This window comes from Papaver somniferum, chromosome 4 (assembly GCF_003573695.1).
Source record: "Papaver somniferum cultivar HN1 chromosome 4, ASM357369v1, whole genome shotgun sequence".
Lineage (NCBI taxonomy): Eukaryota > Viridiplantae > Streptophyta > Magnoliopsida > Ranunculales > Papaveraceae > Papaver > Papaver somniferum.
The window spans coordinates 131,601,389-131,673,477 of NC_039361.1; the positions used below are offsets into that span (position 1 = coordinate 131,601,389).

Consider the following 72,089-nt stretch of genomic DNA (forward strand, 5'->3'; position numbering starts at 1 on the left):
GAGAATCCAAGGATATGATGTCAACATATTTTACTTCGAAATTGAGGTTGTGTTGTACTCTTTTCCTTCATCGAGGTTACTTTTTCCCACCGGGTTTTGTTACTCGGCAAGGTTTTTAATGAGACAACAACAAACACCGAGAACTAATTTCCAAACTAAGGCTATTGTTTCCCACGAGGATTTTCTGCCTTAGGAGTTGTGAAACAACTAGTTAACTTCAATGGAGCAAATTAATCATCTGCAACAGATCACCTTTATTTGCATCTGTCATGTTGTACTCTTTTCCCTTCGTCAATGTTTTTTCCCACTGGGTTTTCCTTGTCAAGGTTTTAATGAGGCAACATATTCGAGTCCAACTATGTTCTTAGTTTGCTTAATATTGTACTCTTTTCTTTAGTTCGGGTGTTGTCCCTCTGGGTTTCCCTGAAGAAGTTTTTAGTGAGGAAATTGATTTCGGCACAAGTCATCAAGGAGATGACAACATTTGAATAACTATATTCGAAGCACTTTATGTGAAGCACTGCAGACGGAGTTCTATTGGACCGGACAAGGGGGAGTGTTGTAGGGCTTACGGCTCATGTATGTGCGGCTCAACTAGGAACCTAGGGTTTCCATTTCACATGTATATAAAGGATATTGTTCCATGTAACCTGATGATTTTTGTTCAATAGAAACTACTCTCTGCCTCTTTACTTCCCTCTATATTTCCACTGCAACACAAAAGAGGCATTTTTGATAAGAGATCCCCTAAATTACTTATGGTGTCCTCATTTTAGTTATTAAGCTTTATTATGTCATGTAATTTCATTCAGAATTAAAGATAAAAATGTATACCGAATAACACTAGATTAAAAAAGCCCTTAGAAATGTACATATTTACAAAAATGGCAATGTTTTAAAAATAAACAAAATATTAAAAACTTCATATTTCCAAAATATACTCCCGATTTTTATGAAATCTATATATTTGAAAAACTCTTCAAGTTATCAGAATAGTAATTTTTTATTTTACGCAAAAAATTCCACTGCTTTCAAATTTAATATTGTTAAATGAGACAAATTCAAGCATGTGTATCGCACATGTGTTCTTACTAGTGATACATAAGGATAAGGAATTATAATATAATTTGACTCTTTTACCTATTTACCCTTCCTCTTTGGTTCATTTAGGAAAATGTATAATACCTATTTGCCCTTCCTCTTCGATTTATTTACGAAAATGTCTAATATCTATATGCCCTTCCTCTTCGGTTTATTTATGAAAATGTCTAAAGTTAAAAAAAAATTGATTCAGAAGGGCATTTTTGGTTTTTCGGCCCAGACCATTTCTAATCTTTTTGTGTCAATTGATCACTCACATTTTACAAAAAAGTGACCATATAGAATGTCTTTCCTCACTTGCTTCGCTCGGTCGGTTGGTTCAATAATATAATGTCAATTATTCTTATATGACGGTAGGTTCTTTGAGACGAGACCAGAAAAAGTTATAACTTGTTCCAATATGAAGTTTATTCCTAAATATAACTGGCCCAAGCCGGGACCAGAAATTTTTATTCTTATATTATATGGAGTTTATACAGGATCGGAGCCAAGGATTGGTTAACCCTGACTCTAGCCCCCCTAAATTCAATAAAATTGTAGATGTGGAAAATCCTACCTCTACATTCAATGAATCTCAAACACATAAAGCACAAGTAAGAAAGTAAGAGATGAACACAAACACAAGATATACATGGTTCGGTATGATTACCTATGTCCACGGGGGGTAAAGTGATGATCTTATTTCTCGATTCAAGGTTTACAAGGGATGATTCTTATACAAAAGCTTGTTATTATCTCACAAGGATGTTATTGCTCGTCTCTCTCACTGAATTTCCTCCTCCAATCTTCTTACAAAGCTCTCTATTTATAGGCTTACATGACGATACATACAAGTTACAGTGTGGGTCGTGGTATATCTTCCTTGATGTTCTTTCTCGGGTAGTGAGTGACGTTCCTCCAGAGATGTTAACCCAAGCTTGGTGAGGACGGCTTCCGATGTTCCTCCACCTGATATTGATTGTTTGGTGCAGTATGGTCGATGTCGCCCTTCATCCTGGCCCGATGTTACTAGCCCCGAGTCATACTTTGACCAGATTCTTCTTATCTTCCCAACCACTTTGTCAGAGCATTTATGACTCTGTTGTCCGACAAACTTCTCTCCATCACATCCGAGTTCTGCCTTTACACGTGCTAGCTTCAAGATTTAAGGGGGTGATTCGTTTCTTCACTCTTCTCCTTTCATTGGTACGATATCACTTAGGATTGCTCCACCTAGGTCTGTGGATTATTTACACCTACATTTATGCCCCTTCTTCCACTCGTGTGCTCGACACGAGGGGAAGAAACCGCTTCGACTCCCATGATGGTGGTCATGCCGCGTTTCCCGCCATGCAGTTCCCCACTATTATCACCTTTATGACCTGCTACCTTCTCCTCCGGTCGCATCTGCTTCTCGTTATAAATTCATCAGTTAGACTTTGGATCCCCTCTCATTCTTTCTTCAATAGCCAGTATTTTCTCTTTCTCTTTCTCTGTCTCCGCCATTTATCTTTCAGTGCTGCCTCTTCAGTTAACTCTACCGTCAAAACCCTAGTTTTTGCTTTAAATCTCGTTACTGCTCTCTGCTGCCGTTGCTGCTGTTGTGGTATCTGAACTTCGTCGATCTCTTTCGACTCATCTTTCGCTTATCTTTTTCTTCTCAGTTCTCTCATGTCCTCTTTGACTCCTTCTATGACTAAAAAAAGGTGCGTGAGTTATACCTTTTCCGATGAGGATGGTGTTTCCATTGATTCCTTGTTTATTGTTGATAGTCCTTCTAAACATGATCATCATGCTCTTAATTCTCTCTTTCTTGACGGTTCTCCTCCCCTTTCATGTAGGAATGACAAGCGAATTCCTAAAAATTTGACTGATGAGCAGTTCATCAACCAACTGAAAGATGACTACAACCTTCATGGTTATGACGTCATACTATTGTCGGGTCAGAAGGACACCCTGAAGAAGGAGGAGGTGGAGAAATTTCAGCATTCACCCGAGGCGACTATCATCACCAAGGGCCAGCTCGAGCTCGGGTTACGTATTCCTTTGTATGATCCAAGTCGTCCATTTTTTCATGAGGTCTTCTCTCAACTTAGTCTGTTCCGTGCCTTGGCCCAATGGAATGGTAATACCTTTCGCCTCATGGCCGAGTGAGAGAGGCGGGGAAAGGGTGAGTTTTTTCAGACCGCTTGGTCGACCTATGATCCTTCTCAAGCAAGCGACTACACTTCTGCTAGCTTTGTTGGCAACTATCGAAGCGGGACTCCCACCAACGGTGATCTTGCTGGCTTCGCTGCCAGCCCTCATCGTAACAAGGTTCCCACTGGGGTCTTTAAGAGGTTGATGTTGGATGAGGATCCTGAAGGTGGCACCACCTCGAATAAGCATGCTCGTCATACTAGTAACGCTGTCTGGGATCGGGTCCTTATTGCCATCTGTGACCCTATTTTAAGTGGCAGTCATCCTCCTACTAAGTTTCCTGTCAAGCCTCATCCCTTCTGGGTGGTTAACGCTGATCAGGTAAGGTTTCCTTTTGTTTTGCTCGGCTACTTCTGGCCGATGATCTAACCAATTTTTTTTATTTTTTTCGATCTTTCGTAGTCTAAATCCCAGGGCGGTCAACCTAAGGTTGCGGCTTCTAGGAAAAGGGATAGGGGTCCTAGTGTAAGAGTCGAGGAGGAGATAGGGAAGGTAACAAATATACTGCTTTGTTTACAGTACATGTACTTTCCCCTATTTGTTGCCTTGAATGGATCTGATGATGACTCTTGCGCAGAAATCTAAAGCTGATAAAGGAGAGGTTGGTAATGTTGCGGCAAAAGTTGGTGAGGATCCCGATGATCGGATGCCCTTATCCCACTTCTTGAAGAAGTTTCCCCCGAAGTCTTCTGACATTTCATCTACCATTGTAGGTGGTACAACTGTAGGTAAAGGGAAGGATACTTCTTCTGAGGGTGTGCCATTGCAATCAATTGCACCGCCTGCTGGTAAAGGGGTTGTTCGTCCTGGATATCAAGTGGTCGTGGTAATGTCTGACGATGATGATGATGAGGAGATCTTCGCCATGGAAGGGGAGTCTGAGAACTCGGATCGGGAAGAGGAGCCGATGGACACGGAACACTCGCTTGCTGGGAAGAATTCTGGCAGCGACAATCAAGTATTAGAGAACCCGCCCAAAGATGTTTTTGGACCGAGCTCGGGCGGTAGTACTTTCTTTACTTTCTCAGGTTCAATCTGTGACTCCTTGGGTGCACTCACTTTTCCTAACTTTAGATCGTATACTGCCGATGATATGATCAATGTTGTGCCCCTCTATGCTGGTTTGACGGATAACTTCGATGTCATGGTGAGTCACCTTTCCTTAACCATTAACCCATTATGGGAGGAAGTGATTTAGCGATGCGAAACGTGTTGCTTTGTAGGCTGCTAATCGAAGGTTTTTGGAGGATGCTATCCGCCGGAAGGAGTTATCCGAGATGGAGAGGCTTCGTTCCCAGCTGCAACGGGAACAGGGACGAGCCTGAGGACTGGAAATTCATCTAGCCGAAGCTAAAGGTATTTGTTCAAAACTTTGTTACCGTTGATTGATCGTGTAGTGCCAATATCCTGGGTATAATATTGTCTTCTTAGCTGAGATTTCTAGCCTAGATAGAGACTCCGCCTCCGAATATTGCCGAATGAAGAAGAAATTAGACACCGAATCAGGAGAGGTAGCCACAATTCAACAGAAAATTCACAATAAAGATGATAAGATCGATCATCAGGCTGCCAAGATTGAGGAGCTTCAGTCCGAGTTACTTCGATATCAAAGGTTCGAGTATGCGCCCGATGAGATGGATAGTCTTCGGGTCCATTTACTCCAAGATCAAAGGGATGCTGCCGATAAAAGTCTGTTGTCCGAGTCTTTAGAGAGTCAGTATGGATCATTGAGACTTCAGATTAGGGACCTGCATTCGGATCGTAAGCGGCTGCTGCTGGCAAAAGATATTGCCGAGAGATCTACACAAGAGTTAGAAGGGAGGCTTCAGAACTTTAATCAGATATCTCAAGAGTTGGAATGGGTTCAGGCTCAGTTGTTCGGTCTTCAGTTGCCACACGATCGACAAAAGGCTAGTTGGAGCGATCACAAAAAATATTGCCCCACCAACGAGTTTAATGAGCAGCATTATAATGAGTTGGCTTAAAAGATATCTTCCCTTGAGAGTAGCTTGTTTAAATCCGAGGAAACCGTTAAAATAGCTTTACCCTTTCTTGAAGGTGCCCTTGTGCGTGTTCAAATGCCCCGATGTGTTGTTTCTTTTATAGTGTCGTGCCGTTGGTCACAGTACTGACCAGATCTTTGTATTCTTCGTGTTTGCAGTTGAGCAAGGGAAGGTCCGATCCTTGGAGGAGGAGGAGTTTACCCAGCTGAAGGCCAACAAAGCTTTATTGAACGTGAAGATTGCTGAGGCTAGGCCCAAGTCGACCGAGTAGTCCCGTCAGCTTGCCGAGGAGAGGGAAGCGCATACGGCTGAGCTTGTTGCAAAGATCAAGGAAGGTGTGAAGGCGTTCAAGGAGCAAAGACGAGCCGATCTTATTGCTAAGAAGTCGGGTTCTAGTTTCATTCCGCCGAACGAGTAGGTCATGCCTTTTGTAGTGTTGCGTCACTATTTTTCCCCCTGTGTTGGGCTTGTAATTATCTCTGCCGCTTGAACACCTATATTGTTTTTGGACATGTTGTTTTATAAAGTGTTACGTCATTGGCCAGTTGCTCCTCTTCAGGGCTTGTTTTCGCTCTTGACATTGTTCTTTTGTTTCTTGACTTGGTCGCTCGTAATCGTTAGCTTTTTTAGTTCCTGCATTTCATGTTGATTATTTTATGTTAGTAAAAAGTTCCCTTTCTGTCGAACACACTCAACATGGAAGGTCATTGGGCCCAATGTCATATCCCGATTGAGGTATCTCATCACTGTCACTTTGATTTAATGGTAAGGTATTTAGTCATTCCTAAATTCTAAGGCTCGATATCCCCAGGGAGTTATCAATTAACTAGCCTGGGAAAGTGATTTCGGTCACTTGCGATGGGAGCAATGTTGTATGCTCGACTGTCAAGTACTCATGCCTTGACAATCAGTCAATGGTTTTCAACCACCAGGACCCTTAGGCTACCTCGGCACTTGCACACTGTCGTCGCCCCGAGTACGAATTTCCATTCGAGTGTAAGTCACCTCGGCACTTGCACACTGCCGTCGCCCCGAGTACGAATGACCATTAGACGCAAATGCCACATTCCCGACCCCACGTGGATTTTGAAGGAAATGAATGACAAGGTATCATACCTGTTTATACACCTCTCATGGGTGATATAACTTCAGGTGTCGAGTGTTCCATGGCCGTGCTTCCAGAGTTCCATTTGGTTTTAATATCTTATACGCTCCTTGTCCCGCTTGTTCCATGATAGTGTATGGTCCGCCCCATCTTGCCGCCAATTTCCCGCCTTTTTTGTCTCGCTCATAACTGGGTAGTTCTTTCATTACCAATTATCCTTGTTGGAATTCTCTAGGATGAACACGTTTGTTGTATTCTCATTGTAATCACCTCTGATAGTTTTCCATTTTTTGTAGGGCCATTTCTCTAGTATCTTCCAAGTCATCAAGCTTGGCCAGGATTAGGTCCGACGTAATGTTTCTCCTCCACGCCTCAGTCCTTGTGGTAGGTATCATTGCTTCAGTTGGAAGGATAGCTTCAGTTTCGTAGGTAAGCATGAAAGGTGATAAGCCGGTTGCATCCCTTCGTGTAGTTATGTAAGCCCAAAGAACGTTATAGAGCCCTTCGCACCACTCGTCGTATTCTCCATCCAACTTCTTCTTTAGGTTATCCGTTGTCGTCTTGTTCGTGATTTCAGCTTGCCCATTACTCTGTGGGTAAATGGGTGTTGCGTTACTTTTTTGGATGTTGTAGGTGTTAAACAGTAGATTGAATTTCTTTCCTTGTAGCTGTTTTCCGTTATCCGGGACTATTGTAGCTGGAATGCCAAAGCGACAAATGATATGTTCCCAAATGAATTGAAACAGTCCTTGTCCCGAATATGTCTTAATGGTGCGGATTCTACCTATTTGGTGAAGTAGTCTGTAGCTACAATCAAATACTTTCTCTGTCCCAACCCGACATGTAATGGTCCCACGATATCGATCCCTCACTTGGCGAAGGGCCAAGGGCTAATCATTGAGTTTAAGGTCACTGCAGGTGCGTGTATATTCTTGCTGAACTTTTGGCACTCATCGCATATTAACGCCATATGTTTCGTGTCTTAATTCATGTATGGCCAAAAATATCCCATGGTCTTGGCCCTGGTCGACAAGCTTCGAACTGAACTATGATTTCCCGCGTTGCCATAATGTAGCTCATTCAAGATTGAATGCCCTTACTCTTTGCTTAAACACCTTAGGAGCGGCCCTAGGTAGGATTTTCTATATAAGATACCATCTCGTAATTCGTACGATGCTGCTTTGCTCTTGATCTTGTTGATCTCGGGTCGTCCCTTTGGCAATTCTCCCGTCTCCAGGTATTGATGAATGGGCTTGTGCCAATCGCCAGCTTCGTAATATCGGCCGTGGTTACAGCTATGTAAACTTTTGTGTCTATATATTGTCTCAGGTATGGATGACATTAAGACTCTGATGACCCGGATGCCTTCAGTACTCGAGTCTGTCAACATTGAGGCGATGTAGGCTAATGCGTCTGAGTGCCGATTATCTTTTCTGCAAATGTGTCGAAACTTAATGTTGGGGATCTGGTTGATGTAAAATTGGTAGAGCTCCCAATATTTCTATAATACCGAACCATGGATAGCGTACTGTCCGCTAATCTGACGAATCACCATCTGAGAGTCCCTGGTTAATCTTACATCATGTATCCCTAGTTCTACAATTAATCGTATAGAATGTATCACGACTTCGAATTCGGTGAAATTGTTCGTTTCCTTGAACTCCAACCTAAATGAATGAACCATCTTCTTTCTTTTTGGTGTAGTGGAGACCAGACCTAGACCCGATCCATCTTTATTGGACGATCCATCCATGAATACTTCCCATCGTGTTAGGCTACATGTTTCAAGGATATCGGATGGATCTTCTCGGTCTTCCTCCATGCCCGGGATATCCTTAATTTCATTTTCATCGTCTAAATGAAAATCTGCCAGAAAGTCATCCACCGCCTGCGCCTTTACTGTTGTTCTCATCTCATAACAGATGTTAAACTGCTTAATTTGAGCGCTCCACTTAGAGATACACCCCGATATTGCTGCGTTTTCAAGCACTGATTCTATAGAAGACTTCGTAAGCACCTGAATCTTGTGAGCTTGAAAATACGTTCGCAACTTTTGCGTTGCAAACACTAGGGTGAGTATTAGATGTTCGATTCTGGTGTAGATCTTTTTTGCCGGGTTCATGGTATTGCTTATGAAGTACACAGGTTTTTCATCTGCCCCAATATTTTTGACTAAAACTGCACTTATAGCATAGTTGGTTTCCCCGAGGTACAGGGTAAGCACTTCGTCGGGATCGGGTCTTTGTAGTACAGGTAGGCTCACGAGATGTTGCTTAATCTTTTGGAATGCTTCCTCGCACTCCTCGCTCCATTTGAATTTTTCCCATTTTCTTAGCATCCCGAAAAGGTCTTTGCATTTGTCCGATAATCATGAGATGAATCTCCCAATGCTGCTAGGTTTCCGTTTAACCGTTGCACGTCTTTTATCGTTACCGGAGATCGCATTTCCAAGATGGCCCTTATCTTGTCGGTATCGACCTCAATACCTTTATCAGTGATTATGTATCCCAAGAATTTACTCGAAGTTACCCAAAAGGTGCACTTGGCTGGGTTCACTCTCATTTTGTATTTTTTTCATAGTTTGAAAGATTTCCCTAGGGTCGTCAATGTGACTGGATGCCACCCGACATTTTACCAGCATTTCTTATACATAGACTTCGATGGTGTTGTATATTTTATCTTCAAACATGTCTTCTACTAATCTTTGGTAAGTGGCCCCCGCATTCCTTAACCCGAACGACATTTTAGTATAGCAATACAGCCCTCTTGGTGTGAAGAAATATGTATGTTCCTGGTCCTCGGGAGCCAAGGGGATCTGGTTATATCCCGAGTACCCGTACATTAATGTTATCGCCTTGTACCCTACTATGGATTCTACCAGTTGATCGATGCTGGAAAGAGGAAAGCTATCTTTCGGGCAAGCCTTATTCAAGTCGCTGAAGTCGATACAGATCCTTACTCCTCCATTCCTTTTAGGGACTATCACCATGTTTGATATCCATTGGGGATATTGAGCCTTTCGAATGATTCCATCCACTTGTAACTTTTTTAATTCAGCCTCTACCGCTGCTTGTAGCTCGAGAGCAATTCTGCGCATTTTCTGTCGGATCGGCTTGAATTTGGGATCTATCCTTAGGTGGTGGGAACATACCTCTGGGTCAATCCCCTCCATATCGTGCATTTTCCAGGCGACAACGTCCATATTTTCCCGTAATAGAGTTACCAGTTACTCTGTATGTTCTTCCAATATCAAGGTCCCGATTCTGATTACTTTGGGTTCTTCCTCGGACCCTAAGTTTGATTTCCCGAGTAGATTCTAGGGCCGAGAAGTTGGGATTTGGCTCCTTGATCGGTGTCGCCTCCTTTGATTGCTATAAGATCTCGTTCTCACCCGCTTTATAGGCCATGACCGCTTGTGAGATTACTTTTTCTAGTTCCTCCCCTACCTTGATTTCCTTAGCTTTATTCTTCTCTCGACACTTCCTAGATCGCCTTTCTTCGTTTTGTTGGATATCTAACTGCATGCATTGTCTCGCCGCTTGAGGATCGCCTATCACTTCAACGACTCCCCTGTAAGTGGGAAATCTCAACCTTTGGTGGTAGGCGGAGGCTACCCTTTTGATGCATGCGATCCAAGGTCTCCCGATGATCGCCTTGTATGGGGACACGACCTACAACGCAGAAGGTTGTGAAGGTATCCAGATATCCTTTTCCGTCTGAGACCCTGAGCGTGACTTCTCCCTTTGGTACAGTTATTGTTCCATTGAATCCATGATCCGATAAGTTGAAGGAATTAGGATGTCATCAGATAGCTTCATTATCTTAAAGGTGTCATAGAAGAGGACTTTGACGGAACTCCCACTGTCCGCTAGTATCTTTTTAACTCCTCATTATTCAATGAGTAAGGTAATAACTAAGGGATCTCCGTACGTTTGGCCATTCATCGGGACATCCTTTGCTGAGAAAATGATCGGCTGCATCATCCAGGCCTCCATAGGTAAGATTTTTGCTACACTGAAAATCTCCTTTCCTGCCCGATCCCTTTTGTGAATTCGTGATGTAATCTCGGGCCCCAAATCGAATTCTTGAGTTGCAAAGTGTGAGATAGTATTGCAAACGAACCGAGTTCCCCGATCGATCCCTACTTGGTGTACAGGGGCGTCGGGTGTGTTTAGTGTTGATGCTGCTTGCTTAACAAAGTGCCTCAGATACCCATCTCGAATTAGATGTTGAACGATATCTTTTACTTCCAGACAATTGTTGGTCGAGTGGCCTCGATATTGGTGGTAATGACAGAACTCTGGGTGATTTCTTGTCTCGTCAAACTGTATCCCCCTAGTCTTCGGGTATCTGATGTCATTCCTTTTTTCTACTTCCTTAAATATTTCTTCTAATGGTGAGTTTAGAGGTGTGTAAGTTTTCAGTTCATGTCGAGGCCTCTTTCCTTTCTCGATCCATTCCTTCTTACCCGAGCCTTGCTGTGGTGCGATCGGCCTCTTTTCTGACCGCTTTGAGTCCTCCTGAGGAGCTGTCTCTCCTGCCGCACTGGCTTCTTGCACTCCTCTATATTGTGATCCTTCCTGTATTTCCTATAATGCAATGGAGTGTTCTTGCATCTTACTCATCTCCTTCAGTGTTTGTGGCTTCTCGGTGTACATAGCTATCCAAATGGGGTCGGATTTCCCCAAAGATTTTTCGAACCCAAAGATTTGTTGGTAGACATGTACTTTCCCGATATCGGTGCACAACTTTCTCCATCAATGATCTCTCGGGAGGACCATATATACTCCTCGAACGGTTGGGATCGGGTATACGTCCTCGGCCAGGTGGAGGAGTTCGGGTATGCCTTGATCGGGTTTGGTTGCTTGAGGCCCCTTGACTCGGGGACCATCGGGACCTTTTTCTTTGGTTTCGGAGCTGATAGTTCTCATGCTCTAGTGCCAGATTTCTTCTTTGCAATTCTTTCATGAATTCTTCCTGCCTTCTCTTGTTTGCAAGAAATTCCATCAATTTCGGGTCCGTGCTCTCATGGCTATAATGGCCATTTGGGTGGTTTTCTGGTAAGACTGGTGGTGCCGCCGGGAGTATAATTGGTGCAGCTAAGGGTGCAACCGGCGGTGCGGCTGATGGAGCAACTGACGGTACTGCAGGTGGAAGATTCCGAGTTTCGTTCCTCTTTCCCAGTCGGATCTGCCTAAGTCGTTCTTCCTCCCTATTCAAAGCGTTATGGTATTCTGCGTGCTGTCTAGCTCTCCTTCGATTTTCCTGCATCCTTAAGACTTCCTCATCATCTTCGATGTTGGAGGAAGTCAGCCCATCTATCATGTTAGCGGGCCTCCCCTGGCTAGGTTCAACATCTCCCAAGAAAGTGTTGTCGTCGTCCTGCCCGAGATTGACTTCCTCATCAACTGTAACCATTCCTACAGTAGGTACTCGATTCTCCTTGGGCTGATGTCGTGGATCACTCCCTCGTCGCGAGTCAATCACTCCCTCGTCGCGAGTCAATCACTCCCTCTTGCATGTTGGTGTCGGCTACAGTGCAGCTCCTCGGTATTCTGCATGTCCCCGAAGTGCTAGCCATCGGCTCGGGTACACTTTATCTTTCAAGGTTCGTCCCTACCTACGTCAGCAAAATACACAACACCTCACTTTGAACTGTTTTCGAAAAGTTATAAGGACGAAGTACAATAGCTCTGACACCCTAAAAAGAAAAAATCCAACCAAGTATTATTTCCCTTTTACTTTGAAATGTTGAACTCAGCATATTAGGTGGTTGTGACTAATAGGACAATTTTCGAAAAATAAAGGGGGTTCTTGTTATGTCGCTTTCTGTACCTACTCCATGCATTAATCATTATTTTTCCTAACATTCTTTGTGCCAGAAGTCATCATCCGCCCGTACAACTGATCGGAAGGTTTCTTTCTTGGCCAAGTTTTGTAGTGGTGACTTCCGTTAATCGTTTCTCCGGTGTTACCAACTACATGAGCTGCCAGAACTAGGCTTCCTCGACTCTGGCCTCTGAATTCCCCAAGGATAGCTTTACCTTGGGATTCTTTTAGGTTTTCTAACTACGATGTAAGGCTCTTATCACGGGATCATAATGAGATTGTCACTGAAGTGCTCATCTGATCCTTTCTAGCCATAGTTTTGGTAACCCTAACTCAATGGTTTTGAGCAGGTTTTACCGGTGCTAATGATGTATCTGACAGTTTAACAATCTCCATTACTCTGAAATGAAAAACGACCAGTGAGATGAAGTTTCATTTTAGCTACGACCAAACATCAAAGATGTTACTTTGGGAGCGTTTGAATATTTCTAACAACTCGTCTTAGTGAAAGAAAGGGAAAGGAAAAGAACAACGTCACCAACCAAAACTCAAAACCAAGATTAAAAGAGAGATTTTGTTTACAATCGTTTCAAAAAGTTTTGATTAAAGAACTCGTTTTCTGGAAAGAAAAAACAACAATTCATAAATTTCATCTACCAACTCGTCTAACCAAAAGAGTCTTTCTTTTAGCTTCAACTAACGCACAAGGTGATTTAGGAACTTTTGGTTTTTCTCTTTTGACGACAGATTTCAAGGTATCCGAAGATGTTAAACTGTCCCCTTAGTCGGCTCCAGAATGTAGATGTGGAAAATCATACCTCTACATCCAATGGATCTCAAACACATAAAGCACAAGTAAGAAAGTAAGAGATGAAAAAGATATACGTGGTTCGGTATGATTACCTACGTCCATGGGGGTAAAGTGATGATCTTATTATTCGATTCAAGGTTTACAAGGGATGATTCTTACACACAAGCTTGTTATTCTCTCACAAAGATGTTATTGCTCTTCTCTCTCACTGAATTGCCTCCTCCTATCTTCTTACAAATCTCTCTATTTATAAGCTTACATGACGATACATCCAAGTTACAGTGTGGGTCGTAGTGTATCTTCCTTGATGTTCTTTTTCGGGTAGTGAGTGACGTTCCTCCCGAGATGTCAACCCAAGCTTGGTGAGGACGGGTCCCGATGTTCCTCCACCCGATATTGATTGTTTGGTGCAGTATGATTGATGTCAGCCTTCATCTTGGCCCAATGTTACTAGCCCCGAGTCCTACTTTGACCAGATTCTTCATATCTTCCCAACCACTTTGTCGGAGCATTTATGACTTTGTTGTCCAACAAACTTCTCTCCATCACATCCGAGTTCTGCCTTTACACGTGCTAGCTTCAGGCTTTAAGGGGGTGATTCGGTGCTTCACTCTTCTCCTATCATTGGTACAACGTCACTTAGGATTGCTCCACCTAGGTCCGTGGATTATTTACACCTACAAAAATCATTAAAATAACCTTATATTTATTTGTCATTTTTTATTTAGCCTACTTTTTTTTTTTAATTTAGTCCACAAAAGTCGATATATTTGTGCAAATATATTTTTAGCACCCCTTAAAAAGAAGAAATCTGACTCGGCACCGACTGTTTATTCCCATACTAAGTACTCGTCCGGAGAGCCGGAGAGGTTTAGTGTACCAGTTTTTTTTTGACAAGTCAAATAGGTTTTACTGTACCACCCTTCACGGTTGATTACTGGAAGTGCCCTTTGTATGTGCTGGATGCGACTTACGAGTAACGAGACTCGCGAGTTACAGTACTAAACTGTCGGTTGGGTAAAACCCTACCAGCTCACCTACTGGCTACTGTATCTGGCTTCTGAAACGGAGAAAGAAAAACCTAAAACCCTAAATTCTTCGAGCTCTTCTGCAATGGATCAGTTAAATGCGATTTCACATTCTTGTTCCCCCAGTTTTTGTTAGAAAAAACGCTTTAAAATTACCAATTTTTCCATGGACTGTGTTTTGATCCCTAGACCTATTGCCCATTAGTTGTTTTTTCTTTTGAATAGATAAAACAATAGTCCCACATTGACTAAAATCTAAAGAGTTTTAGACATAAATACCATAGAGTTGGCTATAAGGGCATGGCCCTTGGGTCATTAGACTTTTGTGCTTGGGGGGGAGGCTTAGACTAGGGCAAGGTTGCCTTTCCCGTACGCGCGGTGCTTCGCACAGAAGCACGCACGCCGCCGCCGTCCGTCCGGTCGGTCGGTCGGGTCGGGCTCGGGCTCGGGTTCGGGTTCGGGTGTGGGTGTGGGTGTGGGTTCATTAGATCCTATCTTTTTGCTGAAATTTTTGGTACGTGTTTTCCACACAAGTAGAAGAATCTTTTCTTTGTCTGAACGTGCTTGTCTTGGCTTCTTTGTCTGCACGAGTTTTCTCCTGACTTCTTTGTCTGAACGTGCTTGTCTTGGCTTCTTTGTCTGCACGAGTTTTCTCCTGACTTCTTTGTCTGAACGTGCTTGTCTTGGCTTCTTTGTCTGTACGTGTTTTGTCCTGGCTCTCTTGTATGTACGTATTTGTCTTGGCAGCAACACACTGCTCCATGCCTGTCAAAACAACTTTTCTTGCACTATCTTTAACCCAACATAACCAGTTTTTCCTGTCATACGCATGGGTTTTCTTTCTTGTTTGTAACTACACAAACACTATATAAGAGAGTAGTTGTAATCTCATAAGACATACCACAGAGAAATATCTCTTCTACTCTCCCTCAGTTTTTCTATAAACATCTCTTCTACTGTTTTAAGTTCTGCCAAGCTCTAAGGGTACCCTCATTGTATGCTTCATTGAGGGGTACTAACTGTAGTTGTATCCTGGAGGTGACTCGCCAACTGCTGTAGCATCTCAGAGGAGTGGTAGGCGATATTGCCTTTAGGACAGCGTAGTCTACGTGCCTCTACATTCTCTGTGCAGCAACATCAGCAACATTATTTTGTGCTAAGTATCTTCTTCTCAGTTACTTTATTAGTATTTTTCTCAACAATCTAAAGGAAATATCCTCTTTACTATATTTTGTAACAACATGGGAAAGAGTACTGTAGACAAACCCCCAAAGTTTAGTGGCAAAGACTTTAAACGATGGCAGTCCAAAATGTTATTCTTCTTAAAAGACCAAAGGCTAGATGAAGTTGCCTTAGAAAGACCCTCAAGAAGGCTTCATGACCGTGGTTATGAAGATAGACTGGATAGGTGGACTAGGAAAAATTACATGTGCAAAAACCATATTCTTAACTGTCTGGATGACTCCTTGTACGACTTTTATAATGCAAAAGATAATTTTACTGCTTTTGATTTATGGGAAGCCCTAGAAGAAAAATATCTTGCTGAAGCTGCTGGAAGCAAGAAGTTCTTGGTGGCTAGGTTCCTGGAATATAAGATGACTGATGAAAAGTCTGTTGTAGAACAATTCGTCGAACTCCAGCTACTCATCAACGAAATTCTTGCTGAAGGCATGCATATTGATGAATCTCTACAAGTATCCGCAGTGATTGAAAAGCTACCACCCTCATGGAACGAGTACAAGAGGAGGCTGCGACACAAGAATCGTGAAATCACCATAATGGAATCCAGAGATGTAGTGTTTTTCGAACACATTTTCCCTTTAGGGTCTGGACCTCATAAAAGGGTCCGCGATGATCTCTCAGATGTTCCTTCGACTAGTCAACCCCCGTCTCTAGATGCTGAAACCGAACCTAGAAGAAGTAAGAGGGTCAGAACCGAGAAAGGTTTCGGTCCAGATTTTGTGACTCTTACGGTAGAGTCTGAACCCCAAACCTATAAGGAAGCTATGACTTCTCCGGAAGCTCCCTTCTGGGAAGAAGCTTCAAATAATGAGTGGGATTCCATTCAACAAAATGAAACTTGGGAGCTTGTAGACTTACCTCCTGGTAGTAAAACCATAGGTTGCAAGTGGGTCTTCAAAAGGAAACTTAGAACAGATGGAACTATAGAAAAACACAAAGCTAGGTTGGTAGCTAAGGGGTACAGACAACAGGAAGGATTAGATTTCTTTGACACCTATTCACCGGTCACTAGAATCACTTCTATCCGGATGTTGATTGCTATTGCTTCTATTTATGATTTGCATATACATCAGATGGATGTTAAAACTGCTTTTTTATATGGTGAATTGAATGAAGAAATTTATATGGACCAACCGGAAGGTTTTGTTGTGAAAGGTTTTGAAGATAAAGTATGCAAACTGAAAAAATCTTTGTATGGTTTAAAACAAGCACCTAAATAGTGGCATGAAAAATTTAATCATGTAATGATATCTAATGGCTTCAAGGTTAATGAATCTGATAAATGTGTTTACATTAAATCTGTGGACGATTCTCATGTTATTGTGTGCCTATATGTTGATGATATGCTCATATTAGGAAGTAACCTTGATAGTATCAATACCACTAAAAGCATGCTTAACGAAAACTTTGACATGAAAGACTTAGGCCCTGCTGATGTAATCTTAGGGATGAAAATCAGAAAGATGTCTGATGGATATAGTCTTAGTCAATCTCATTATGTTGAAACTGTGCTTAAGAGATTTAATCATGAAAAAGCTAAACCTGCAACTACTCCTTATGATCCCAATTGCAAATTGAAAAAGAACAAGGGTGAGGGTATTTATCAACTTGAGTATTCTCGTGTTATTGGCAGTCTTATGTATTTAATGAACTGTACAAGACCTGATATTGCTTATACTGTGAGTAGATTAAGCAGGTACACTTGCAACCCTGGGCAGGATCACTGGAATGCTCTCTACAGAGTTCTACGGTACCTGAGAGGAACTTCAAACTATTGCCTAAGTTTTGGGAAGTATCCTGCTGTGCTAGAAGGGTATTGTGATGCTAACTGGATATCAGACTCAGATGAGTGCAAATCCACTAGCGGGTACATCTTCACACTTGGTGGTGCGTCTGTGTCATGGAAGTCTACCAAACAGACATGTATAGCTCGATCCACCATGGAGTCTGAGTTTATAGCCTTGGAGAAAACTGGAGAGGAAGCTGAATGGATACGAGGTTTCCTGGGTGGAATTCCACTCTGGCCCAAGCCTGTGTCTTCGATCGCAATCCACTGTGACAGTCAAGCTGCTATTGGATGCGCAAAGAATAGTGTATACAACGGAAAGTCTATACATCTTCGAAGAAGACACAAGACAGTGAAACAACTACTCTCTACTGGCATCATCTCTATAGACTTTGTAAGATCTAAAGAGAATATTGCAGATCCTTTGACGAAAGGGTTATCTAGAGAGGTAGTTAGATCCACATCGAAGGGGATGGGACTCAAGCTCATAGAATAAATCGCCATGAAGGACACTCAACCTTGTGAATGGAGCTCCAAGATCAAGGTTCAATGAGATAACTAATTTTTGGTGATGTTGAGAGAAAGCACTATCTTTGTCCCTCCCTATGGTGTAACCGTATGATAGTGCTGCCTGCATGTTTTAGGATGATCTGTCAGGATCTTAATGAGTTCCATGGCTTTGCTTACAGCGGAGTGTGGCAGGACACTCTTAATGGACTCACCTATGTGGATGTTGGAAGTGGGGCCGCTTCCTATGAGAATTTGAGCTTTTTCTCTAGAGACATTCATTAAGTCCGGGATTTAGCCCACGGCCAAAACGGGCACAACGGCAAGAGCTTGGCAGCTTTCTTTTTCTTTGAGACATCAAAGTGTGGTTGTTATTTCTGAATTGCACTCACTGTTGACGGTTCAAGACATTGTGTTCACCGAAACAACAAGCAGTTCCGGTAACCTCTCACTATGTTAAGGTTCAATCTCTGGGACACCTTAGCCTAATATTGATGTATTATGTTTTCTCGTATTTCGTCGATATGTTTTATCATTCATGTGGGGGATTGTTAGAAAAAACGCTTTAAAATTACCAATTTTTCCATGGACTATGTTTTGATCCCTAGACCTATTGCCCATTAGTTGTTTTTTCTTTTGAATAATAAAACAATAGTCCCACATTGACTAAAATCTAAAGAGTTTTAGACATAAATACCATAGAGTTGGCTATAAGGGCATGGCCCTTGGGTCATTAGACTTTTGTGCTTGGGGGGGAGGCTTAGACTAGGGCAAGGTTGCCTTTCCCGTACGCGCGGTGCTTCGCACAGAAGCACGCACGCCGCCGCCGTCCGTCCGGTCGGTCGGTCGGTCGGGTCGGGTCGGGCTCGGGCTCGGGTCGGGTTCGGGTTGGGTGTGGGTTCATTAGATCCTATCTTTTTGCTGAAATTTTTGGTACGTGTTTTCCACACAAGTAGAAGAATCTTTTCTTTGTCTGAACGTGCTTGTCTTGGCTTCTTTGTCTGCACGAGTTTTCTCCTGACTTCTTTGTCTGAACGTGCTTGTCTTGGCTTCTTTGTCTGCACGAGTTTTCTCCTGACTTCTTTGTCTGAACGTGCTTGTCTTGGCTTCTTTGTCTGTACGTGTTTTGTCCTGGCTCTCTTGTATGTACGTATTGGTGGCAGCAGCAACACACTGCTCCATGCCTGTCAAAACAACTTTTCTTGCACTATCTTTAACCCAACATAACCAGTTTTTCCTGTCATACGCATGGGTTTTCTTTCTTGTTTGTAACTACACAAACACTATATAAGAGAGTAGTTGTAATCTCATAAGACATACCACAGAGAAATATCTCTTCTACTCTCCCTCAGTTTTTCTATAAACATCTCTTCTACTGTTTTAAGTTCTGCCAAGCTCTAAGGGTACCCTCATTGTATGCTTCATTGAGGGGTACTAACTGTAGTTGTATCCTGGAGGTGACTCGCCAACTGCTGTAGCATCTCAGAGGAGTGGCAGGCGATATTGCCTTTAGGACAGCGTAGTCTACGTGCCTCTACATTCTCTGTGCAGCAACATCAGCAACATTATTTTGTGCTAAGTATCTTCTTCTCAGTTACTTTATTAGTATTTTTCTCAACAGTTTTGTCTGTAATGGTGCCAGGAAACCAGGTATAGAAGGAAACCATGTTTTCTTTCTTTAATATATTCATGAAAAACCGTTTTCTTATTTATCTTGGAATTCTGACTATGATTTTTTCTAAGATCGAATTGACACCCCATTTGTAAATTGATATCAAAAGATTAAATATTTTCATGTACTAATTACAGAACCACACCTGGGTAAACTATCTTGCTGGAGGAAGATAGGGTCAAGATCAAATGGATTCAATGGGAATGCGCTCGTTTATAACAATGTAAACCCCACCCAAGCTTCTAGAAACAAAGGTATTTTCTATTGGATTGTTTTGTAATGTTTGCTGTAAATGTAGCTGATCGGTGTGTTTAGAAACGTCAGTTGTTTGATATATATGCAGTTATCAAAGCAGTCGTGGCTGGTGGAACTGAGGCTTCCGTATCTCCAAAAGGTGGTTTGCTAGGAAAGCTAAATAAAGTTGTTTTAGCTTATAGTGGTGGCTTGGATACCTCGGTAATTGTCCCATGGTTAAGGTATATGTTTGAGTGATTTTGCTTATTATTCATCTAATGAAGTAATCGATTTGCTTGCATTTAGTATATTGATCCTAGTTCTCATCTTTCCATTACTTATCCATGGCAGGGAAAATTATGGTTGCGAAGTTGTTTGCTTCACTGCAGATGTTGGTCAAGTATGTTATTCTTTGTTGTAACTGGTGGTGCTACAATACACAAAGCTGTTATTAAAGCGACCTTCTGTGTGTGTTTGTTATCCGGCTACTAACATCTCGATCCAAATTATTGTAGGGTGTTATGGAGTTGGATGGTCTGGAAGCAAAAGCCAAAGCAAGTGGAGCTTGTCAATTAGTTGTTAAGGATTTGCAGGAAGAGTTTGTCAGAGATTACATTTTTCCTTGCTTGAGAGCTGGTGCCATCTATGAAAGAAAGTATTTGCTGGGAACGTCAATGGCCCGACCTGTTATTGCCAAGGTCCGTCTCTAAATGCCGCAGTAGGGTTCTTCGCATGAGATGTGGTTTACTGTACATGGCCTCTATTTGGGCTCCTTATTCACCTCGTCATTGAGCCGTATGTATTGGAACTGAATATTTTTCAGTTTGTACTGCTAACGCCTTTAAATTTTCACATTTGTACTGGTTTTAATTATTTTAAGCAATATTGTGGTTCTGTAACTTGATTTTTGACTTGCTATCTTGTTCAAACATTATTTCCTGTGCCCCCATTTTATCCTCAATGTTATTTTATTTATTATATCTTTAACAACTGAAGGGACCTTTGACAATTGTAATAGGCCATGGTTGATGTTGCTAAAGAAGTCGGAGCTGATGCTGTTTCACACGGGTGTACAGGGAAGGGAAACGATCAGGTATGTCTTAAAATATACACATATTAGGGTACACCATTTCATCTCTTTATCTTCGTCATCTGCTTCTTATGCGGGAATGTTGTCCTGCAGGTCCGGTTTGAACTCACCTTTTTTGCTTTAAATCCTGAGCTCAATGTTGTGGCTCCATGGAGAGAGTGGGAAATTACAGGTCGTGAAGATGCTATTGAATATGCAAAGAAACACAATGTACCAGTCCCAGTCACAAAGAAATCTATCTACAGCAGGGACCGGAACTTATGGCACCTTAGTCATGAGGTAAACTTCTGTTTTTAGGTGGTATAATGTCTCTACTGTTTCTCAGTTTGCAAGGACATGAGATACTCTTTTCCAATGCTTTGAGTGTAGGGGTTTATATGTTCAGTTTGATTTCTGACATTTTTCAGTTTGTAAGGACACGAGATTCTCCCACTTTTGGTACCGCCTCGAAAGAAAGGACCTAATATTTTCTTTTCTCTGGCTGATTTGTGACATTAGGGAGATATTCTGGAAGACCCAGCTAATGAACCACCGAAGGATATGTACATGATGTCTGTTGACCCTGAAGATGCACCAAACGAACCCGAGTATGTTATCTAGCTATTGTTTTGTCTTATTTCCAGGTTATTTCAGTTATATGCTTGATTTTCGATGAACTTTATCCATTGTAGATATGTTGAAATTGGAATAGTTTCTGGAATCCCCATCTCTGTAAATGGGAAGGCGCTCTCGCCAGCAACGCTCCTCTCACAGCTCAACGAAATTGGTGGGAGACATGGAATAGGCCGAATCGACATGGTCGAGAACCGACTCGTGGGAATGAAAAGCCGTGGTGTGTATGAAACACCTGGTGGCACCATCCTCTTTTCTGCTGTTCGTGAGCTAGAGTCTTTAACACTTGACCGTGAGACCATTCAAGTGAAAGACCAACTTGCCTTGAAATATGCAGAGCTAGTTTATGCAGGAAGATGGTTTGACCCACTTCGTGAATCAATGGATGAGTTCATGAAGAAAATTACAGAGACCACGACAGGATCTGTGACTCTAAAACTATATAAAGGATCAGTTACTGTAACAGGTAGGACAAGTCCATACAGCTTGTACAGACAAGATATCTCATCATTTGAAGTGGACAGATTTATAACCAGGCTGATGCTGCTGGGTTCATTATACTTCATGGTCTTCCAATGCGGGTTAGAGCTATGCTTGAGAAGGGTATCTAAGATGGTTTATCTTCATAACAGTTGCAAGTTATGTCCAAGACTTTAATTGAACCCATTTTATTTTTTTTAATAAGAATTATGCAGAATGTTTTTCTCAATTTGTTAACATGTAGTGTCGGTAAGATATTCTATAAGCCTTGCCTGTTGCTCCATGCTCACATGGGCAGTTCCTATGGGAATCACCTAAAAAAATAATTTGTTAAGCCACCTGGATAGGCGGACGCAGATGAGACGTCGCAGTTTAACAAGATCTGTGCGGTGTTAATAAGCCTCCGGCAGTCTTGCTAAAACCGTTGGCGGATTTTTTGAAACCGCCAACAATCATCCATCCAATCAATCTTTTCTTAATTTCTCTCAACTTCTATTTATCATCATCCATCATAAACTTGGCACCATCCACCGGATTTTTGTTGCGTTTGTTGTTGTGATTATTGCGAGGGGTTCCCATGGTTACTGTAGAAGGAGATTTTTTGGAATTTTTACTTGAGATGGTATGAGTATTGTACTTGAAATGAAAGGAAAATGAATATTGAGATTTTATGAAATTGAGAAATTTAGAGGTAGAGGCGTCAAAGGTGTGAATTTTAAGTTCGAAATGAGCTGAATTTATAGGGGGAAGAATAAGAGTCGTCGGATGATGAAAATGAGATGTAGTCGTTGGCGGCCAGAGAAGGGACGCGCGGCTTATGCTAAGCCGCCAGTGGATTCATTTTAAGTTAGGCAGCTGGCAGCTGCTGATGACCCTCGCGGTGTAAGAAGAGACGCGCGGCTGCTCAAGAACCGCTGTTGGCAAACCATTAAATTTGTTCGTTTGCCCAACCATTTTCTCTTTTGTTGAGTTCATAGTGGGATCAAAATGAACAAATAGGAATTGCACTTATTTCTTGTGCTTTCTTACAATCTGGTGAAGTTGGAGGAAATAAAGTTCGTTGCTGGGGAATAAATCCTTCCACACCAGATGCCACTCTTTTTCCAATTTGTACCTGATATTTTGCACAATGTAATATATTTTGGATATCAGAGTCGTCTTAGTCGAGACTGGGACACTGGAACAACTTTATTTCGGAGAGTTTCTCGGTTAAACCCCGGAATCTTTATTTTCAATATTTATATCTGTAATGTATATCGTTAAACGTGTATAAATATAAAGAAACAACACCAATTTTTAAGAAAGGTAAGAAAAGACCGAGTTTGTAAGGGTTGGATTTGATTTTGTATCACTAAATTTCCAATGTTAAAACTTGCCTTTGCGGAATCTCGACCGCATCTCGACTGTACAACGAGTTTTTGTGTCAAATCTCGTCTCAGCGAGATTGAGAAACTCGTCTTGGCCATGGATGGAAGCCGAGAATCTCAGCCAAGATTGACTATATAGATTTTGCATAAAAATAATGCTTGGTATCTCAAAGAAATCTGTCGATATTTCTCCTGACAAAGAGAAAGCAGGGACCAACTATGCTCAGCACTTATCCCTAGTGCTGAACAGAAACCGAACCGATAACCGTAACCGCACCGATAACCGCATAACCGAACCGTAACCGCACCGAACCGATAATCCAACGGTCGGTGACGGTTTTCATTTTAATAACCGTTAGATCTACGGTTCGGTGTACGGTTTTACCCATAACCGCAAGATAACCGCACCGAAAAACCGATTAATAGGGACCGTCGATTAGTTTTTATCTTGATTAATCCTAGCCGTCTAGATTAAAGCCTACACCATATATATTTCGGAACCCTAATTTTTTCAGAAGTTTTCATCTCGTTTCTCTTCTTCTCGGCTCTCGCTCTTCAGTCTGAAACCCCATTCGCCTCCACCACCAGTAGAACCACCACTTTGATCTTTTAAACCACCTCCATCAAGAGCACCACCACCTCCTTGGCTCTATCTAGTAAGTAAATAGATCCCCTGTTCTATTTCTCATTCTCGTTTCGATTGATTTGTTTGTTTTTCAATTTCTAGGGTTTTTTTTTTTAATTATTCTTCTGTTAGGACTTAGAGTTTCTTTCTTCGAAATGGTTTGCTTGTTGTTTTGTGTTTATCAATCAATTTCTTTTGTCAAATCTTATTTTTCTGATTACAGTCATGGGTTTTTTATTTTAGGTTTTGGTTGAGTTGAGGGGAGGAACTCAAGAAGGAGTCTGAAAGCTATTATCATTCAGTTTGAGTTAAGGGAAGGAAGGAGTCTGATTACAGGTAACTACTAACTAGTTCAATCTTCATTTTGACTTGTTCTGTTTGATTGATGTTTTGAACTTAGGGTTTTTTATTGTGAAAATGTTTTGAAAAAGGTCAGTTGATGTAAAATGAAGTGATTTAGGATCTGTGATTTAATATGGTTGAGTGCTGATATGGTTTAATGTTGAATGATGTAAATTATTTCGAAAAAGGGGTTTAAATTTTTAATGGGTGTCGAATGTTGATATGGTTGAGCACTCTGAAATTGATGTGCAGTGGCAGTGTAATTTAAACTGAAATTGCAAGTGCTAGCTAGCTAGCACTCTGAAACTCAGGGTCACTCTGAGCTAGCACTCTGAAATGTATTTCTAATTTAAACTGAGTAACACGGCAGTGTCAAATGAAGTTTAGTTTCATTATCAAGTTCAGAACTAACTTGATTGTTTTAAGAAATATGAATGCTTGTATTAAGAAGTAAGAACTAACTTGTTTACCTTTGGTTGTTTGGCAGGGTAATGATTGGATCAAGTTCAGTTTCATTATCAAGCTGCAAGATGGCAAGTGCATCTCCCTCTCCATCCCCTGCAGCTGGGTCTACTGATGTGACATTGTCAATAACACCTCAAGTTGATGCTACAAAACAAGAAACGCATTCTTACTCCATGGAGAAGCTCGTTATCTGCCAGGACAGTTGAAGCACTTCTCTGTACGCAAAGCTGGTTGCAGAAACCTATCTCTCTTGATTTCCTATGTGACTACGTACCTGATGACAATTCCAACATTGAAGATGGTAATGGAATCCCTTCTCTTTTGACTTGAAATTTGAATGAGTGTATCTTCTTTTATCTGTTAGTTTCTCACCTGCTGTAACAACAACAGCAGCAATCATAATTCATATTCAGCCAAGTGTTTGTATTCTTCTTTGCATTCTTGTTGTTTTTCTTCTTATCTGTTAGTTTCTCTTATCTTATTTCTTCTTGTTTTTCTTGTTGCAGAAATTTTGGGGAAGGATGAAGATTAAGGAGATTGGCTTGAGAGATGGATGGACTGCAGTCTTTTAGCTTTGGTTAACTTGAGAAATGAAGATCAAATGGATGACTGCAGTCTTTTTATGTTATTGGCAACATCGTTTTCTTTTAACTTTCGTTCATCAGACTTTGGTTATCTTTTAGACTTAAGACTTTGGCTAACTTGTTTGTGAACTTCAACTTTGGTTATCTGTAGACTATGGTTATACTATCAAGATTTAAGTATGGCATGTAGTATCAGTTTATTAAGAATTTCAGAATATATTTATATACAGGTGCAGGGTATAGGTGAAAACCGAACCGAACCGAACCGTAACCGAACAGTATCGGTGCGGTTAAAAACCGAACCGAATACTGAACAATTCGGCTACGGTTTCAATTGTGATAACCGCACCGAACACGGTTAGTTGAACGGTTTTACCTATAACCGCACCGAACCGAACCGTGTGCAGCCCTACTTATCCCGATAATAAAAGGGCTGGGCAGGCTGTTGTCCGATCTCCTCTCGGAAAAAAAATCCGAATATTTCTTTAGTATTTGTAGGATTGTCCCTACATTAATGGGTGTAGAAAGATTAATGGTGGTTTAGCATCTTTACTTATTTACTTTTTATATAAAAAGTAGTGTAATCTTTATCCTCATATATATATATATATATATATATATATATATATATATATATATGTAATAAGAGATCCCAAAGTCTCTACATAGCATCACACCATCATTTTAATTTGTGGTTGAACCACATCATCACCATTATTATCCATCTAATTGCCATATTATCACACTTTTTCACACAAAGGTATCCTTAATACAATAACTCTCACCCACCGAAGAAAGTCCCGTGAAAAATCCCATACCCACGTTTCATGCTAATATGGAATACTATTACCGTACCTAACATTAGCCCAGCAATGAAGCACATTGGCCGACAGAATGAGCTTCATTGGTAAAGGCAAGACAAGGCCAAATGACAAATACGATATACGATGTTGCATTTATGGATATTCGAGGAATTGAGTTAGCCAGCTCAAGGATGATGCTAGAACATGGAATTGGCCTGCGTATTGATCCAAGGTCCGACCAAATCTTGGAAAATGTAAGAAAGTTAGTGATGCAAGCACATGCATTACTATTGTCCATTACTCGATCGACTAAGTAAAACTTATGAGACATAGAGCATATGGTGCATGACGCATCACTGGCATTAGTTGAAAAGCATTTTTTCATGAGTTTGTTGTAAACCATCTAAGCAAGCACAGGTCATGGCCATAATGTAGTGATGCACAATGATAGTGCAACATTGGCTCAAGTATGACGATTATTAGTTGATTACTAGTTCTACACGATGGCCGGAGTATTGGGACAAGTTGGAAGCGGTTATAAAGCAAGTATGCGTTCATAACTACCTAAGTGCTGTTGGATTAACTTCAACATAGAAGTCACTAACAAGATGGTTAGGACAAGATTAGGAAATTGATGTAATCCTAAGGGAATTAGAAGTCATCTAGTTCTAAGAAAAGGAAAGACTTGTAATAAGGTAATAGGACTAGGAAAAGAAATTCATAGTTCTATATATATATGATCACCAAAGTTGTGGTTGATCATATGAGCAAGAGTGGAGCTTGTGTTTAGTTTTGAGAGATTTTCTAAACATCAATAAAGAGAGTTGTCTTTATATAAGCTAAGTTTCATCTTGCAGTTTCCATTAATTGGTATCAGAGCTTGTTTCTGAGCCATGGAAAACGAAACCACCATTGTGGGTGCAAAACAGTTCACGCCACCATCAATACAAGTTCCAATCCTCAACGCCACAAACTACACAGTATGGGCCATGAGAATGAAGGTACTGATGAAAATATACAAAGTTTGGGAAACAAATGATCCTGGTACATTGGACCCAGACAAAAACAATGTTGCCATTGGATTACTCTTTCAAGCAATACCAGAATGTCTTGTTCTACAAGTTGGTGAACAGGAAACTTCAAAGAAAATTTGGGATGCAATAAAGGCACGTAATCTCGGAGTTGATCGAGTTAAAGAAGCCCGTCTGCAAACCTTAATGTATGAATTTGAAAGAATGAAGATGAAAGACACTGATACTATTGATAGCTTTGCAGGAAAGCTATCAGAGATAGCCTCAAAAGTTGCGTCACTTGGACAATCCATTGATGAAGATAAACTGGTAAAGAAGTTTCTCAATAGTTTACCAAGATCCAAGTATATTCATATCATAGCTTCTCTCGAACAAGTCTTAGATTTAAAGAAGACTAGCTATGAAGATATAATTGGAAGATTGAAAGCATATGAAGAGAGAATCCTTGATGAAGAAAACAATGGAGAAACTCAAGGAAAACTCTTGTACACAAACTCTTACCAACAAAACTCTGCGACAATAGGAAGAGGTCGTGGAAGAGGTGGTAGAGGAAACAGAGGCCGAGGAAGGGGAGGAAGGTTTAACTCACAAGATAGAACAACAAGTCAGAATGATCAAAACCAAGGAAAAGAAAAGAAGGATAGATCAAACATTATTTGTTACAGATGTGATAAACCAGGACACTTCTCCTCTGTATGCCCTGAAAGAATACAAAAGATGGAAGAAGCAAACAAGAATGAAACAAGGGAAGCATATACAACTCTTTTCATGCACGAAGTTGTATTCTTAAACGAAGGGAAATTAATACCAAAGAACTACGAATCAAAGGATGGAGAAGAAGGAATCTGGTATTTAGATAATGGAGCCAGCAAGCACATGACTGGTAAGAGACACTACTTTTCTGAACTCAATGAGAAAATCAAAGGACAAGTGAAGTTTGAGGATGGATCTTCTGTAGAAATTGAAAGGAAAGGATCAATTCTATTTCAGAGCAAGACCGGAGAACATAAGCTTGTCACAAACATCTACTTCATCCCAAACTTACAAAGCAACATTCTAAGTTTAGGACAAGCTACAGAAGTTGGATGTGATGTTAGAATGCGACAAGATTATCTAACAGTTCATGACCCAAGTGGAAGACTTTTAGTTAGAGTCTCACGCTCACATAATAGACTCTACAAGATAAGTCTCATGATTGAAAGTCCATTGTGTCTGAATATGAGACTGGAAGATCAGACATGGAAGTCGCACGCAAGGTTAGGACACATAAGTTTCAGAACCTTAAAAACTATGTCTCGGAACAAGATGGTTCGAGGGCTACCACAACAAAACGGAGCGGTGGAGAGGAGAAACAGGAATCTAATGGAGATGAAAAGAAGTTCTTTAAAGGCTATGCAGGTACCTAATTATCTATGGGGAGAAGTTGTACGACACTCCACATACCTAATAAACAGGATACCTACGAAAGCTCTGAAAGACATGACTCCATATGAAAGTTTGCGAAAGAGAAAGCCAAACATAGATCATTTAAGAGTGTTTGGTTGCAAAGCATACACAAAAGTTGATTATGCAACTCTTAAGAAACTTGATGATCGATCTCAGACTCTTGCGAATCTAGGAATTGAGCCTGGATCCAAAGCTTACAGATTATTCAATCCAACAACGAAAAGAGTGATAGTGAGTCGAGATGTGGTATTCAATGAAAAAGAAAACTGGAACTGGAAATAAACTAATGATGGACCAAGTAGGGATCCAGGAATATTTCACATGAGATGGGGTCAAGTAATTGATGAAGGAGAAGGACCCATAATCATTAATACCAATGGAAACAATGATGTTAATCAAGAAGAAGAAGAGAATAATGAAAACACTGAGAATAACGAAGAAGTAGAAGAAGAAGAAGAAGAAGAAGAAGAAGAAGAAGAAGAGGAGATCGATGAAATAACTCAACCCTTTCCACTGCGAAAATCAACAAGACCGATACAAAAGCCACAGTATCTGGAGGATTATGTTCTTCAAGCTGCAGAAGAATGTGGGATTATGCTACTTTCTGTTAATGATAAACCAAGGAATTTTCAGGAAGCAAAGGTCTCGACTAAATGGACACAAGTATGTAGAGAAGAAATTATCTTAATCAACAGAAACAAGACTTGGTTTCTAGTTGATAAGCCAGGTGGAGTAAAAGTGATTGGTCTTAAGTGGATCTTCAAAATAAAACGGAATGCTGATGGTACTGTCAACAAATATAAGGCAAGACTTGTAGTTAAGGGATACGTTCAAGAATCAGGCATAGACTTTGATGAAGTTTTCGCACCAGTTGCTAGACTAGAGACAATTCGTCTCTTAATAGCAGAAGCAACATCAAACTCATGGGAAATTCACCACTTAGACGTTAAGACATCATTCTTACATGGTGAATTGCGAGAAGATGTGTATGTTGAACAACCAGAAGGTTTTGAAGTAAAAGGACAAGAGCATAAGGTTTATAAGTTATCAAAATCTCTATATGGTCTAAGACAAGCTCCTCGATCCTGGAATACAAAGTTAGATCAAATCTTAAGAGAAATCAGATTTGTTAAGTGCTCTAAAGAAACATCAGTATACAGAAGATAATAAAAGGGAACGCTTCTTGTGATTGCAGTCTATGTAGATGATCTATTTTTGACTGGCAACTCCCTTAAGGTGATCAATGAGTTCAAGAGAGAAATGTCATCAAAGTTTGAGATGTCAGACCTCGGAAAACTCACTTATTACCTTGGCATAGAAGTCCATCAAGGAGTAGATGGGATTCAGATTAAACAAGAAGCTTATGCAAGGAGAATTCTGAAAGAAGCAGGACTTGAAACTTGTAATCCAACTAAGATAAAAATGGAGTTTGGACTTAAAGTTTCAAAGGCACAAGAAGAAGAAGAGATTGATTCAACGAGTTATAGAAGAAATGTTGGATGCCTAAGATACTTATTACACACAATACCAGATTTGGCTTTCTCTGTGGGAGTAGCAAGCTGTTATATGCAGAGTCCACGCAAGTCTCATGGTGATGTAATAAAGTATTGAGATATCTAAGAGGAACAATCAGCTGTGGATTGAAGTATGGTCGAGGAGGATCAAAAGGAATTGTTGGGTATAGTGACAGCAGTCATAATATTGACCAAGACGATGGAAGGAGTACGAAAGGTCATATCTTCTACCTAGGAGATGCACCTATCACATGGTGCTCACAGAAGCAAGATACAGTAGCTCTCTCATCCTATGAAGCTGAGTTTATGGATGCAACAGAAGCAGCTAAACAATCAATATGGCTTCAAGAATTATTGGGTGAAATCAAAGGAAGAGAACCTGAAAAAGTTCTCATCAAGATTGATAATAAGTCTGCAATTGCACTCACTAAAAATCCAGTGTTTCATGGGAAGACGAAACACATTCACAAAAGGTATCATTTCATACGAGAATGCATCGAGAAGGAGGTCATTAACGTAGAACACATACCTGGAACTGAGCAGAAGGCAGATATATTGACAAAGGCATTAGCTCGGATCAAGTTTGAAGAAATTAGGAAATTAATAGGAGTACAAGATTTCTCACAAGCACAGTTGAAGCTTAAGGGGGAGAATGTTGGATTAACTTCAACATAGAAGTCACTAACAAGCTGGTTAGGAAAAGATTAGGAAATTGATGTAATCCTAAGGGAATTAGAAGTCATCTAGTTCTAAGAAAAGGAAATACATGTAATAAGGTAATAGGACTAGGAAAAGGAATTCATAGTTCTATATATATATGATCACCAAAGTTGTGGTTGATCATATGAGCAAGATTAGAGCTTGTGTTTAGTTTTGAGAAGTTTTCTAAACATCAATAAAGAGAGTTGTCTTTATATAAGCTAAGTTTCATCTTGCAGTTGCCATTAAGTACATGGTGTGGCTCAGACAAAGGAAAAGGAGATGGTCAGTTATGCGTCAGCTCTAGACGATTATGGAAACTGTTTTTTGGAAAGATGTCTCTCCGAGGAATGTGAATCAGTTATGCACGGGTTTTGTCAATTGTTTCTACTATATGAATGGTGCAAAGTCATTATAACTAGTAGAGGGGAAAAAGTTAGAATACAGTTAGGCAGGAAAACAAAGTGAGTCCAAGGCATTGTAGTATGTTATTTTATAAGTCGAAAATGGGCATGATTTTGGTTATTTTCCCTTGAAGCAATAGAGGAATTGTTGCCTCGTATCTTGTGTTATTGTGTTTACTGATTTTGAAAGTGTTAGCATGACCAAATCTCTTATGCTTTTGGGGACATGGATAACTTATGGTGGTATGAAAAGTTAGAGAAAAAGCAAATGAAAGAAATCTTTCGTTGCCAATTACCAAGTAGAGTTGGTGTTGCACTTATATCCAAAGGTGTAAGGCTGAGCATTGAAGTGAATTATTGAGAATTGAACCACTGTTCTGGGTCATTGGCTTAAGATAATTTACAAATAAAATTTTAGGTCGTGATAACTACTCACGTGACTTTCTACTGTAACTTTGAATTATTTTTTATTGTTTATCCTTGTTCTCTCTTTCGTATTTCTCTTTTCTATCTCTTTATCTTGAAGGTTGCAGATAGAAAATGGTGAACCAAGCAACTAAGATCAGTTGTACATTAAATTAAAATGAATTTATACTGAGAAGTTGTAGTATAAGAAGTAAACGAAGAAAGTGGTGAGCTATGGTGAACTTAGGTGATGTTTTTGTAAAAAAATCACTCAAGAAAGGGCATCTAATATTGTTGAAATGATGGGTTCTGGTTGTTCTATGCAATCGAAATCATTTCCCATTCTCAAATCATAAAACCTTAAGAATTTAATCAAAATTCAATTGTTAAGATTGTGAATTAAGTTTGTTTCTACTTTGATTCGTAAACTTAAACATAAATGGGATTTAGAAAACAATAAACCGTAGTTTTTATAAGTTTTACAAGATCTTAATTTTGATCTACAAGAGATGGGATTTTTTCCCATTTGAAAATCCTATATGTTCCATGTTGAATTGATCGAGATAAATGAAAAACAATATACACTTCAATTCATCTTTCAGATTTTCTTGTTTAAAAAACTTTGGTATGAGTATCATGGAAACTATCTTGAATAGTATTGCTTGATTTTGTGAATAATGATTTTTGAATTTGAAGAAGATGATGTTGTATAAGATGAATATTGAATCACTTTTTTTTTTGGGTATCCTGATATCATCAACAACTTAGATGTTGGAGGTGTAAAACCTACAGCTCTCTGCAACATGCAAGAAACAATTAGCCACGTAATTTAACCACGTCAGCGGACACGTGGCCATGGCAAATTCCACCGTCAATGTAGAATCACTATCCTTAATACGTGTCTCGTCACCAAGCTTAATATGAAAACAACAACCTAAGTGTTAAAAGCTAACAGTCAAAGGATATATTCAAGAGACACATCTATACAATAAAGTGATAAACCATGCATCTATCTATATAAAGTATAAATAATGTTCTAGCAAGTATAATTTTTTAGACTCACAAACGCTCATATATTCCATTGTTGGTTTACTATTTCTTATGGGTCAGACACAAAATGAATTATTGTTCTGAATTTTGTGTTCCATTACTCATTAGCCAAATGTATAAATTTTGGATTTTTGGAATGTATGGCAATGTTTCTCATAGCTTGCGCTAATGAGATCTAAATTCAGAGTTACACTTTCACTTTGGAGTTTACTTTGATTTGTCATAAGAGATTCATTGAGCATGTTTTAAAGGTTTTTAGAAGGCTACAGGTGAGTTTGTTAGGCCCAAAGAGGCTTCTGATAACCATAGACATCGAGTTTGTTAGTCCCAGAGGGGCTTCCGATAACCATAGACATCCGTGCAAGATCATCTGAGACGGTGGCTGATATATGGATATCCTAACATTAGTGATTGGTCCTCACAAGTACCTTATGTGAATTTCTTCACTATCGGTTAAAAAATATTTTTTTCTAAATGTTATGAAGGAATGTGGAATTGTCAAGATTTACATGTTTATTAATTTAGATATGTTCAACTTATTTAGTTTTATTTACATTTTCATTTCTTTACCTGTGACATATTATTTCTGAACCTCTACTGGGTTGTGGTTCATCCCGTTTTGTTTTGGTTTTTTTCTTTCCCACAGAGTACGAGATTGAGGCAGTTAGCTTAGGAAGATCTTATGGTACAAAGGGTTTGAGAAAAAGTTGGTATTTTGTTTGTATTTATAATGTGTATATCACGGGGATATCTGGATAGTCTGTTGTTTCTTTCAATCCATGTTTTTTTTCTCTATATATCTTGCTTGTTGAACATCTTTTTCATTTCTATATTATCAGTAGAGTTGAATGGGTACATGGGTACACGATACCCGCGTGTAATTGATATTTAGTTCTGTTTTTTGTTTCTCATGCTTCAAAAAAAAAGTCGAATGAATGTCGATTTAATCCTCAATAACTACATGTGTACACATATGTTATCGACTGAATATTTTCCTCTAAAATTTGAGTGTATGTTTTAATTTGTTCTTGGATAATTTATTAATGTACTTTGTTTCTACTCATCTATATAACTTGTTGGTTTATGAAAATATCATTTAATCTTTTCAATTGCATTTGTATGTGCTTAAACTGTTTCGACTATGTACATATTTCCATTGCCACTTTACTTCTTATGCCACTTGAGATTCAAATTTTGACAAGTTTTCTTTATGTGAAACATTTGCTTAAGTTCAATTACTGGACTAAATCAATTTACATCATAATTACTATACGAGTTGTTCTTTTTATTTAAAACTTTTAGTAGCTCATATATATACAAATGTTATTTCTTTACTTCATATATGTGGTGTCCAGCATTAAGATATTATAAGAATTTTCTTCATTTTTCATTCTTTTCATTGGCGTTGTATCTATTGTTGTTTGATTTATGAACTGAATGTATATTTTTATTATTTTATTTCTACTTTCGAGTGACGGGATGAGGATTTAGCCTTGGTTATTGGGTTAAAACTCAGCCAGTAGAAGGGACATTTTATTATCCTTTATATGTTGAATCTTCAAATACTCTTGAACTCGTTGTTCTGCAAAATATTTTATGGCTATGCATATGTCCGTTCAACACCTTGTTGTTGAAGAACCATAGCTTAATAACAACTTATGCGAAAACTAAAGTTAGAGTATTTAAAATGAATAATCAACTTACTCAATGGTTGTTATTCCAATGCATAATATTATTACATGCTTCAAAGTCCATTATACCAAAATTTTAACGCAATAACTTGTCTCTTTTTGCTATATTTGAAGTTTACCTTCGTCCATATAATTCACTCCCCCTTAAACAATGCTCAGTAAAGCCACATGTCTTAGTAGGTATCTACTTAATATTCTTCCCCTTTTTGTTATAAATTGACGAAGGTTTCGAATATGCATCGTATGAACTACGCCTTAAGAGATTATCAAGACTAAAGACTCATACCAACCTTTTTCGATGATTCCACTAAGTTTCACAACTTAGTAGCTTCACCTGGGAGAGGTTTTTCAAAGCTAATGTCCTTACTTAAAATTCCATATCCGCACACCCCACAAAGATATAGCGTTTAAGCACAAGTTTAAAATTGAACTCTCTCCCATTTATGCCATTCTTAGTGATATGATGAGGGTACCAAGTATATCACAATCTTTTCGATATCAACCTACTGCAGATACACCTTGTATAATTATATAAAGACAAAAGATGTCAAAATATTATTCCGCCAAGAAGTATACTTAGTATAAGACATAAGTTCGATACCGAACCAATCTATAAGATCGTATCAAGTGTTTGATTAACGTACAAGTGTATTTACTTTAATTATAAAGATAAAGCAATATAATGCAGGAGCAAAGTAAATCATACAACCATAAAAAAAATTTAACGAGAAAAACTGTACGGCAGAAAAACCACGGGACCTAGTCCAGTTTGAATACTCTCAAGATTAAGCCACTATACAAATTGAATACCGAAGCTTCGTATACTTGAGATCAAATAAGATACTCCTAGTTACTTAGTTAATTCATTATGCATGCGCCTACAATCAATCTGGCTTATGCACGTGAATCCCAAAATAGAATCCATTATCTCAAGTTGCTTCACATGTTGTTAAGACTTCAGCAACTCGACTACTTTGGATCGTAATATGAAATAGTAAAGGACTAACATGTGTAAGTAACCTCTCTATCAATCTCATAAAATAAATTAGAGATAAGTTGAGTACAAATTTTCTTCCATTTAATCAATATAAACTCCTCTGCCAATCGCAGATCAACTAAGACAGAGACTACCGAAATAATCAATTTTAGTTTACAAACTATCAAAGTAGTTCTCAAGGAGAAATGACTAGATAGATTGTCGATCTATGAAACAAGCTTGATGTCTATCAAGATAAACAACTTGTAGGATCCAAGTTAATCAAGTATGCAATAAGTATCACAAAGATCAGAATACCAAAAAGAAAATGTTATAGTCTTCAATCTTCAAAGTACATGCATAATCAGTCAATCAAATGGTCTTGTTTTTCCAAAAGAAATTATAGTTGAGACATCACCTTCTTTCTTCTTCTTCCTTTTTGGTTTAAATATAGAATCAAGAATATTCATTTTTCACAATTCATCGCTTTTTTTTTCTTCAAAAATAAACAATGAGGATTCATCATCATCATCAAGTCTTTCCTTTGAGGTAAGTAATTTTACCATTTTTTTATTTTAAAAAGAAGGTTAAATTAAAGAGAAAAAACAAAACAAAAACAAAGTCACACACATACATCACATGTGTATAACAGTGTCCTAGTGAAACAAAATTTGATTAACACTATAATCTTTAAAACTATCAGTTTAAAAACACCAAAAATCATAGTATTTTGAATGAGCATGATTGTCTCACTAGATAACTTATGCCTCCCCCCCAAAACTCTATAGATTCTCTCTTTCCATAAGTGCCAAAGAACTACATAGTTAACCAGACACCAAAGCTTCTTATACCTCCCTTGAAGATTATCCAGCTTCCAAGATTCAAAATGCTTCATTACAGTTGCTCGAAAAGTCCAAGATACCTTAAAATCCTTAACAAAGAATGCGCATACCTCTGTAGCATAAATACAATGTAAAAAGATGTGATTTGCAACTTCCTCCTCTTGTAGACAGAATAAGCATAGCTTGCTATGAACATTCACCCCCCTATGGATCAATATTGTCAATATTGGTAGAGAATTATGGAAGTTGGCCCATAAAATGAAGATGACTTTGGAAGGAATGTTACTCCTCCATAAAAATTTCTCAAAGCCACACACAGGCCTATCCTCCAGTTGCATATTATAGCGCTCTTGAACAGAAAAATCTCCTTCAAAAGATACTTCATCTGCTTCTTCTGGAAAAAAAAGAGAAGGTACAAGACCTATTTAATTGCACATTCTATCCCACTCCTATTGCTCCTCTGCATACAATCTTCTTATATAATAGCACTGCAATCTCCCATTAACCACCATATCTGAAGTAATAGCATTCTTCTGACTAACAACTTTAAAAATTGCTGGAAACTTATCTTTCAATGGACCATTTGAAGACCATTTATCCATCCAGAATCTAATTGATTTCCCACTTCTCAACTGAAAAGACAATACATCATTCAGAAAAGAAGTAGATTTTCAAGATTTTTTTCCATAGCCCCCTACTTCGAGGTTTTGCATCATCACTTGACATTAGACGTTCACTGTTGTTGTTGAATTTCTGTTGAATAATCCTCCTCCATAATGCCATCTTCTCCTTAGCATATGTCTCCAAACCCACTTAGCCTTCAGTGGTTTGCTAATTAGTCTTAGACTTTTAACTCCTGGACCTCCTAGCTTTCTGGATTTAGAAATCTCTGGCCATCCAACCATCTTCCTTCTCTAATTCTCATTTGAGTCCCATAGAAAATTCCTCAACAACTGTGTTAGCTTCAATTTCACACTTACTGGCATATGAATGGGGAAAAGATGGCTTAGACTTCACACAATTTACTTTACTGGGAAAGAGATGTAAAAGTTAATACTAACTGTTTTTCATGTTTAGAGGGTGTTTGGATGCACTTTCAAGATGTAAAAATAAAAGGGTTGGGATCGGCTAACAAATGCTTTAAACAAACACTTTTGACAAAACACATTAACTATTTGATCTTATATATTAGACTGTTAATATCTTTGATTACGTGGAACCATCTTAATTTAGGGTTGTGTTTGGTGGTGAACAAACGTAAGGGACGAAAGTTAAAATTCAGATATCTCCATCACTTTGTTTCTACGTCTCTACTCTCCTCAGTGTATATCATTAACTGCTGGAAACTCTTGAAAAAGCAAGGGTCTTACAACCACACCCAATATTTCGCTTAGCAATCTGTATGGACAAACTCCAATATAATTTCTATAGAATCAGTTAGACAGTCAGACTCCATATAGATAAAAGTATATCAAAGAGTTAATATCCCAATCTCTCGATTTGATCTATACTCAAGCAAATAGAAATCTGCGAGTCTTTATCAAATACTATAGAGATAACTTGAACGGTACCAAAGACCAATGTTCAAGTATCAATCAATTTCAATCAACAACCAAAGGTCGGATTTCCAATTGATTGATTCAAACGCACAATATATTATACAACAAAATATAATGTGGAAAGTAAATAACATAGACACCAGAAGTTTTGTTAACGAGGAAACCGAAAATGCAGAAAAACCCCGGGACCTAGTCCATATTGAACACACTGTATTAAGCCGCTGCAAACACTAGCCTACTTCAAACTAACTTCGGTCTGGATTGTAGTTGAACCCCAATCAATCTCACACTGATCCAAGGTACAGTTATGCTCCTACGTCTCTGATCCCAGCAGGATGCTACGCACTTGATTCCCTTAGCTGATCTCACCCACAACTAAGAGTTGCTACGACCCAAAGTCGAAGACTTTAATAAACAAATTTGTATCACACAGAAAAGTCTATAGTGATAGATAAATCTGTCTCCCACATAAATACCTACAAGTTTTTGTCCCGTCTTTTGATAAATCAAGGTGAACAGGAACCAATTGATAATCCGAACTTATATTCCCGAAGAACAACCTAGTATTATCAATCACCTCACAACAATCTTAATCGAAGCGGTGAAAGAATATGTTGTGGAATCACAAACGATGAGACGAAGATGTTTGTGATTACTTTTTATATATTTCCTATCGGAGATATTAATCTCAAGCCAATCCTTGCGATTGTACTCGTACGATAGAATATGCAAGATCATATCACACAACTACGAGAAAGTAGTATCGATCTGGCTTCACAATCCCAATGAAGTCTTTAAGTCGTTAACCTGGTTTAGAATAAGAAACCAAAGGTTAAAGGAGAATCGACTCTAGCTATGCAACTAGTATCACACAGAAGGTGTGGGGATTAGGTTTCCCAGTTTCTAGAGTTCTCCTTTATATAGCCTTTCAAATCAGGGTTTGCAATCAATGTTAGCTTGATAATGAAGCATTAAATATTCACTGTTAGATGAAAACCTGATTTAGATTCAATCTAACATCTTTCAACCGTTAGATCGAAAAACTTAACTTGTTACACACAAATCAAATGTATGATGTAGTTTTTACAGTGGTAAGAAAGGGTTTGATTATCGGACTTGGGAAGTTTTGATTTTAGATTTAAATTCTAAGACTAAGATAGTAAATAAACGAAGATGATAAAATTTTTACGAGAGACCGGGATTCAGGATTCCACCATTAATCACATCCAATTGGTTCATATAGTGATTCTAGACAATTCAAGCTCTTTTGTTGACTCTATTTCTTTGCCAAAAGTAGGTTCCGTAAAACATTAATTATAGATCATAAGCATGATGCATCAAAAGCTCTAAGTCTAAGCATACATCATCAAACGAAGTCACAAATAATTAATAAAAATCATAAATCAATTAAAACAAGTGCAAATAGTAAAAATAATCAATTATAGTTACCAATCAATTGTGAAATATGGCTTCCTCCATTGTCCCAATGTTGAGGTTTAGCTCATCATGGTACACGTTCAAAAGAATTTTTCATTGCTCAAAAGGTGTTTTTATTGAAGAAATATGAGAAAAATAGTAAAAGCAGCTCAACAGCAACGTTTATAGTTGTTGCAGATTGAGTGTTACAGAGATAATAAGACTGCTGGCTACGACTGTTTCTTTTGCTGTTGATATGCGGCAGTTCTATGCGACTGACTTTGACAAGCCTTTGTTCTTCGTCTTCTTCTTCCCGGCACCAGCAGAGAACTTTCTCTGCACTTCTTCTTCTCTTTCCTGCAGCCTACCAATCGATCCCAAACTCCCGACAACCATTTTCTGAGTCCAAGAAACTCTTTATATACCCAACAGCTCCAACTTTCTCGATCAAATCTTCAGAAGAAGAGATTGTTTCTTTGCTGCCAAGTCTCGGTGATTTTCTTCCTTCTTTTATCTCTGTACGAATCTTATGATTGTATCCAGGATATCCCTTTAGGCGTAGACAAGCAAGTACAGCACGTAACTTCCATAACAGGTACAAGTCCGTTCACCTGTTTCCGTCGATAACCAATTATTCCTCTGTTTCCGATGATACGTAGATTTGGTTTCTCTTTTTAGTTCCAACACGTCAGTTATCCCTGTCTTGTCGCAACAACTTCATCCCAATCCATATGCTCGAATAACTCGCAAAAAATCTTTCCGAATATCATCACAGGATCTTCTTAGTATTCCTACACCCCTGTTTAGTTCAAACAGGATATCTGGCCCAATTTAATCAATCCAATCACCCCTAATAACTCTGTTTAGCCGTAACTAATCCATCCCAATCAATATCTGGGCTTGAATCTCTCCCAGATCCGATTCAGCAAGTTCGCAGGTTACAAATATAATTCCCGCCATTTTCAGTTTTTAAACGATGAAAAAAGGTTGCCCCTTATCCGTTACAGGGGTGCACTTAGCCGTGGGGTGGAAATAGTAGCTCCAGGGTGCAAATAGCGGTGGATTCCCTTTATCACTAGGTTACCCCTTACCCAAAATGGGGGGTGGGGGTGCCTTTAGTAGTTTTCTCTCAAGAGCGCAAAAACCACTTTTCGAGCCAATTTCGCCGCAAAATCTTATTTCTCCAAAAACACCTACAAAAACATAAAATGCCAAATAAATACAAAAATGGGTACTAACAATATAGAAAATCAAGATCAAAATAGACACATAAATGCGTCTATCAATGTACGATTTTAGGTTTGTGTAACCGTACCCAAACGTGTACATTCGTTGGTTCAACAATAGTTAACCAAATGGTTAGCCATATGATCACTTTCATATCAACCATAATCTTCTTCACCATAACTAGTTCAAATGAACTAGTTAGAGAGTTGTTCAATTGTAAGGAAATCTCATGTACTACACAAGACACAATTGAAGCAAAAACGATTTGATTCACATGAATCGGTTCATGAACTCTATAGCCACGGTTCACTAAACATCGTTTTTAGACATAACCTAACTCAAGTTTGCGGACTGGGTTCGCGGACTTAAGTTCCCGGAAGGAGTTCTCAAACTCCGGCAGATTTTCTCGGGTCGAGAACTTCCGCCAGTTCGCGGACTGGGTTCGCGGACTGGGTTCGCGGACTCTAGTTCTCTTGATCAACAAAGTTTGCAAACTTCGGTTCAAGGAATAAGGACTTATATATATATATGTGTGTGTGTTTCCACAACAATGCTTATATCCACCATTGGTTATATAATCTAAACTCTCATTTCAATCATTGAAACATTCTTCTGTAATGTTATAATAGTCGTTAGACATAAAGAATCGACTATCATCATCAAAGCCATTTTCAAAGTGATTGAAATATAACATGACTTTCGTCACTAGGTAAAGATAAGTTTGGTCAAAGCGAAATCTGACCAACACATATTTCAAGAAATAGATACGCGAGATAAACTCCGCTCTAAATAGCAAATGTGCATAATCAAAGTCTATATAGCACAACGACTTTTGTCTCAAGCTAGGAGATAGTGTAGATAGACTTTTGAGTGATAGATAAGTTCAAGTCTCCACATACCTTTTAATCGATGAAGATCCACCAGTTCCTTGAGTTGTCCTTCGTCTTGTATGATGATCTCCATGGAGTTCTTGAGCTCAACTACACTTTATATCCTAGTCCGAGACCTTAGCTATAGTAGACTAGAAATCAAGACTTATAGTTTTGATCACTAACATTGATAAACATGCTTGAGATAGCAACGCATGCGAGGTTGACTGAGCAATTCTCTAACAATCTCCCCCTTTGTCAATTTTAGTGAAAAAACTATTAATACATATGGAAAAAATAAATACATAAACTTTTGTAGCTCCTATTCCACATGCCTAATCTTCAACATTACTCGAAATCTTCGTCACTTCAAAGTACTCCAATGATCCCAAAGGTTGTAAGTTCAGCATCATCGTTGTTGAAAATCCGTAGCTATAACAATGAGAAAACAAAGTTCTCGATCATTGTTATACAGTGTCATAGTATCATTACATAGTATCAAAGTTCAATTGTATCACAACTTTGACAACAATATTATGGTGATATTATCACTCCCCCTTAGTAAATACTCCATCTCACATGGAAACCACTCCCCCTTACATAATGATCCGAAAACCATATGTATTTGTAGTGTGAACTACATATTAATTCTCCTCCTTTTTGTCAATAAAATTGGCAAAGGTACAAGAACGGGATCCTAATGAAATTTCCAAAAGAGATATTTCATGACCAAAAGAAAGCGTATATCATCTTGTTTAGATGCAATCATAAAGCCGAAGCTAAATGCATTCATCAAGGAGTTTAAATATATAAGATAACACCTATAATATTCCACAGCCGCACTCCCCACAAAGATTTGGAAATTAAGCACAAGTTCAATTAAGAAATCTCCTCCATTTGATGTCATTCCCGAAAGAACAACAAGAGCGACCTTAACTTCGAAAGAAAAAAAGGATTTCTTTGGATATAACAAATCACATGTGAGTATGAATTTGAATCCAAAAATACTCAATTAAATTAACTAAAGGAGAACCTATGATTAATTTAATCGGAAGTGCTCAACATAAGTGAACTTATGGAGACTCAAAAAATGCTCAATTAGATTAATCACAAGAGAACCCATAATTAATCTAATCAGAATACACAACCAAATTAACCACAAAAAGTGATGATTTTGATTGGATATGCTCGACGTAAGAGAACTTATGGAGCAACAACTAAATTGACCATACAAGTATGATCAATTTAATTGGTCATGCTCAATCTTTAAGGATTCTCACGGAGCAACAACTAAGTTAATCATAAAAATATAACCAACTCAGTCGATAGTGCTCAACATAAGAAAACTTATGGAGCCTCACAGTAATATATAAAATATTATGGATCATGGAAGATCAATACTGCGGAATACACAAGGATTCATTATATTTTCCATCACTATTTTCACAATGACATACAATAGACATAATCCTTGTAAACAAAAGATTTTAACCTATCTTTCATCAATAATTGACATAATAGGCTTAACTTTTGTATTTGTCAAAAGCCCATTCATTCTTTTATCAATACGTGAATATCGACTTACGAAATACTTTACTTTTGACAAAGTATGGGACAATCATAGTTCACGGACGCAAATACACATATCCCATAACACATTGCAATATATAAAACCACAAAGATTAATACTGCAAAATCATCTTCCAAGAAATTTTTTAGAATTTAAACAAATAAACCTAAAAACATGAAGATGAAAACGTTGGACATAGCTATGTGTAATCACAATAATGGCTGTTCAAACTCTGATTATTTTTCTCAAAAACAAGAATAAATTCTCATAAGAAGTTTCATAGGCATCAAGACAAACTCGTAATGCACATATAAGATGATTTGTCCTTATAGGGTAAAATCAATCTTTTTCGCCCGGATTTACACCAAGAATAACTACCAAAGGCGTATAAAAAAAATTTCTTAACAAAGAAGAACATACAAAGTCATTAACGACCATGCACCATAGTTCACATAAAATGATCGTGAATATTCAAGAATCCCATAGTAATGCAAGTTACTGCCCATTATTGAACTTCCTTCTTTGTGATTCACCAACAACATTCTTGTAAAAGCTACAAATGAGCTTAGAAGAGTAGTATTCCACGAATAAAAAGTGACCAAGTCCAAGACAAGTGGAACAAGTGCGACGAAACGGAGCAAAACACCCAGAAACGAGATAAGGGACAAAAACCAATCTTAACTCATCCAAATACAATAATTCTCATATCCATTTTGATTAGAATTCAAAGAGAAAGAGAATGCAAAAATAATGAGGTCATTCCGAGTTCTGATGAAGAAGTTACGACCAAAACAAATTTACCGAATATCGACGTCAAGTATGCATACAGGTTTGAAAATGAATTTTCAAGTCCGCGAACTTAAACCCCTGGATTTTGATTTTAAAATATGTTATGCATACCAGGTAGGTGTACCATGAAGTCCAAACATCCCGAACTACTATTTTCAAACCTAAACGTTTAAGAACCTTAAACATAGATCAAGTTTGGTAGAAATGAACTATAAGCAATGTACATGGATCGTTACTCTAAGCAAACACAAAACTTGCTCAGGTTTATAGACATATTTTTTTAGAAGAATCTGATTGAATTTTATAGCATTACCAAACATTCAAAATCATACCCAACTTAAATATATGTGACCAAGTTCTTGTGCTTCCCTCACTGTATACATAACATGGCATTTCTTGGTGAGGATGCACTTTCAACACAATCAAGCTGTGTTGAGGTGAACAATGTCTTGCTCACCATGGCACCAAGAAAGAGTTTCTTTCCAGCAACTCTTACATCTTGTAGTGTTGAGAAACAACCAAGGAACTGTCTTTATAAGTCTATCAAAGAACTTCAAGAGAACCCAAAAAGATTTGTGTTTCTGATTTCTTGTTTTCCAACTTATAAAAAACAATTTCTGCAGATAGTTTTTAGTACTGCGAAGGGAAACTCTTTTGATAAAAAGAGACGTCCTAGCTTCTTCATTAAAGATGACAATACTACTATATTGATAATAAGTATCAGGAATTGAGCAATGAATCGATTTATGCTTTGAAGTGACATACTCAGAAGACTGAGATTTAAACTCCTCTTGTAATTCGTTTAGTTTGTTACAATTAATTGAATTACGCAGAGGAGGAGCATTGATCTCACTGATTAGTAAGTCAATGTCGACTTCAACATGAATATTATTCCTCATAACTTGATTTAGCTTGTCAAGAGATTCTTGTTCTTTCTGGAGGTATAACAAAACATCAAGAGATAAGCTTCCAAGTTTCTTTTCAAGCCCTAAAAACACTTTAAGGGATTTTAAACCTGGTGGAGGTTTAGATAGAATTTCTTCTACAGATTTTATTAAATCACTCATAGAAGAAACTTCTGTGATCCCTGGATCTGGTGGTGCATTTATTGAGATAGTACTACTGTCCATATAGTCAGATCGCTACAAACACAGACTTATGAGGTCTTTAATGTGTTTGTCTGCTCTGATACCAATTGAAAATGCGGGGGTCTAACAACCACACCCAATATTTCGCTTAGCAATATGTATGGACAAACTCCAATATACTTTCTAGAGAATCAACTAGACAGTCAGACTAAATCTAGATACAAGTATATCAAATAGTTAATAACTCAATCTCTCGATTTGATCTATACTCAAGCAAATAGAAATCTGCGAGTCTTTATAAAATACTAGAGAGACAACTTGAACGGTACCAAAGACGAATGTTCAAGTATCAATCAATTTCAATCAACAATCAAAGGTCGGATTTCCAATTGATTGATTCAAATGCACAATCTATTATATAACAAAATACAATACGGAAAGGAAATAACACAGACACCAGAAGTTTTGTTAACGAGGAAACCGCAAATGCAGAAAAACCCCGGGACCTAGTCCAGATTGAACACACACTGTATTAAGCCGCTACAAACACTAGTCTACTTCAAACTAACATCGGTCTGGACTGTAGTTGAATCCCAATCAATCTCACACTGATCCAAGGTACAGTTATGCTCCTACGTCTCTAATCCCAGCAGAATGCTACGCACTTGATTCCCTTAGCTGATCTCACCCACAACTAAGAGTTGCTACGACCCAAAGTCGAAGACTTTAATAAACAAATCTGTATCACACAAAAAAGTCTATAGTAATAGATAAATCTGTCTCCCACAAAAATACCTACAAGTTTTTGTTCCGTCTTTTGATAAATCAAGGTGAACAGTAACCAATTGATAATCCAGACTTATATTCCCGAGGAACAACCTAGTATTATCAATTACCTCACAACAATATTAATCGAAAGAAGATGTTGTGGAATCACAAACGATGAGACGAAGATGTTTGTGATTACTTTTTATATCTTTCCTATCGGAGATATTAATCTCAAGCCAATCCTTGCGATTGTACTCTTACAATAGAATATGCAAGATCAGATCATACAACTACGAGTACGTAGTATCGGTCTGGCTTCACAATCCCAATGAAGTCTTTAAGTCGTTAACATGGTTTAGAAGAAGAAACCAAAGGTTAAAGAAGAATCGACTCTAGCTATGCAACTAGTATCACACAGAAGGTGTGGGGATTAGGTTTCCCAGTTGCTAGAGTTCACCTTTATATAGCCTTTCAAATTAGGGTTTGCAATCAATGTTAGCTTGGTAACAAAACATTCAATATTCACCATTAGATGAAAACCTGATTTAGATTCAAGATAATATCTTTCAATCGTTATATCGAAAAACCTAGATTGTTACACACAAATGAAATGTACGATTTTATGTTTGTGTAACCGTACCCAAACATATACATTTGTTGGTTCAATAGTAGTCAACCAAATAGTTAGCCGTATGAGCACTTTCATATCAACCAATCTCTTCTTCACCATAACTAGTTCAAATGACTCAAATGAACTAGTTAGAGAGTTGTTCAATTTCAAGGTAATCTTATGTAACTACACAAGACACAATTGAAGCAAAAACGATTTAATTCACTCGAATCGGTTTATGAACTTTATAGTTACGGTTTGGAAACTTGCATTCCTTAGTTTATATAAATATGAGTTTACAAACAATCGTCTTTAGATATAACCTAACTCAAGTTTGCGGACTGGGTTCGCGGACTTTAGTTCCTGGAAGGAGTTCTCAAACTCCAGCAGATTTTCTCGGGTCGAGAACTTCCGCCAGTTCGTGGACTGGGTTCGCGGACTGAGTTCGCAGACTTAGTTCACGGCTCTAGTTCTCTTGATCAACAAATTTCGCAAACTTCGGTTCAAGGAATAAGGACTTATACATATATGTGTTTCCACAACAATGCTTATATCCACCATTGGTTATATAATCTAAACTCATATTTCAATCATTGAAACATTCTTTTATAATGTTATAATAGTCGTTAGACATAAAGAATCGACTATCATCATCAAAGCCATTTTTAAAGTGATTGAAACATAACATGACTTTCGTCACTAGGTAAAGATAAGTTTGGCCAAAGCGAAAACTTACCAACACATATTTCGAGAAATAGATAGGCGGGATAAACTCGGCTCGAAATAGCAAATGTGTATAATCAAAGTCTATATAGCACAACGACTTTTGTCTCAAGATAGGAGATAAAGTAGATAGACTTTTGAGTGATAGATAAGTTCAAGTCTCCACATACCTTTTAGCCGATGAAGATCCACCAGTTCCTTAAGTAGTCCTTCGTCTTGTATGATGATCGCCATGGAGTTCTTGAGCTCAACTACACTTTCTATCCTAGTCCGAGACCTTAGCTATAGTAGACTAGAAATCAAGACTTATAGTTTTGATCACTAACATTGACAAACATCCTTGAGATAGCAACACATGCGAGGTCGACCGAGCAATGCTCTAACAACTCTAACCCCAATGTCCTGAACAATGTGGTGTATTCCGAGAAATGCAAGTTTGACATAATTATATACCCAATTATATATGAACAGAAGAACTTTGAATGATTCAAAAAAGTATCGATAGTGTTTGATGATAGTTTTGATGCTGTCAACTCTAGATTTATAATTACATCAATGATCTTAAATAGTGAGCAGGGATCAAAAATAACTTTGGTTAAGCCTGTAACGATCATCAAGTTCATAACAAAAAAAAGTAGTCACATGAAAACTTGAATACCAATCAAAGATTAATCTTCACCTTGAAATCAAGCTACAATATATGTCTATGATGATCGAACATTATCAATTTTGAGTTAAGCATTTATACACAGTTGACCGTAGTAAGAAAATTGTAAATCATCATCGATAAAAAAAAATTAAATAAATGGAAGTCATGTTATCATCGTTAGATGCAATATGAGTCTAGATAATGGGCATTAGAAGATAACCAAGACTAAAGAGATGATGACGGACATTAGGTTTGCATTAGGGCTTTTACATTCCTAAATGTATGGTATTGTTTCGCAACCAAACACAAACCAAAACAATATTTTGTGCAATGTCATCGAAAATATAAGCTATCCGATATTTAATATCTTATGGTTCACAATTTTTGTCAGGAAGTTTTGTGAAAATGATTTGTTAACAGATCCCAATCCATAAGAAAAATCAAAAGTTAGGTTGGTAATAAAATTTGAGATTTAGAAACAAAAAAAACAAAATTTTTATTTAGTATTCTTTTTTTTCTTTTGATTTCTAGGATTGTTTGCTATTCCTAGTGTCCAAGCACCCACGTAAATCTTTAAGAAGGAAATGCAAATAAGCAATTTTAACGGGAGAGGAGACACAAAAACAAGAGCTTGGAGTTCTATGAGACTGCCCCAACAAAAGATACGCTTTATTCTCCTACCATGCAAATATTAAAAATATCTGGACCACAAGCGTGTGCTAGAAACAAGAATGAATATCTGGAGCAATGGTAAAATCGTAATAATGTGTGCATTGCAGGGTATTTCGCTGAATTTATTCCTCTAAAACCTCAATTTTCTCTTCCTATGAAAAGCCCTCTTTGATAAATTTCTGTTCCAAAAAGTCTGCAACTATTTTTTCCTCTTTCTCCTTCTCTTCATCATCTCTCTCGGCTTCAACATAGAGAGAGAGAGAGGGAATTTCTAGAAGGGGCCTTTGAAAATGGCAGGAATTTGTCGTATATCAAGCAGATTTATGCGAAAATTAGGTCAAGATCAATTACAAAGACGATCATTCGGAGCAGCAGCACTTGAGATAGATTATTATTCTGAGGAGGAAGAAGAATTTTACAAAGATCGGAATGAATTGTTATTAGCAGCAGAATCAAAGGATTTTAAATCTGAAAAAGGTGTACAATGGGTGTTTATTGGAAATCCAAGTGTTAAAAAACATTTGTATGCTGAAAAACTATCAAAGCTTCTTGATGTTCCTCATATCTCTATGGGTACTCTTGTTCGTCAAGACCTTCATCCTCATTCTTCTCTTTACAAACAGGTTAGCTCTTGTTAATTTACTTTGATTTCTTGATTCGAAGATTGAACCATTCCATTAAAATCAGGTTAAAATATTTATTTATTCAAAAATTGATAATTTTTCCTAAGTTGATAAAATATTGATCCCTTTTCACCGAATTTGATCCGGAAAACAAAAAGATTAGGACTTTTGATTGTTTGTTAGGTTTTCATCAATTTTGATTATTGAATAAGATCTTACTATTAATTATCACCATTAGACTAGTACTTCTAAGTTTTCCATAGATTTTGGGCATAATGATCTGAAGATGGAATCAACGGGGCATTATTGAATAAGACCAGTACTTCTAGTCATTAGTCACGGCTGCTATTCCGGTAGGTTTAAGGGACAAAATAACGTGCCATGTGTAGCAAAGATAAAGAGTCTAAATGGGGTATTTTGGGAACTGTGCGGAGAATCGAAACCCTAATCCTGGAAGAAAAAGGTAGTATGAGGCTATGAGCTGGGGTGATGTGTGGCTACTTTTCTTGCACGTTAGGACTGATGGGTATTTGTGTCATTTGAGTAAAATAGTGAAGTCAGTCGGCTAAAACACTTGTGTAGTAGTAGTAGTAGAACTGAAAAAGGAATCTGTTGTTAAGTTGTTCCGCGTGATTTCAGGTTGCCAATGCCCTAAATGAACGGAAGCTGGTACCTGAGGATATAGTATTTGGTTTGTTATCAAAGAGACTAGAAGAAGGATATCATAGAGGCGAATCTGGTTTCATTCTCGATGGAATTCCTCGTAACAGAATTCAAGCAGTAAGTTTGAAGTTCAATTGGGTGCATATGTTTGAAACTTCTCTTGATTGTTTTAGACAATACGAGGTTCTTTTTATGATATTCTTGCTACGATTTTGGTTTAATATTGTTGCAGGAGATTCTTGATCAGATTGCGGATATTGATTTAGTTGTCAACTTTAAATGCATGGATGAGTGTGTGTTAAAAAAACATATGGGACATGGTTTATGTTCTCATTGTCAGGAAGCTATTGGCACAAAAAGTTCAATATCCTCGAGTCTTAATTTTCAAAGACAACAACATATTCAATTGAGTTCTACCAAAGATGGTGTTGTTCGGAAGCAGAAACTACAGTCATACTCAGAGCAGGTACACTAGATTTATGCATCAGAATGAGCTCAAATTATTGGACATTGTGTATTGCTAGCTGGCTCGACTTTGTGTATGAATCCTCATATGAACCTCAAATCTCTTCATTTTTCGTGTAGATAAAGCCATTGGAAGAATACTATAGAATGCAGAAGAAGATTCTTGATTTCCAAGTAGCCAGTGGAGTTGGAGAGACTTGGCAAGGGCTCGTGGCCGCGTTACATTTGCAGCATGTTAATGCAGTTCATTCTTCACAGAAATTGACAGCATAATCAGCCTAATGGGTTGCCGCGCATCCTATTACTCAACTTCTCTACCCTCTCTTGTGTTTTTTGTTTTGCACACCAATTTTGGCAATTGTAGTATAGAAAAAAGTGTCTGATGATAAGAATGGCAAAGGTTTATCTCTGCTAACATCTGGTGGGTTCGAAGATGTTTCTTAAATTTCACCTTTGCTTGTGAGTGTATTTTGGTATTGAAGGTTGTGAGTCTGTAATGTAGTTCCGGTGATGAGAAGAAAGACAGTGTGCTGGCTTTTGTGAGCTTAAGCGAACTTCTGATGTTAAACAATTCTCAGCAGTAGCATTGAGAATTTGAGATTATTAGTGCATTTCCCATACCGTTCTCTTGTAATTCCTCAACTTTGAAACACTAGTTGAAACTTCATTGAATTCCCTAACTTTAAACACTAGTTGAAACTTCATTGAAACTGGAAAGTACTCGTATACAGACGCCCACCAAGAAGCCTATTGAAAGAGTGAAGTTTAGCATTTTCCCTTGTCTCCTCCTTTTGTTGGGTATTTGTGATCGCCTACTGGATTGTTTTCAACATTAATGCTCATCCAAAAGGGTTTTGGCTCTACTATAAAGAACAGTATGATCAATTTCATAGTAATAAGATGAACTATTACAGCTCTAGGGAGAAGCTGACGCTGTTGGAATGTTGCAGATTTATAACTCACAAATTCATTGGTTACATCCTGGTTGGTTTTGTTTGTTTCAAAAATGGAATGAAATAGAGAGACACTGGAAGAACCTTGCTATCTTTGATAATGGAGCACTTCATTGGTCGGGCTAAAATACATGTCAAGGGTTGAGCTAAACACTCTCTCAAGAAGCTGAAGGACGTCTTTTCCAAGTTGTGATTACTTGAAGCAGCAACCAGATTTGGTAAAACATAATTAAGAAGCACACTTTACACAGAAAGAAATGTTGGGAACAAAGCTACAGTGGAAATGAATTATCCTTGAACTGAATATAATCCCAAAATTTATGACTGGCATCCATTTTACTCCTGCATATTAAAACAGAACAATGACAGGGCTGAGACCTATATGGAATTTCCATCTTTCCATACTTCACGCAGAAGTTGATATCTGATGGGATTCTGACCTTCATTTTTCTTTAGTTTCCAACTCGACGTAACAGAACTTTGGAGGTTGCTAGGGATAATTGAATTCAGAGGTGAATCGAGTTCTTCAAGCTCATAGTCACTAGTATGAGATTTTCTAAGAATAAAGGACCCACACCGCTTCAGCTTAGAGTCATTTTGAGCTTTTACTATATCGGCAAGTGACACCGGTGTAGGTGGCAAATAGGTTATTGGAATGGTATTGGCTGGGATACTTTCGATTGATTTCCACATCATCAGTAAGCCCCTGCGAAGAAACTCGCATTTTAAGAGAAAAAACAAAAGACCGCAAAGTAGAAGCTTTGTAAAACACAAACCTTCGAGTCAAGTGCTTCGTAAACGATTTCTGGAACAGAGTCGGGACAAAACTCATCCGGCACAAAGTTTTGCAAAATCTTCTTGATTAAAGCTGCACCAAATGTGGGGCATACCTACAAGATATAGAACCGAATGAGGATATGACGTAACTAAAAACGGGCCGCAAACAGAAACAAGGAACCCAAACAGAAGATCTGATTCTAGGAACAGACCTCTTTTCTGACTGACCCATCTAACAGCATGTCCTTGGGAAGCATCATGAGATCACTCAATGCACCAAGTAGATGAAAAGTTTTGAACAATGATTCACATTCACAGTCGTCAATCTCATTCTGAACTTCCTTATCATCTTTACCCAATAGATCCGTTACACATCTTGACCAGTTACCAATCTGGAGTTTGCAGGAGACAAACACACCAAAGAGGAAAGCGTAAGCTGCACAATTTCTCCACAATTTCATTTTTATCACTGACAGCAATGTATATATCAAACAGAGTTCTTTGAACTAGGGAGGAATGGAATAACTTACAACCAGTGTTGTATTATAACTTACAGCATTTTTAAGTTGTGCACCCAAACCAAAGCTTGAGTTCCCAGCTGGAACAGGTAGAACGCGAGAATCACTAATGGGATCAGAGATAGGATCTGTCGGGCTGTCATCAGCTGATTCACGAAGAATTGCATTGAACATGGCCATATCCAGTCTGCCCACACACTGTTCCATTACCTGCACACATACATGGAAAAATTAATTTACGTCAAACATATGGGTGTCAAACGCTATTCCCCATCCTTCGGTACCAGTCAAAAATTCTTAGTTCTTATTAAGTCCAATCATGTCACCAAGGAGTACAAAGAGGGATATACAAAGATACACCAGCGCCAATAAGTCCAGTTTCCATGCCCATGTACCCAGCTAATTATCTAGGGAAATAGGTCTTGGGCCTGACTCAGTTATAGACAGATAAATGGAGTTCATAACTATAGTTACCAATCTAGGCAGAACATGCAAGCAACCACACTCGTGCCCACCAGCTCGTACTGGACAAAGTCTCTCGTAGGCATCCTTGAATGCATTTCTCCACAGGTCTAATGAATAGTTTACCTGCTCATCTCCTCTACTTGGCATCATTTCATAAGAAACCTTATTATGTTCTTTGGTTGGCTTCTTAGGAGCAGACTGCATAAATGGTGTAAAGATCTGGAGAGAGCAAAATGGGAGAGAAGTTAAAAAAAAAAATTGTTAATGCAAATAAGAGAGGTTAAGAATAATTAATAGAAGTTTGACCTGCCACCATAAAGACTCGATAATTCGAGAGAAGATCCAAGCTTCAATCTTTTCCAGTGCATTTACAAATGTTTGTGAGTTCTCCCAGTCATCAAACTTCTTAGTAGATAGAAACATTTTGTCCTTGTTGACAGGACTGGACTCTCTCGAATTTGTTGGAAAGCTTTTACCGCGTCCTTTTCCACCTCCATTATTTTCAACGCACATTGAGGAAGAAGCGGATGGTGGTTGTGAGTCTTCCACAAATTGGATGACAATGTTTCTCAAGAACACTGAATTTGAGAGCCAGAAAGTTAATCTGTATTTGGAACATAGCAGAATCAGCAAAATGATTGAAGAAATGAGAAGGTAGTTTAAGAAGCCATTACTAATTAGAGAGTATATGCTCTTAATTCATTTTCTGGAAATACAACTTTTAGAGGCTGACCATGGCATGGCTCATGAAAGATACGGAATGAAATTGTAGGGTTATACATACCTTGGGATATCACTTCCACATGCTTTTGCAACCAAAGCTAATCCTGAAACCGCACTTTTAGCAGCAGTTGCTTTCCTTTCCTTTAGCTTTTGCTTACATGCATGAGTATATAGTCTAAAAAGGCGGCGAGCCGGAGTGTGAACTTTATTTGTAGAACTCCCATGTTCAGCAGCGACTGCATAAAGAGAAACTTCAACTGCAGCAGCTTCTCTCAGCTCTCCTTCTAGCTTCTGTATTCTATGCTCTAAGTGCCGGAGATTGGTATCAAAGATACTGTCTCTACCTTCTCTTTGAACAACGCCACTGTTTTTCCTTGCACTTCCTTTGAAGCTTTTGGGACTGTTCTGACCATCTTCTGAAATATCAATTTCCTTGACAACTTCCATAAACTGATTCTCGCTTAAAGAACCACGTCTCCTACATGAATCCTGTGGTGATTGAAAAGACATTACAGGCTTTTGTCTATTGCTGATTAGCATATTACCCTTCACCTCAGCATCTCCAGGGTTGACTTCCTCCTGTCCATCATCTTCATAGTTTTCTTTCCTAAGACCAGCATGTCTACCACTAATACTACCAACTTCTTCTTGCCAACTTCTACTCTTTGCCCAAGCTTTTGTATCTTCCCCAGGTTTATATGCATCTAGACGATTAAATGCTTCTGTCAAATGCTTCACCTCTGGCTTTGCAGCCTCAAGTTTCAGAACTGAGTTCGCTACTAGGTTTCCTGTTCCTGAACATTCTGCAACAGGAACTGAGTTCGCTACTATCTTCCCCACTCCTTCTGATACGTTCTGCAACACAACCACCTGAAGGTTCAAATCTGACATCCTAAGGAAGTTGAGCTGTCCATCAGGCATCAGGTTACTGGTAAAGACATCTTACCAACAGGGCAGCAGTACAGAAACCAAGATGCAAGGAAGAGAGTCTGACCATTTGATCTAATCTAATTCAAACAAAATATTAGCCTAACTATATACAACAACTAATAATTTTACGGATTTCTTTGAACCTAGTGAAGGATTAAGATGATGCATATACATCCTGCACGTGGTTTGTCAACTGGGAGGCCAATACCCTTAGTGTACTTGATCTGTATTCTAGCAATTGACAAACTGCCTGAGTCATGGATCTAAGAAACTAAAAATTCCGGCATATAATTTGCAAATCCTACAAGCAATATAATTAGGGGTGTTTATCAAAATGAGTATATAACCCTATACCATTAGTGAGATTGTCAAAACAAGATTAAACACACATTAGCACGGGAATCGTAATGTGTTTATGAGTACAAAAATTACCTCTTCATTTTGTGTTGGCAAGGCAGCCGGGCTAGTCGCCAAAGCAGAAGAAGAAAGAATTAACGATGAATGAGATGAGACATCATCGTAAGTGAACGACATGATCTCAGATTCTTCAGCATTTTCTCCAGTAATCAATGCAGATACCAACTCATCGCCACTCTTGTTGCTAATAGATTCATCTTTAGACAAGCTCTCCATTGACGAGGAGGAGCTGGCGCTATGTATATCAAGTGGTTGGTCTTCACAAACAAATGTGGCTGTATTGAATTCCTAAAGCTTCGTTTACAATTCATTGGAGAACTTACAACAACTTTGTCAGTAAGAAGACCATATTCAGCCAGATCCACAACAGCAGTTCCTAACAACTGACCTCTCACTGTCTTATCTCTCCGAGGCTCATACAAATTAAACTCTAAGCAATTCTTCTCAAACGTCTCTCCGTACCCACCTTTCACACCAATCTCTCTACACAGAGTAACAGGAATCCTAAAAGTCTCATTAAACTTGATTTTCCCATCCCCAGTACCAGAGCCAAGAGTAGGACTAACAGGTTTAGTAGACCCGGCATTTCGATCACCATTTTCCCATTGAATCAACACGGAGCGAAGAGACCGTAAAGATTGAGATGGTGTACATGGTTTAATCTCTTGAATCTGAATAAGATACTCAGCTTGAATTGAAGAAGAACCTCCTCTATGGTTGTTTCTTCTCTGCCTTTGAGGTACCATACTGCTGTAAAAAACTTGAATTCTCTTAAACCCCCTAAATATGTATGTTTAGTACTATGCCTAACACTGTTTCTACCTAAAACCCTTAATAAAGTGAGCATGTGACAACATTAAGTACAGAATGTGATAACCTAAAGCAAGCTTTATTCATTGATTGATTCTGAATGGCATGGATGTGTTTGCTTTGAGCTGAATCTCGGAACAGAAATCCTAAAACAAACAATGGGTTTTGCCAAATTTTCAGGTAGAGAGATTGAAGAAACAGAAATCTCTTCTAAAAACTACGAAATTAGAAGATCACAAAAATCCAATATTTTTGTCTGCAATGTATTTAGAACAATGAAAGAAAAACCCCAGAAGCATCAATCAACATTTTAAGTAGTAAGTACCACTATGAAGCAGCAATAAGCAGTACAAGTTCCAATGTGAGAGATAGAAGGGGAACTGATGAAAAAAAGAAGAAAAAAGAGTACCTTTGGCAGTAAAGATCCTAGCAGAAGAAGAGAATCAATGGAGGAGGATAATGACTCACTTAAGCAATAAGTATCTTCTTCCTTAATAGGAACTACTTATCTGAGTTTCTTTTTGTTTTTGGTTTTGGTTGAAGAAAGGAAGAACTCGAAAACTGCGAATAAAGAAAACAAAACAAATAAGAAAACAGCAAGTAAAGTCTGAGAGAGAGAGAGAGAGAGATTTGTCATCTGACATTGAAAACATCATTATCATTTTCTTTGCTTGAATAAAAAAGAAAAGATCTTGGGAAGAAGACATGCGGCATTTTTGGCGCCATATGTGACTAGGACTGAAACTAGAACTAGAACCACAAGAAACCCAAGTAGTTCCATTTAATTTGGTTGGTTGTGCATTGTGTAGCAGCGTAATCGGGTAAATCTAATAAACAGTGGATAAATGACTTAGATGCTTGTTTTGTTAGTATTACATCTCTCGGATGAAAGTTGTTCTTGTTTTCCATTTTGGGATCTTTCCAATGGTAATCTCAGTTGTTGAGCATAATCCCAAGTGTTTTTTATCCAGTTTTATTTACTACAGACCTCCTTTCTATTCATTAGAAATGCTTTTTGGTAAATTAATTGGGATGATGATGGTCCTTTCTTATCCTTCTAAACTGTAAACTCAAGTGGCAGAAAAATGTGTGGTTTCATTATGAATTTCTCTCTCGCCATAGTGGTTGTCCCAAGTTGCAACACAAGAAAGAAGAACACATGTATGAAGGTTGATTGATAGGGACATGGGAATGTTGAAATATGGGAACTTGAACGTCGGGACAAACAAAATTGACACCAACTTGCTAGTTGAAGTGTCCCTTTCTGATGCAGGGAATAGCGTATGAGGATGTGTTTCCGTTTTTTGTTGAAGTTTGGTGGCAGAAGTACACTTCTTGTCTGCCAACATAAATGCTTTTATCACCTGGACTTTATTATAAAAAAAAAAAAAAAAAAAAATCCACCCACATTGCTACCATCGCATACGTAATCCAGGGATGAATGTTGTCCCTGGAATGATCGAATCCATTACTGATACTGGTTTTGAAGTAGGGAAAAATCTCTAGAGGTTGGGGACACCTGCCAAGTAAATTGGCAATGCTTTTGGACTAGCTTTGGGACGCGGATGTACAAAGGAAAAATAGTAGCTTCCTTTTTTTTTTTTTTTGGGATAAAGGAAAATTTTATACAAACTAAGAAGAAGAAGATACATTATTTAGATTACATAACTTAAGGATCCAAAACTCCTTTCTAGACTTATCCCAATACATGGAATTAATATAAATATCCATGTACCTGTTCAGGATTCTAGCTAACTTATCCGTAAAAAAATTACAACTCCTTTTAATAAAAACGAAAGAAGAACTAGCAAGAAATTGGTCATAATCCAAGACTTGCTGCAAAACTGCTTTAGACCTCCAATCGACCGCAAAATTGTTCTTCATCTTCGTACTGTTTATAACATTTTTGTTATCATTAAGGAAGATTATTCTTTCATCTCTGCAACCTTGTATCCATTTGATCGCTTCTCTACATGCTCTTGAATCCGCTTCTTCTGAGCTTGAGCACGAACATGTGCCTCCTGTAAAGTTAACAATTGACCTGAATTATTAGTTTTAACAACTCCATATGCACTTTTTTTTGTAGTGTTCTGAAAAGCAGCATCAAAGTAGATATATGTGGTATCCTGTAACAAATCATAATTAGCTAGGGAACAGTTAGGATGAGATATATCACATTACTGCCACCACTCTTGTTAACTACTGAATATTTTTTGTTTTTAGTATAAGTTGGCAAGTCTCTCTTGATGAATTCAATTAGAGCCATAGGATTAAATTTGACATTGTCAGAGACAACTCTGCAACGATACTTCCAAATATACCAGAGAACATAAGCAATGAAATCCTTATTGTTGTTGTCCTTTAGCCAGAAAACACATCACTCTTTGACGTTCAAATTTGTAGCAGCATAAAAGACTCCCGAAAATGAGAGGCCTCTCCAAATAACTTCCGAAAAGACACATTCAGTAAAAAGGTGATTGATATTTTCTCTAGCATTACAACTACATTGAAATGCTTCAAAAAAAAAAAAAAAAAACTATATAGAGAACATATGATATCAATTGGGGTGTATATTCCCAGACTCTCTCTAACAGAAAGACAGTCACTTAGAGCTTTCCAAAGAAAAGTTTTAACCCTGGGAATAACATTAAGATGCCATATACCTACCCACTCTACTTTACGATTTACATGGTTCTTGTTGCAAAGATAGTTATAAGCCGACTTGACAGAAACAGAACCATCTTTGGTTCGAATCCATCTCCTAATATCCTTCTTTTCAATCTTATTACAAGGTTCAAGCATTCTTGTTTCTTCTATATCAGTCTTTTCAAACAGTTTGTTAATTATGATAAAATTCTAGTTTCCCCTATTATCAATTATGTCTGAAACTTTCTTAACTGTATCAGCATCATCACTATTTTTGGGTTTCAGAGTTTTTCCACTTGGAAGCCATTTATCTGTCCACATTTGTATATCTCTTCCATTTCCTAGTTCTCAACAATGATTTTCTCTAATGATATCTAGACCTTTACAGATGCTAGTCCACACCCAAGATTTCACCTTTTTCTTCTTATAGTAGAGAGGTTCATTTTTTGGAAAATACTTATGTTTTAGAATTATGCACCACAAATGGTCCGGGTTCTCTAGAAGTCTCCAAGCTAGCCTAGTTAACAAAGCTAAGTTGAACTTATAAGGATTTTTTATACCTAAACCACCATCAGCCTTACTGATACACATAGAATCCCATGCCTTGAGATAGATGCCTCTATAAAATTTGTTTTTTTGCCACCGGAAATCTCTTTGCAGAGAATCAATTTTGTCTAGAGTTTTTTTAGGAATTAAGAAGCACATCATCTGGTACATAGGCATAACACTAGTAACAGAGCAAATTAACGTAATTCTACCAGCTTGTAATACAAATTTTGCTTTCCAGCCTTGAACCCTACTATAAACTTTATCAAGAAGGTTTTGATAGTTGAAACTTTTAGATCTATCAAAGAATAAAGGAGTTCCTAGATAAGTATCATTTTTTGTTATTCTACATACCTTAAGAATTCTGGCTAGCAGTTTACAATGTTTATTTTCGACTTTTTTGCTAAAGTAAATACCAGATTTCTGGTAATTTATAACCTGATCTGAAGAATCACTAAAGATTTTTAGGACTTCATGTAAATTTCTTGCATGGGCTATACTAGCAATGGTAAACAGGAAAAAATCATCTGCAAAGAAGAGATGTGTAATCGAAGGACAATCTTTCGTAACTTTAATGCCTGAAATTTTACCAGTCAACTCAGCAAAATTCAGTATTTTAGACAGAGCTTCCATACAAATGATAAAAATGTAGGGGGACATGGGATCCCCCTGCCTGATCCCTCTAGCGGGAGAGAAAGTTTTTCCAGGAGAACCATTCACTAGGACTGAATAAGAGACAGAGGAAATGCAATAAAAAATGAGATTACAGAATTCTTTAGAGAAACCTAGTTGCCTAAAAACCAATAAAATGAAGTCCCATTCTGGCCTATCGAAAGATTTTGAAAGGTCTAGTTTAAGAGCCATATGGCCATTTTTCCTTTTGCTAGTCTTCATAGTATGAAGAATCTTATGGGCAACAACTATATTGTCAGTAATCTGCCTTCCTGGAATAAACGCTGACTGATTTTGAAAAATTAATTTACCTAGTAACGGTTTTAATTTGTTAGCAATAATCTTAGAGATTATTTTATATAGAGCATTACTTAAACTAATGCGTCGAAAGTCACCTGGGTTTTTTGGGTTTAAAGATATAAAAGTATGGTTTATCAGCTTATTAAAAGTTTTTTCTTTAAAAACTTTTTGAATCCAGTTAACAATACAATTTTTTAAAAGGTCCCAATGTTGTTGGTAAAAACATGGAGGAAAACCGTCAGGGCCAGGAGCTCCCCAAGCATTCATCATAAAAAGTGTTTCCTTTATTTCATCTTCACTTGATATTTCACTTAGTTTTACGTTATCAGTCTCAGTAATATATGGTTTTAGGATTTCCTTAAAAATGGGATCAATGTCTTTCCCACTAGTTTGAGCTACATTTTAAAATTGGTTAGTTAACAGAGAGCTTAATTGACTTTGTCCTTCTATCCATAAACTTGTGTTGTCTTTAAGAGCATATATGCTATTAATCCTCTTTTTATCAGAAGCATTATGATGAAAAAACTTAATATTATTGTTATTCTCATTGATCCACTTATCTTTTACATGTTAGCTCCAGTATATTTTTTCTATTTCATACCAAGAGCTAAGATCATCCTGGAGTTGTTGTATCCTAAGTTTAGTCTCTAAACTGTGAGGTTTCTTATTTTCTTCTTCAATGGCAGATAGAATTGTAGTTATATTTCTAAAAATATTTCTAGAATCCTTCTTATTCCAAGATCTAAGGTCATATTCTACATGTTTGAGCATTCTCAACAAATTATTCTGTTTTTCTTTGACTTTTGTGTTGGAATTATTTATGATGTCATTATAATTTTTATGTTTAGACCAGCATTTCATATACCTATATAGTCTAGAATTCTTATCCCTAAGGGGTATGGTTCTAAAAGTATGGGAGCATGATTTGAGGCTACTCTGGTAAGATGATTATTTCTAGAATTTGGGAAGCAATCCATCCATTTATGATTGACAAAGCTCTATCTATTCTTTCTTGAATATGTTGATTATGAAAAAGCGGGGATCTAACAACACCACCCAATATTTCTCTTAGCAATCTGTATGGACTAACTCCGAAATACTTTCTAGAGAATCAACTAGACAATCAGGCTCAATCTAGGTAAAAGTATCTCAAGGAGTTAATATCTCTCTCTTGTTTTGATTTACTCGAACTAATAGAAATCAGCGAGTCTTTAATCAAACACAAAGAATAACTTGGATGGTACCAAAGACCAATATCCAAGGACCAATCAATAACAATCAAAAACCAAAGGTTGGATTACTCTAACTGATGATCTAACACACAACTTGTATTATTTCAATTATAAATATAAAATAATATAATGCGGAAATAGAAATAACACAAACACCAGAAATTTTGTTAACGAGGAAACCGCAAATGTAGAAAAACCCCGGGACCTAGTCCAGATTGAACACACACTGTATTAAGCCGTTATAGACACTAGCCTACTCCAAGCTAACTTCTGACTGGACTGTAGTTGAACCCCAATCAGTCTCCCACTGATCCAAAGTACAGTTGTACTCCTTACGCCTCTGATCCCAGCAGGATACTGCGCACTTGATTCCCTTAGCTGATCTCACCCACAACTAAGAGTTTCTACGACCCAAAATCGCAGGCTTTGACAATAAACAAATCTGTCTCCCACAGAACAGTTTATTAAAGGATCAATCTGTCTCCCAAAGATAAACCCTAAAGGTTTTGTTACATATTTTGATAATAATCAAGGTGAACATGAACCAATTGATAATCCGGTCTTATATTCCCGAAGAACATCTAGAGTTATCAATCACCTCACAACAATCTTAATCGTATGGTAGCGAAACAAGATGTTGCGGAATCACAAACAATGAGATGAAGATGTTTGTGATTACTTTTTATATCTTGCCTATCGGAGATATCAATCTCAAACCAATCAATCTGATTGTACTCGTACGATAGAAGATGCAAGATCAGATCACACAACTACGATAAAAGTAGTATCGGTCTGGATTCACAATCCCAATGAAGTCTTTAATTCGTTAACCTGGTTTTAGAAGAAGAAAAACAAAGGTTAAAGGAGAACCGACTCTAGCACGCAAACTAGTATCACACGTTAGGTGTGGGGATTATTTTTGCATAATACTAGATGTCTCCTTTATATAGTCTTTCAAATCAGGGTTTGTAATCAATGTTAGCTTAGTAATAAAGCATTCAATATTCACCGTTAGATGAAAACCTGATTTAGATTCAAGCTAATATTTCTCAACCGTTAGATCGAAAACTTATCTTGTTACACACACTTGACAATGCACGCTTCTAGGTTTGTTAACCGTACCCAAACATATACATTTGTTGGTTCAACAATAGTTAACCAAAAGGTTAGCCATATGAGCATTTCATATCAACCACGTTCTTCTTCACCATAACTAGTTCAAATGACTTCAAATGAACTAGATAGAGAGTTGTTCAATTGCAACGAAATCTTATGTACTACACAAGACACAATTGAAGCAAAGATGATTTGACTCACATGAATCGGTTCATGAAATTTTATAGCCACGGTTTGCAAACTGCATTCCTTAGTCTTTTTAAGTTTAAGTTCAGAAATCTTCTTCAGATATATAACCTTCTCAAGTTCGCAGACTAGGCTCGCGGATTTAAGTTACCGCGCAGAGTTTACAAACTCCAGCAGAAATTCTCGGGTTTGAGAACATCGTCGGTTCGCGGACTGGGTTCGCGGACTGAGTTCGCGTACTTAGTTTCACGCAAGTAGTTTGTCAACTCCGGTAAAAATTCTTGGGTTTGAGAACTTCGGCAGTTCGCGGACTTGGCTCATGCCATTCTTCTGGTTCTCTTGATCAACAAAGTTCGCAAAGTTTGGTTCAAGGAATAGGATGATAGACACATTTTTGTGTCTAATTTGTCTCGATTCTATATATTGATAGTTCTCATTTTTGTACTTATTATGGTATTTTATGTGTGTGTAGGTATTTTTGGCCAATAAATATTTTTGGAAAAATCGGCTCGAAAAGTTGTCTAAAAGCGCCCGGAGGACACTTGTTATTCGGACTCTCAGCATGGATAAGGGGCACCCTCAGGACACCCCAAGGCAGCTGCTAAAGGCACCCCTACTCTGGATAGGGGGCGCCTCTTGTTCTTCACAATTCGAATCGGAATTCGGCGGGAAAAACGTCAGCAGTCGTGAAGGTTTGGAATTGGATTTCGCAAGGGATTCGACCAGATTCGATTGCAGATATTTGTCAGGCTGGACTTTCTGGATCACAACAGGGCTGGTAGATTAATTGGACTCAACCAATTGAGTCTGGATAAGCCGCGAGAAGAAAACAGAGGAGGAAGAAGTTTTCGGGGTCTGTTGAGATTATATTTGGCAGTTACGGGTGATTTGAGGGAAGATAACCCTTCCCGAGATTCGTATCAATCTAATAGAGGAACTGGAATGACCTATACAACTCAGAAACGCGTAGAGAAAAGTTTGGAAAGTGGAGAAGTCCGAGACTTTCTGCCGAAGAAAAGAGAGAATTAAATCGAGTATTAGGGTTCCTGTTGGCTATAAAAAGGTTGCTTCAAGTCACAGAGAGGACGAACAGTTTGGGGTAGTTTAGAGAACCAGAGGAGACAAAAATCACGAGTTGCAGGAAAGCTGTTCTGCTGGTGCTGCTGAAGAACACGAAGAACATTAAACCACGCCCAACTGTCGCAGAACACTGTCGTTGTTCTACAGCACTTCGCTTCTATCGTTACTGTAGCAGTCTTATTCCTTCTATTTCTCTTGTAACAGTCGATCTGCAACACATATAAACGTTGCGATTGAACTATTTTACTCCCTTTGAGTCTCTTCACCTTTGAAAACACCTTTTGAGCAATGGAAAAATATTTTGAACCTGTTTTTGATATGAGGAGCTAAAACCCATTGCTGAGGCGATAGAGGAAGCTATTTTTCCAATAAAGAGTGGTATTTTCTATTTATCTTATTTATTACAATTATTCATATGAATATTTTCCTTGTTTGAGAATTGTTTTAATGATTTTTATTCAACAATTGTGATTTCCATTGATGGTATATGCTTGGACTTAGGTTTTTGATATCTCATGCTTTTGATTTACTCTTGTTATTTTAAAAATCTACTTGTTGCAACATCTTAGAATCAAATTAAACGAAAAAATTGAATAAATATAAATATTGGATTTAAATCACTTTGAACTTGGAAAATAGTGGAATCTTAGCCTCAGTATTCTTTTAATATTGATAACAACATCATCTTTGTTTGAGTTTTCTATTTTTTTTTTAGAATTTAAGTCTATATTTTATCCTTCGCAAGTCTGAGAATCGAACCACTTTTATCACTATCTATAAAATACATCAATTTTTGGCGCCGCCGACGCGGATTTGCTTTTAGGGTTTTTAGACTTCGTTTTCTTTTCTTTTCTTTTTTTTATTTTTTAGGTTGTTATTATTTTTGTTATTTTTTACGTTTTTGGGTATTTATCTTTTTTCTACAGGTTTTGGATCATAAAGCGAATTGACCCAAGGAGTTTGGTGATTTCGTAAAGACTGGAACTTAAAGCATAAAGACTTGGAGCGAAGCTTAAAGAGAAAAGAACGGAGAAGAAGACAATTTCTTTTTAGATATTTTTTTTTTAGGGTTTTTTTATTTTTCTTTATAAAAAAAAGAGAGAGAACTGTATTAGGGTTTGTTATTTTTGTAATTTTTCTTTTCTTTTTTGGACACTTGGACATTGGACTTTGGACATTATTATTTTTTAAAAAACCCTAAGGAAGGGTTGGTTTAAATATAAATTGTGTGCAGAGAAGGACGGTGATTACAATATCGCCTCGGCCCCTCGGGTTCGTACATGACATAGGAGTCGTGGACCGAGTCGACTTCAGCGGTTCTTCGCCCGTCTGGTACGGGAGGTAAGTTTTTCGAAACACCCGTGAATCCCCTGTCAGCGGGTTTACTGTATTCCTTCGTTTGCATATATGTTGAGGACTTGAAAATGGCTGCTTTAATTTCCTAGTAAATGGCAAGGACTGGCCATACAAGATAAGGGTTCGAATTTCATCACTGTTCTCTTCTTGACCGCCTTAGGAAAACGAAACCAAACGCGAACCTAAGCCTAAAATTTTGACTAGAATGAGACCTATAGGGTAACGAGCTTAATAGGAAAGTCGTTCGAAGAATATTGGTTACTCTTTTGAGCATACTTCGAAGTTCTTGAAGGTTTCTATGAGTTGAATGCGTGACTGCGCCGCCTTGTAACCGGTGAGGCCTTGGGTATCAAAGCTCCACTAAGCTTCCCTCGCCTCGATTCAACTTACTTTGACTCGGATTGATTCCAGAGGGGTTTGCTCAGATTGTAACGAGTTCCTTTTCGAAAGAATAGAAGCTGGTCTAGAAACAATCTAAGTGGAGCCATCATGCTTTTTGTTTGCTAGAAATTTAGGTTTGATTTGGTTGAGTCAGCCTTGTTTTGTGTTTGCATAAAATTCCCTACCTTATTCTGTTGCATGCCTGAACGTAAAAGAGACGCCCTAGGTAGATTTGTTAAAGAGAAACCTAATAGTTCTAAGCGTCTTGATTACCTCAATTTAGAAAGTTCGATTCGTGAAGATTCCGTTTTTGAACGTCCGTTTGAGGAAAGAATCCCTGATAGTCCAATAGCGCCATAAATGGCAACTTTGAAAGCCTTGTTGAATCCTACTAGGACTACTCGTCCCTCGTGTATCAGGTTACCTGAAACTGAAGCAAATTATGAACTTAAGCCTGGAACCTTACAATTGCTCCCAATCTTTTTAGGAAAAGAAAATGAAAACCCCTATTTCCATGTTAGGGACTTTGAGGAAATTTGTAGTACCCTGAAAATTAGAAACCTTGATGATGATGCTTTAAAACTCAGGTTATTCCCCTTTTCCTTAAAAGATAAAGCCAAGTCGTGGCTGTATAGTTTGGCTTCCGAATCAATTGAAACCTATGAACAACTTACATATGACTTTTTGAACAAGTTTTTCCCTAGGCACAAAACCTCGTCTATTAGGACGCAAATCTGCACGTTTACACAACAGGAGGGAGAATCTTTGTATAGGTATTTGGAAAGGTTCAATGATTTATTAGCCCAATGTCCTCATCATGGTTTAGAAAAGGTTAGGTTAGTTCAGATCCTTTATGAGGGTTTAAATTATCCCACCACAACTACAGTAGAGTCCATGTGTACAGGTAGGTTTGAAAACCAAACAGTTGATGATGCGATGACATATTTGCATGAAATCGCCGAAAAGACCCAACAATGGGAAAGCAACAGGGTACCCCAGAAAACAATTCTTCTAGGCAGAGGAAACGTTAATAGGGTAGAAGGAAGCTTTGAATCAGATGCCAAAATTGCTGCTATAGCGAAAAGGTTAGAAGCTTTAGAAGTGGGTCACACTAGTGGTAGATTAGAGCCTTTTTGGGAGGGCCAGAATAATGAAGAGCAAGCCAATGCTCTCTATAATAACACTAGGTATGATAACCGTCAGAAGTTTGACCCATATTCAGAAACCTATAATCCTGGTTGGAGAAACCATCCGAACCTTTCATGGTCTAAGGGCCAGAGTCAAGGTCAGTTTAGTAATTCTAATGCTCCCCCAGGTTTTGGTTACACTAAGAATTCATCAGGCCCAGAAAACAAAACGACTAGCTTAGAGGAATCTATTAAGATGTTAGCAAAAACTCAGGATATGTTAGCACAGAGCCAAATTAGTTTTCAACAGGAAACCAAGCAGAACTTTCAAACTAATGCTCAGAGCCTTGCTAAGCTAGAACTTCAAGTCGGCCAAATAGCTAAGACCTTAAGTGAGAGAGATAACGGAAGGCTCCCTAGTCAGACTACCCCCAACCCTAGAGGAGTTCATGAAGTAGGTGCAAAACCATCGAATCAATTGAATGCTATTAGAACCCTTAGGAGTGGTAGAGTAGTAGACAATCAGGTAACCATGCCCGATAGTGAACATACTGTAGTTCACCCCTCAGGACCACTAACTGAGGGGACTGATAAAATTTCCGATGATGCCAATTCGGTTCCTGAGAGGTCTGATTCTGTGCCTAGAGCCCCATTTCCCCAGCTATTAGCATCAACAAAGAAGGAATCGAACTTTAATGACATATTGGAGGTTTTTAAGCAAGTTACCATAAACCTTCCTTTATTAGATGCAATTAGGCAAATTCCTGCTTATGCCAAGTTCCTTAAGGATATGTGTACGCGAAAGCGAAAACTTAGCGTCCATAAGAAAGCCTTTTTAGCTAGTCATGTAAGTTCAATCATTCAGAACACACACTCCAAAGTACAAAGACCCAGGTTCCCCAACCATTGCTTGTACAATAGGTAAACACCGGGTAGAAAAAGCTTTACTTGACTTAGGAGCCAGTGTGAACTTACTGCCGTACCATGTGTACTTACAGCTAGGACTTGGTGAAATGAAACCTACTCAGATAACACTGCAGTTAGCTGATAGGTCTGTCAAAATTCCTCGAGGTGTTATCGAGGATGTTCTTATTGAGGTCGACAAGTTTATTTATCCAGTGGATTTCGTGGTCCTAGATACCCAACCTGTCCCTGACCCAGAGAACCAGATACCTGTGATTTTAGGTCGCCCATTCTTAGCTACGTCTAATGCGATCATAAACTGTCGAAATGGTGTGATGAATTTATCCTTTGGTAATATGACTATCGAAATGAACATTTTTAATGTCAGTAAGCTACCTTATGAGCTAGATGACACATGTGTTGAAGAGGTGAATATGATAGAATCCTTAGTTCAGGAGTCATTACCAAACATCTTGTCTGAAGACCCATTAGAGAGTTGTCTATCCCATTTTGGTTTAGATTTTGACGATGATAGTACCATTGAACAAGTGAATGCTCTATTAGATTCTACCCCTGTGTTAGACACTGATAGATGGAAAGCTAGGTTCGAACCATTACCAGCTTCTGAGACTACCTCAGTTCCTTCCTTAGAAGAGCCCCCTAAGTTGGACCTCAAACCACTACCAGATAACCTGAAGTATGTGTTCTTAGGCCCATCTGAGACTTTACCTGTGATTATTGCTGCCGACTTGGATAGTGATCAGGAAAGTAGGCTAGTAAAAGTACTTCAAGATAATAAGGAAGCTTTAGGGTGGTCTATAGCAGACATTAAGGGTATTAGTCCTACCGTTTGTATGCATCAGATTCATTTAGAGGAAGACTCCAAACCGTCTAGGGAGATGCAACGTCGACTGAACCCTAACATGAAAGAAGTAGTTCGAAAAGAGGTGCTTAAGTTGTTAGATGCGGGTATTATCTACCCAATTTCAGACAGTAAGTGGGTCAGCCCCGTTCAGGTTGTTCCCAAGAAATCAGGTATCACTGTAGTCCAGAATGAGGATAATGAGTTAATCCCAACCCGAGTGACCACGGGATGGCGTGTCTGTATCGACTATAGGAAATTGAACAAGGTCACAAGGAAGGATCACTTTCCCCTTCCTTTTATCGACCAAATGCTAGAGAGATTAGCTGGATATAGTTTCTATTGCTTTTTAGATGGCTTTTCCGGATATAATCAGATCGTTATTGCCCCAGAAGACCAAGAGAAAACCACTTTTACCTGTCCCTTTGGTACTTCGCGTATAGACGCATGCCTTTCGGGCTGTGTAATGCCCCTGCGACTTTTCAGCGTTGTATGATGCATATTTTCTGATATGGTAGAACGGTTTTTAGAGGTCTTTATGGATGATTTTTCAGTGTTTGGTTCATCTTTTGATGAGTGCTTGCATCATTTGACATTAGTGTTGACTAGGTGTAAGGAAAAGAATTTAGTGCTTAATTGGGAAAAATGCCATTTCATGGTTAAATCAGGAATTGTTTTAGGGCACATCATTTCTTCAAAGGGTATAGAGGTAGACAAAGCCAAAGTTGACCTTATTAAGACTTTACAGGTCCCAAAAACCGTAAAAGACATTAGGTCATTCCTAGGGCATGCAGGTTTTTACCGTCGATTCATTAAGGATTTTAGCTTGATTTCTAGACCTCTTTGCAATTTGCTTGCAAAAGATGTTAAGTTTGTCTTTGATGATGCTTGTTTAGAGGCTTTTGAGAAGCTTAAAAATTTACTCACTACCGCTCCCATAGTCCAGGCACCCAACTGGAACCTACCCTTTGAGATTATGTGTGATGCTTCAGATTATGCTATAGGCGTTGTTAGGTCACGAGTAGACAAATTACTTCATGTGATTTACTATGCTAGCAAAACTCTGAATGATGCCCAATTGAACTATACAACTACCGAGAAGGAACTGCTAGCCATCGTGTTTGCCTTGGATAAGTTTAGATCCTACCTATTAGGTTCTAAGATCGTAATCTATACGATCATGCTGCTTTGAAATACCTTTTGTCTAAGAAGGACACCAAACCTAGATTGATTAGGTGGATCCTATTGTTACAAGAATTTTCTCCAGACATTAGAGACAAAAAGGGTGCTGAAAATGTAGTAGCAGACCACTTATCCAGGTTAGTTGTTAGTTCCCCTAGTGATGCCCTTCCTATAAGGGATAGCTTTCCTGACGAACAATTGTTCTCTGTTTCCCAATCACCTTGGTATGCAAATATAGTGAATTATCTTGTTACTGGCCGTACCCCTCAACATTGGGGTAAACAAGATCGTTCTAGTTTTTACCCGAGGTTAAGCATTTCTTTTGGGACGATCCTTATTTGTTTAAGTATTGTCCCGACCAGATTATTAGGAGATGTGTACCTGAGAGTGACCAGTCCAGTATTCTCTCATTTTGTCATGAACATGCTTGTGGGGGTCATTTTAGTGCTAAGAAGACTGCTGCTAAGATATTGCAATGTGGATTTTACTGGCCTTCACTGGTTAAAGACTCTCATAGTCACTGTGTTTCTTGTGATCGTTGCCAGAGGTTAGGAACCATTTCCCGTAGAAATATGATGCCTTTGAACCCTATTTTTGAAACAAATGACCATAGGGTCGTAATTAAGTTTTTGAAAGAGAATATACTTACACGTTTTGGTACACCGCGAGCTATAATTAGTGATAGGGGTTCACACTTTTGTAATAGACCATTTGCTCTATTAATGAAACAATATGGTATTACCCATAAAGTTGCTACCCCGTATCACCCACAGACTAGTGGTCAGGTAGAGGTTTCCAATAGGGAAATTAAGCGTATTTTAGAGAAAACAGTTAATCCTAATAGGAAAGATTGGTCGTCGAGGCTTACTGATGCCTTATGGGCTTACCGTACCGCGTTTAAGACACCCATTGGAATGTCACCCTACCGTTTAGTATTTGGAAAGGCATGTCACTTGCCTTTTGAGTTAGAGCATAGAGCCTATTGGGCTATTAAGCAGTTAAACTTTTCACTTGACAAGGCAGGAGCTCACAGAAAACTCCAGCTCAATGAATTGGACGAGATTCGTAGAGATGCATACGATAGTGCTAAGGAGTATAAGAAAAAAATGAAACTTGTGCATGATAATAATATTTTACGGAAGTCATTTTCTCCAGGTCAAAAAGTTCTTCTGTATGACACTCATTTGCATCTATTCCCCGAGAAACTGCGCTCTCGGTGGACCGGTCCTTTTGTGGTCCGTACTGTTTTTCCTCATGGCGCTATTGAGATTGAGACATCAGATGGTACTAGTTCTTCAAAGCTTAACTGTCAGAGATTGAAGCTCTTTTTAGAGCCTTTTCCTACAGGTGATGTTGAGGAGGTCCCTCTGGAGGACCCTGTTTACCCCTGATTGACCATCGAGGCGATTTGTATGTTGTATAATATTTTTGTCAGTTTTTGGTTTCACTTCACCCAGGTACTATCTTTTCGAACTCTCTCTTTACTATTTCCTCATGTTACTTATATTTTTGGTACTGTTCTTTCATTCGAAACATTGAGGACAATGTTAGATTTAAGTTTGGGGGTGGGGTAGAAACTTTTTGTTTTAAATAAACTCCAGAGCCTAGAAATTTATGCATATTAAGGATAGCACTAACCAACCTAAGTGGATGGAAGCATTTTGGTTGTAGGAGTTGAGGAACCAATCTGATTAGATGGAAACATCTAGAAGAGTCTATTCATAAAAGCACAGAGCTCAGGTGTTAGAAATAACATGATAGTTTCACCATATCTCGTTGAGTCCTTGTCACTTCTATTTTTATTTTATTTTGTTTTTAAACTATGTTACTCTAAGTGATTAGGTGGGGATCACGATTCAAGTTGTTACCAATGCTAGGGTGAATTAGAGTGATTGAAATACCAAGAAAAAAAAATTGAGACCAGACCAATTGACCAAAAGGAATAAATTCAATAAAGTCGACCACTGGTACCCTTGTATATGCCAGCTGTGTTGACCTAGAGTTAGGATTATCAATCACTGGTTCCCTTGTATATGCCAGTTGTGTTGATATTAGTCGGACTAGTATCTCAATCCATTAGGATAGGTTCATTTTGGCGTAGGCCTTCAGACATATATGGGAAACGCCGTTCACTTAGTAAACATCAAAACCATCTACGTTTTTTTATATCCATCTCTTAATCTATCCATGTGATTGGTTTGACTCCGAATATTGATGTCCATAGTGCAACTATTTGAGTAGAGTTCTGTCACTTTATATGAATTTTAGTATGCTTGAGTGCAAACTCGTGTACAACAATTGGAATTTCGCATCAGGGTACTTCCTCCTGTAGTCAATAAGTATGCCAACCAAGGAGATTCTTTAGGAGGTTCTGCGTAGATAGCTAAGGTCTGGAGTATAAAGGTTTTGTGGGTATACCTCTGGTAAGCCCTCCCGAGACTACAACTCGGCCACTAGGGACACTTAGGGGCTTAAAGGCTTATTGCATACGCTAAATGCAATCGACGATGCCTGCGACAGTGAGTTAGGATTTTATTTTCTATTTCAGTTTTGCTCGAGGACTAGCAAATAATAAGTTTGGGGGTATTTGATAGACACATTTTTGTGTCTAATTTGTCTCGATTCTATATATTGATAGTTCTCATTTTTGTACTTATTATGGTGTTTTATGTGTGTGTAGGTATTTTTGGCCAATAAATATTTTTGGAAAAATTGGATCGAAAAGTTGTCTAAAAGCGCCCGGAGGACACTTGTTATTCGGACTCTCAGCATGGATAAGGGGCACCCTCATGACACCCCAAGACAGCTGCTAAAGGCATCCCTACTCTGGATAGGGGGCGCCTCTTCTTCTTCACAATTCGAATCGGAATTCGGCGGGAAAACGGCAGTAGTCGTGAAGATTTGGAATTGGATTTCGCAAGGGATTCGACCAGATTCGATTGCAGATATTTGTTGGGCTGGACTTTCTGGATCATAACAGGGATGGTAGATTGATTGGACTCAACCAATTAAGGCCGGATAAGCCGCGAGAAGAAAACAGAGGAGGAAGAAGTTTTCGGGGTCTGTTGAGATTATATTTGGCAGTTACGAGTGATTTGAGGGAAGATAACCCTTCCTAAGATTCGTATCAATCTAATAGAGGAACTGGAATGACAAGTACAGCTCAGAAACGCGTAGAGAATAGTTTGCAAAGTGGAGAAGTCCGAGACTTTCTGCCGAAGAAAAGAGAGAATTAAATCGAGTATTAGGGTTCCTGTTGGCTATAAAAAGGTTGCTTCAAGTCACAGAGAGGAC

The 72,089-nt window shown here is 38.3% G+C and overlaps 2 protein-coding genes, 1 long non-coding RNA gene and 2 pseudogenes across 4 annotated transcripts; 3 read left to right on the forward strand and 2 right to left on the reverse strand.

Moving 5' to 3' along the window:
• The first annotated feature begins 19,222 nt into the window (after window positions 1–19,222).
• Window positions 19,223–21,809, forward strand: LOC113273141 (annotated as a pseudogene).
• Window positions 21,810–23,632: 1,823 nt separating this feature from the next.
• Window positions 23,633–24,575, forward strand: LOC113274267. The gene is made up of 3 exons (XR_003322915.1): window positions 23,633–23,701; window positions 23,914–24,006; window positions 24,500–24,575. It is a non-coding gene; the product is annotated as an uncharacterized LOC113274267 (long non-coding RNA).
• A 23,441-nt stretch (window positions 24,576–48,016) lies between these two features.
• LOC113276584 (probable adenylate kinase 7, mitochondrial) lies at window positions 48,017–50,285 on the forward strand. The gene is made up of 4 exons (XM_026526203.1): window positions 48,017–48,485; window positions 49,125–49,265; window positions 49,381–49,614; window positions 49,734–50,285. The coding sequence occupies exons 1-4, from the start codon at window positions 48,153–48,155 to the stop codon at window positions 49,884–49,886; spliced, it is 861 nt and encodes a 286-aa protein (XP_026381988.1). The 5' UTR covers window positions 48,017–48,152; the 3' UTR covers window positions 49,887–50,285.
• A 374-nt stretch (window positions 50,286–50,659) lies between these two features.
• Window positions 50,660–55,150, reverse strand: LOC113276582. 2 transcript variants are annotated; one of them, XR_003324569.1, is made up of 8 exons: window positions 54,412–55,150; window positions 53,111–53,904; window positions 52,633–52,930; window positions 52,336–52,545; window positions 51,898–52,071; window positions 51,556–51,779; window positions 51,343–51,456; window positions 50,660–51,272 (listed from the first exon to the last, which is right to left on the reverse strand). XR_003324569.1 is itself a non-coding variant. In XM_026526202.1 (8 exons), the coding sequence occupies exons 1-8, from the start codon at window positions 54,610–54,612 to the stop codon at window positions 51,159–51,161; spliced, it is 2,085 nt and encodes a 694-aa protein (XP_026381987.1). In that variant the 5' UTR covers window positions 54,613–55,150; the 3' UTR covers window positions 50,660–51,158. The 2 variants fall into 2 exon arrangements, 1 of the variants encoding a protein (XP_026381987.1); XM_026526202.1 differs by having other exon boundaries at window positions 51,556–51,735.
• A 10,295-nt stretch (window positions 55,151–65,445) lies between these two features.
• On the reverse strand, window positions 65,446–65,545 carry LOC113276727 (annotated as a pseudogene).
• Between the last annotated feature and the right edge of the window lie 6,544 nt (window positions 65,546–72,089).

Excerpts from the sequence above, each read along its gene's own strand:
- LOC113276584 (XM_026526203.1), top strand. The coding sequence starts at position 48,153 with ATGGCAGGAATTTGTCGTATATCAAGCAGATTTATGCGAAAATTAGGT. Across the intron at positions 48,486-49,124 it reads ATTCTTCTCTTTACAAACAG|GTTGCCAATGCCCTAAATGA; the intron begins GTTAGCTCTTGT and ends GCGTGATTTCAG. Across the intron at positions 49,615-49,733 it reads TACAGTCATACTCAGAGCAG|ATAAAGCCATTGGAAGAATA; the intron begins GTACACTAGATT and ends TTTTTCGTGTAG.
- LOC113276582 (XM_026526202.1), bottom strand. The coding sequence starts at position 54,612 with ATGGAGAGCTTGTCTAAAGATGAATCTATTAGCAACAAGAGTGGCGAT. Across the intron at positions 53,905-54,411 it reads TGCCAACACAAAATGAAGAG|AACGTATCAGAAGGAGTGGG; the intron begins GTAATTTTTGTA and ends GTTGTGTTGCAG. Across the intron at positions 51,736-51,897 it reads GTGCACAACTTAAAAATGCT|ATTGGTAACTGGTCAAGATG; the intron begins GTAAGTTATAAT and ends TGCAAACTCCAG.